General features: G+C 44.6%; 3 protein-coding genes, 4 non-coding genes and 2 pseudogenes across 8 annotated transcripts in view; 7 read left to right on the plus strand and 2 right to left on the minus strand.

Moving 5' to 3' along the window:
* LOC120018249 (spartin-like) overlaps window positions 1–8251 on the minus strand; it is a 9405-nt gene extending 1154 nt beyond the window's left edge. The window contains exons 1-8 of one of the 2 annotated variants that reach the window (XM_038961347.1): window positions 8022–8251; window positions 6737–7557; window positions 5141–5338; window positions 3332–3488; window positions 3007–3201; window positions 2567–2725; window positions 2164–2254; window positions 1–977 (exon numbers count right to left, since the gene is read on the minus strand). The exon at window positions 1–977 is cut by the window's left edge and continues 1154 nt beyond it. In XM_038961347.1, the coding sequence (XP_038817275.1) occupies window positions 773–977; window positions 2164–2254; window positions 2567–2725; window positions 3007–3201; window positions 3332–3488; window positions 5141–5338; window positions 6737–7555 (1824 nt within the window). In that variant the 5' untranslated portion in view covers window positions 7556–7557; window positions 8022–8251 and the 3' untranslated portion in view covers window positions 1–772. Of the gene's footprint in view, window positions 1536–2163; window positions 2255–2566; window positions 2726–3006; window positions 3202–3331; window positions 3489–5140; window positions 5339–6736; window positions 7558–8021 lie in introns of both variants that reach the window. The other variant, XM_038961348.1, reaches the window with a different exon arrangement.
* A 7546-nt stretch (window positions 8252–15797) lies between these two features.
* Window positions 15798–28976, plus strand: LOC120018777 (pannexin-1-like). The gene is made up of 8 exons (XM_038961982.1): window positions 15798–16236; window positions 16369–16484; window positions 16602–16786; window positions 18316–18502; window positions 18614–18714; window positions 18788–19007; window positions 24709–25027; window positions 27856–28976. Exons 1-8 carry the CDS (start codon window positions 16056–16058, stop codon window positions 27906–27908), a joined length of 1362 nt encoding a protein of 453 aa, XP_038817910.1. The 5' UTR covers window positions 15798–16055; the 3' UTR covers window positions 27909–28976.
* A 1178-nt stretch (window positions 28977–30154) lies between these two features.
* LOC120018252 lies at window positions 30155–33545 on the plus strand (annotated as a pseudogene).
* Window positions 33471–42518, minus strand: LOC120018253 (annotated as a pseudogene).
* On the plus strand, window positions 42501–47953 carry LOC120018251 (40S ribosomal protein S3-like). The gene is made up of 7 exons (XM_038961349.1): window positions 42501–42622; window positions 43118–43248; window positions 44138–44231; window positions 45563–45657; window positions 46252–46439; window positions 46975–47178; window positions 47879–47953. The coding sequence occupies exons 1-6, from the start codon at window positions 42593–42595 to the stop codon at window positions 47172–47174; spliced, it is 738 nt and encodes a 245-aa protein (XP_038817277.1). The 5' UTR covers window positions 42501–42592; the 3' UTR covers window positions 47175–47178; window positions 47879–47953.
* LOC120018995 lies at window positions 44557–44704 on the plus strand. The gene has a single exon (XR_005472290.1). It is a non-coding gene; the product is annotated as a small nucleolar RNA SNORD15 (small nucleolar RNA).
* LOC120018980 lies at window positions 45934–46080 on the plus strand. Its single transcript, XR_005472277.1, has one exon. It is a non-coding gene; the product is annotated as a small nucleolar RNA SNORD15 (small nucleolar RNA).
* Window positions 46652–46799, plus strand: LOC120018979. The gene has a single exon (XR_005472276.1). It is a non-coding gene; the product is annotated as a small nucleolar RNA SNORD15 (small nucleolar RNA).
* Window positions 47473–47619, plus strand: LOC120018994. Its single transcript, XR_005472289.1, has one exon. It is a non-coding gene; the product is annotated as a small nucleolar RNA SNORD15 (small nucleolar RNA).
* Window positions 47954–71655: the final 23702 nt, after the last annotated feature.

Genomic DNA, 71655 nt, shown 5'->3' on the forward strand with positions numbered 1-71655 from the left:
CAATAGGTCAACAGCAGTAGTCTTGAAACAAACAGTTCCATCTGAATTTTAAACAAGAATCCTGCTTTCAGTTTATATTTATATCACCTACGTGACTTTTTAAATTCCGGTGTCCTCTTCTCACCAACATTGAACACAAATAACTTAGCGATTATACATCAGCCTACCTACATACAACGTCCATCTTAGTTATTATAATATTTGACATTATTATAATGTCATTATACCATTCATTATGAAGATTAAAGTGCTGATCAGTTGTATCAAACCCTAGTAACATTTCTAGAGGCTATTAGTCAACTAAAGCATTTATGTATAGATAGATTTCTTTATAGAAGAATACAAATCATGTTTTAATTAAAGCTCAAAAGGAAAGAGGAAGAGGACATGGTGTGCGTCCCAAATGGCACACAATTCCCTTTGTAGTGCACTATAAATCGGGAATAGGGTGCCATTTTGGAAGCAAACCTATCCTCTACTCTCTAGGCACTTGGGTAGATCTGAAAGAATAGGATATGTTTAATCAATATGGTAGTACCTCAGCCTTTCCCTATGACAGACTAGGCAGGTAGAAGTTGACATTTTGCTCACACCTATCCAGTCCTCTTATATCTACACCAGTGCTCTGTGGGTAAGGGCTATGGTAAGTGTCATGGGGTTAGGGGTTGACTGTCCCAAATTGCACCCTATTCTCTATATTTTGTCTGGTCAAAAGTAGTGACAATATGGAATAGGGTGCCACTTGGGACGTAGACTTGTTCCCGGATGGAGCCTATTTGTCCCGTTTCTCTACTTGTTTCTGGTTAGTATTAGGGTCCCGTAGCTGGTAGTCCTCCAGGATGGCCACGGCCGTCTGTTTGCCAGTCTTCTTCACCGCAGCTTTAATGCCCAGGTTGTCAATGTTGAAGGCGGTGACGCCCATGTTAATGGCTGAGTTCACAGCATGGTCTGTGGCCTGGCCGGCTGCCGCCCCATACCTTATAATCACACACAACCAACTGTTGAGGGGGAGGGCTGGAGGAAGGAGGGCAATTACAGGGAACAGCAAGGACAGCAACAACATGCAACTAGGATTAAAGCCAGCACCCATGCAGAGCATGATTTCAACAGAATTATTCAAGTTGTCTGACTATTCATAAATATACAACTGATTATATTGTGGGGCTGGTGACTGCACTTATTTCTACAGATAATACACATCAATTCAATAAGTGCATCAATTCATACTATGATTATGTATTAGGAATAGTTATATTGTTTTCAATGAAGTCAGGAAAAAGAGTTGGTTAGTTAGAAACCAGAGGAATCAGTGTCAGCCACATGTTGAATTACGGGTGCATAGCCGAGTAGGATAGAAGAGTAGCCTGTTTAGAGAGTAGAGGTGAATCTAGCAGCTTTACATTCAGACCACCTAGAAATAGAGGCTAAGCCTTGACCATGCTTCTCGTTATTAAGGAGGGTTCATTAAAGGCTGGCTTTAAATACATGTCTTCTTGTCATTAGGAGGGTCTAAGATGTTTTGTAGACCCCTAAATCTGAAAAATAAGTGGAAGAGGGAAATGTACTGTAAGTGCTTGCTTGTTTTTGCTTATAAAACACAAGTGAGTGTTCGCAAGATACACTGCAAAAACCTGGTTTAGCAAAACCTGGTCTAGCAAAACCTGGTCCAGAAAGCAAAGAACAGACATACACATCCGAGCTGGGTGGACAGGAACAAATGTAAAGTCAAGCAAGTAGTACTGCCAATCAGACATGGTGAATGAGCTGAGCACAGAACACATTCGGCTGGTAGCCTAGCGGTTAGAGAGTTGGGCCAGTAACCGAAAGGTCCCTGGTTCGATTACCCAAGCAGACAAGGTGAAAAATATGTCCATGTGCCTTTGAACAAGGCATTTAACCCTAATTTACTCCATGAGCGCCGCACTACTATGTCTGACCTTTTAAAATAACACATTTCACTTCACCTATCCGGTGTATGTGACAATACAACATCTTTACTTATTTTGACATGGCTGCGTCTCAAATGGCACCCCATTCCCTATTTAGTGCACTACTTTTGACCAGGACCCATAGGCTCATCGAGTGCCATTTGAGACATAGCCATGTTGAATGAGAAGAGCACAGACAACACATGTTGGTTGAAATGTACAGAGAAAAACTTACTTATGCTTGACAGTGTTGACGGTTTCTGAGGCAACGGAGACGGTGATGTTCTTTGCTGCTACTTCCAAGCCAGTCCACATGGTAGCGAAGCCTTCAGGTAGAATGACAGGAACCACAACAATGACTAGACACTTGGTAGAATAGGGGGCACATCATCCATGTGAACCATCCTTAAGGACAAGACAGACCAATACGAACGACGGCCATGAGTAGCGGATGGCCGTCCTATAGCCTCTGGCCATAAAACATCGGCCGCCATTATCTATTCATTTCCCCTGAATCTCCACTGTTCGTTGACACCCAGCAGGTGATCTGCGCACGGCCAACGTTCGTGTTGTTCTGTCTTGTCCTATACAATGAGTAGTCTAGTGACTATAACAACCACAACAGTGACCACGTGTACCTTGAACTCCGCTAGCAGCCACCACCATGGCTCCATCAATGTTGGATCGTCCATCTTTGTCTTTCTTCATGGACTCCGGAACCAACTTGCCTCCATGTTTCTTCACGTGGGGAGCTAGCTCTCTACCCACACACCCTGCCACCATACACACACCATCCACTACAAACACACCCCATCATAACACAACACGCACCCCGTCATAACACAACACGCACCCCGTCATAACATAATACACACCACCACACACACAGTCCACTACACACACACACCCCCCATCATAGCACAAAACAAATCCCATCATAACACAACCAGTCATAACACAACACACATCCGTCATAACACAACACACACCACCATACAAATCATCCACTACTAACACACCCATCCACAGTCAACTCCTTCCAACACCAGAACTAATCAGACACTCAGCTGCTTCTCACCAAGGAACTGGCTGACGCGGACAGCGCCCCCGGTGGCCTGTTTGGCTACATGCAATCCCTTGGAGACAGAGGGGCTGACGTGGGCTGGCTTGTCCTCGGGGGTGATGTGCTCCCGCAGTTTGGACGCCCCCTTCTGGATGGCTATGCCAGTGAACTCAGCCCCCTTCACCAGGCCCCAGCTCAGCCACGATGCCCCTGGATGGAAAAAACACAGTAGGTGTGAGTGAAACACAGCATACATTCCCTAACCTTAACCCCGACAGCCTCGGGTTAGGATGCCATTGGTTAAGGTTAGCGTTGTTGGGGTTAGGGCCCTGGGTCTGACCTGTGAGGATGCCGCTGGCCACTTTCTCGCTCCACTCTGGCAGGTTCTTCTCCTCCTCCTCCTCCTCCTCTGCTGCTGCTGGGGCCTCCTCTTCCTCGAGGGGAGCGATGGACACCTTCTGGCTCAGGTTGATGCTGTCTGCTGCCTCATTTGGAGCCTGCAGCAGCAAGACTTGTATTAATATGGTGCTTTGAAACAGCGGTTTTATGACACCTGGTGGTGTACATGTACAGCATTGGCAGAAGAACATTGAAGTTTGATTAACTATGCTTCGTTGTCATGGTCCTCTTACAACGAATACAAGACTGGATAGCCTAGCTGGAGCCTAGCAGACCCTGCCTCATGGTAACCTCCTGGTAACTTCAAGTGCCTTACCCTAACTCTCCTAGTCACATCATAATAACCTCCTAGCAGTAGCCTCCTGCTACCCTAGGGTGCCTCTTCTCCCTCTATCCCCATCCTGATCACAACGTCTAATTCTTCTCTAAACAAAGAAATGGTCACCAGACACATTTCAGATGTCTCCTTGCTTGAGGAAAACAGACAGAGGGGCATTGTTCTAACACCATCATTGCTATTCTCAACAAGACACAATCTCCTAAATGTACATATATTCCATATGTGATCATGAAAAGCCTACTTGTTTATTGCATTCCATCCCAGAAGCAGCTGTCCATGTGAGAGGTAGTTTATCAACAACATGCCCTCAGTTAAAACCTGGCTGAATACTGTTGCTCGGAGACAGAACCCCCGTCTGACTCCATTACTGTAGTGACTACTGAGGCTGTGTTGTGTTCTAGCCAGATAAGAGCATTAGCACACATTAATGCTCTTCATCTGCCTGACGTTCTAAATTCCCTAACTGCTGAGGCCAGGCGTATTCAGGGAGCAAGCAGTGCAGTAGAGCCTTTAGTGTATGTATCCCAAATGGCACCCAATTTCCTACATCGTGCACTACTTGGGACCAGGTCCCATAGAGCTCTGGTTAAAAGTAGTATACTATGTAGGGAATAGGGTTCCATTTGGGACGCATCAAAATTTCTTCCCTCGACCCACAGTGTCTGCCCTATACCCTCAGTATCTGCCCTAGACGTTGAGAAGGCCCAAGACCCACAGATGAAGTAGAGTGCCTTATAGCAGCAAGCAGTCATTTTCACACCAGAATAGAGCAGCATTTACATCATTAGTAACATCAGAAATATGGACCAATCAAATATTGACCAATGAGACGGTTGAATGGTTACTGAGGCTAGAGAGAGCAGAATAGCTCATGTTAAATCTACTACTGCATTAAATCTAGGCTGTCCGAAATGGAACACTATTCCGTATGCTGTCCACTATTTTGACCAGGCTCTGTTCAAAGGTAGGGCACTATGCAGAAAATCGGATTCCATTTTGGGATAAATCCCTAATTTGAATCTTACATTCAACTGGGATCATTGGCTGGGAAATAAGAAAACACAGAACAACGCTTGGGAATGACGTCAAACTGTCGCTGTTTCTGAATCTGAACTGCTGATTTAGAATGGATGTAGGCAACCCTGTCATTCTTTCCATCCAGGGTCCATAACCTTCTGCAAAAGGACACTTGTCATGGTGTGGTGTGACAATGACTCAAATACACCTGAAATCAGCAAAAATGCATCAGGCAGAGAGACACATTTATAATTCTATTACTATTATTCTATTACTTGGACCACCAGACACCTTCATATGGGCCAGTCAGAGAGCAGGACCCTATGGACCATGGTCAAATGTAGTGCACTATATAGGAAATAGAGCACCATTTGAGACACAGCCGCAGCTCACCTGCACCCTGAGGTCTGTCATCTGGGACAGCAGGTCCTGGAACAGCTGTCTGTCTTCTATAGGCAGTTCAGAGGACAGCACAACGCCCACGTAGGACCCCGGGGCGGACGCCATCATGTCTGGGAACATGAACACCCCTGTGTTACACAACAGGACGGGGGAGTCAGTGGCCATCAGAGGGTACAGCCAATCACACACCTGGAATACATGAACAGTATAACCCATCACACACCTGGAACACATCAACAGTACAGCCAATCACACACCTGGAATACATGAACGGTATAACCCATCACACACCTGGAACACATCAACAGTACAGCCAATCACACACCTGGAATACATGAACAGTATAACCCATCACACACCTGGAACACATCAATAGTACAGCCAATCACACAAGACAGTACAGGGAGTTTATACGGAACGACTAACCTAACCCCCCCCCAGACCAGGCTTACTGGGATATTCCACAATGACAAGTCGACCCCAACTCCATGGTACAGTACTGTTAACTCACTGTGAAGACAAACACATCAAGTGGGCTGTTACTATCTCTGACACTCCCACATAGCCATACAGCTGTTGATTACATTCAGGCCTTGGTGAAACATTAATAAGAGTTGTATTATTTCCATTTCCTTATCTTATCACCAGTCTCAGTACATGTTTACACACTTCAGGTGCATGTGTGCTAAATACTACGGTCTGACATAAACGTTCTGTCATTTAATTCTACAGTGCATCAACGGGCCATTCAGTCACATTAGTCCTTTAGTCTGAGTCGGTACAGTGCTGAGGTGTGTAAAGCATGGGGACAGTATTACTGAGGAGGGGACAACCTTCTCCACTGTCCTACTCACTGCAGACACACAGCGTGGGGTGTGTGTGTGTGTGTGTGAGATTGTGTTATCTATCTCCGGCTCTGTTCAAAGACTAGCGGTGCTGGTGTAATATTCTGTCCATGTGGCAGGCAGCAGACAGACAGCAGCAGCATAGAGCCAGAGGTTATCTTGTCATGACACCACAGGGACGGGGAAACCAAAGAGGGAAACCGTCCACCTATAAGCTGTCTCAACTAGGCCTACATTCCTACATACAGGAAAACACAGGGAAGATTCAACAGGGAAGAGTCTCTTTGCTGTAAGTAGTTGTGACACAGGTATCTGTAAACCTGACAAAGTGGCCACTGGGGTTTCCCATCATGACATCATAGAGAACTCCTGCCTGGGATTAGGGCCACTGAGTCACTAATCACATGATGTAGGACACAGATCATTAGATAGCCTATCCCACATATACACGAGCCCAACCGTATTCTAAACACCAACCACACACACACAAACACCTCTGTATGACAGGGCGTTTATGAGCAGAGGCAGAGCAAATCACTGATGATGAAATCGTGTTAAGAGTGCACAACGGATACAGAGAGAGATCAAAGAAACAGATACCAAGAACCCAGTGATTTCATCATACACTGAAATGCTGAGATACAATAAGTGTTGACGCTATATTAAGGGCACTGTAAAATGGCAACACCCACAGTAGACAGTGACTAGAATTCATCACCCCATCCCCCCACATCCCTCTTACCTGCAGGAAGGCTGGGGGCCGGTTGGGCACTCTCTCTGACTGCTGGCTGGTGAACTTGACCATCCGCAGGTACCCTGGGTAGGAGGGAGCGCTGACCTGGCCGTCAGGTGTGACAAAGAATATCTGCACCCCGTGAGGCAGGAAGAAGAGTTCCTCTCCATCCTCCCCCAGGCTCTGAGGAGAGGGGGGAGAGGGGGACATGTGGCTGTAGAACTCCTCTCCCATCAGCGACATTTCTCCAGACTCTGTCCCGTAGGAGATAGTCAGGTGGCCGTCAGCCGCCTGGGAAGAGTAGGCTGGGGGCAGCTCGCCAGGCACCACAGACTGTCTAGTGGGAGAAAGAGGCAAGGAGGGAAACACACTGCCGCCCACAGCTCCACCCTGGCGGTTAGTCATCAGCAGCTTGGGTGGAGAAGCCCGCTCTGGTTTCTCCTTCTCCAGTTTGGGGTAGAGGTTTGGGTTAGAGGCTGTCCCTGGGACTCCATTAGAGGCATCTAGAGGTGGTGGGAACTCAGGGTCTGGGCTGGTCTCTAGGGCCGCCAATCGAGTGGTGATGTTGTTCAGAGTCTCCTGCATCTTGTGCTGCATCTGGCGGGCTGACTCCCAGGAGCTGCCAAAACACTCGTCCCCCTGTGAGGGCACGCTGATGGCCCTGAGGAGGTGCTGGCGACCCTGTGTGTACTGGGCCAGGGCCTGGGCCTTGTGGCCAGCTTCATCCTCGGTCAGGCCTCTGTTGATGCACTCAAAGGCCTTCTCATAGCCATCTTTGATCACCTGCAGCCTGGCTCTGTCAAAGGCATCTTGATTGGCTTCCTCCATGCCTGCAAAGAAGACAAGAAAATACATCCATCTGATGAGATATCTCTACAAGGATCTGTTAACACCACAAGTAGCAATCTAACTGGCAAAGGTTAAATGATACGAATGAATTACCAATAGCTAGCTAAATAGCTAAATTCAAGGAAGCAACAGTTGAGAATCTCAACAACAGCTAACTATTTAGCTACCATAGCTCTTTACATTAATTTTGCATAAGGTGGCTGGCAGTCAAAGGCAAGCAATACCATTACTGTAACTAGCTAGCTAGGTTTGTAACGACAGTATTTTATTAGTTATCAGGTAATAACATCTAAATCATCTGTTTGGATAGCAAGCAAGCCAATTAGTTAGCTAGTTGTGTGTACTTTACCCTTGGGGTGTCGGTAGCTAGCTAGCTATCATGAAAACAAAAAGAAACTTGAGACATTTTGTCAATCAAAAGCCATCTAATCTGATAAATAATTACCCGCTAACGTTAGACGAGAAGCTCCTGTCAAGTGAATGAGGTGATCAACGTCTGACGTCTGTCTTTTTAGCAGTCTGAGCTAGATTTCAAGCTTTTCTATCAAGTGAAGGCTCTGTGTCATGTGCCTCCAACAACCATGTTTGGCTAATCAACAAAAGAAAATGTAGCGAGAACGAGATTCCCGACCCCCAAAGAGTTGAACTGGTGGAATTCTGGAACAGTTTTGTAATCTTCTGTTTACACGTCTTTTCTACGGCGAAGTGTAAGAGACAAACAGTTCAAAGTCATAAAGTAAGTCACGATAAGACTGATGAGAGCCAGGGGAGGGCGCTGTTGCTCTTCCCTGACAGAAGGGCTACAGAGTTTTCCACTTTGCCCCAGCCTGACAAAGTGAAAGCAAAGAGAATCTGATGGGGGCATAGCTGCGGGAAGGAGTGCCCCCAGAAAAAAAACTAGTATTTTTCTCTGCTCATACAGGAGTAATAAAGGCCTAGTGCACTAATTTAGTGAGTTTTTTAAATTCTACATTTGACATTAAACATGTATTCTTTAATTGTTATTTATCATGAGATGCTGCAGCACCCTCAGCACCCTTCCTTCCAGCGGCTATGCATGAATTATTGAGTCAAGTGTTAGTTTTACACTTAAGACACAACTGTAAAAAAATAGAATTTTGTCTCTTGTATAATAAATTCTATACATTAGTTTATACTGGATTAAGCGTACATTTTTGTTAACTGTAATTTAGGTTCCAACACTCCATCTTGTGCCAATCTCAGTTCTTGGTTTCAATAGTTTCTTTTTTCTAAGAGATTGTCAATTGGATAGGCTTTCTGCAAGGTTTTGTATATCTTACCTATCATATGAGTATCCTTTTCTGACTCAAATAGGATTCCCTCAACATTGCTCTGATGTCCAAAAGATTTCAGGTCGAAATTTGGTGATATAAAACTTTCAAGTTGTATGTATTTGAAAATGTCTACAATGGTCAGTGCAAAATGGCTTTTTAATTCTGTCATGTAAGTAATTGTATTTCCTATTACCAAGTCATTTACAATTTCTATGCCTTTAGTCTACTATGTGGGCCAATTTACTGTTGAACTCTGACAGTTACTTTACATTCGTGGCAGGGCTCTAGACTTTTCCCCCCCAGTGCTAAGTAAGACAACTGAGATGGTAGTTTATAAGTCAAAAAGTAAGCTATTTCATATAACATATTCATGGAATGCATGATTTATATTTTGATGTGCAACCTGTCAAAATAAGATCCAGAATTATCAGAATTATTATCTTTGTGCATATTGGCCTAGGCTATAAACTATTGTTCACCATGGGCCCGATTCCAACCCGAGTTAAGCGCGCATAAATGGAACATAATTCCCTTTTTATGCACTTTTCTCTATATGCATATTCTGACCTTAAACTTAAGCATGAGAATAGCAAGCTTTCCACCTGCTATTCATTTTGGGTGGAGATGGAATAAATTAAGGTGTGGCTGAGGGGTGTCGACAGATATGCTGTATTCTGACCTTTACTTAATTCCCTCATAATTCCACCACCTTTACGCGCAAGGAAACCATGAATAAGGTCTAGCGAACCTAGCGGTTCCAAGTACTTTGTTTTTTTCCGTTAGAAATAACACCATTCTCTATTTACTGTCATTTATAACTTGATAAGAGCTAGGTAAATGAGTCATTTGTTTGGATAAGAGAATTGTAAATATAAATGAGAGTCATATGGCAGCAAACTGAAACATATCAACATATTTCCCACAGTAAAGTTTATGAAATGCTGTGCCATTATGCAAAATGTAAATTGTACAGCCTTTTAACTTACAGGGATGGTCACTCTTGAATATCTTAATTCTAGGATACCCAACTTTCTGCTTCCTATTTCTATCATGTTAAATATTAGCCACTATCAGTATCGACCATCAGTAGGCCTAATAACAACACATATTGATTCAACTGCAAATGTACTTTTAGTTCCCTTCAATTGGTATAGCCTACATTATCATTCCATTTAATTACATTGTTTTATTTACCTTCATTTGCTTCCTAGGTAAATGCAGTCACAGCCATGTGGTTGTTGCTGAGGATTATTAGCAACAATTGATAATATTTAAAAAAAATGACATGCAGGTTAATTAAGTCGTTACGAGCAGAGCGCAGACCAAGCCATAACAGTTCGAACCCGACGGATGGCGCAATACTTGGCTGTATCATCACACAGTTCCATGGTTAGTGCAGGCAATAGACGAGGGTATAGCCCAGACCCGGCGCCAGGATAAAATGATTAAGGGGGCAGTTGGGGGTTCTTGCATTGGAATTATATTGAATTATACTTATATATAATCACGCCATACCACAATAAACATAAAGTTCAAATGCAGAGCCTCCGAGATCATTGAGTGCTTTTGAAATCTGTAGCCTCTGTATCAGCACAGTGGACAGCTAGGCTGTTCTGGTATTCAATATAGGCTGCAAGATAGATAGGGCAATTCACCTATTACAAACAGCCTAAGTGAATGCAGCCTTACACACAGCTGTCTTACCAAAATAATGCAAACTGAATGCAGAAAGTAGTAGCATAGTTATCCATGCATGGAAACAAAAATACTGAATAGCAGTTTGGCTTAGAATCCCGACACAACTGCGAATGCTAACGAATGCAAACAGATCAAAACAGCGGTACCAAGGAGTAGGCCTACTAAACAAAATATCAGATCGATAAAGGCATGAGACCATCTATATTTAGGTTAGTTACATTAACAGTTAACAAAAAGGCGAATGAGGATCCAAATAACCAAAACAGCCTACAGCCTACTACAGTGAGATGCAGCCATGCACAGCTGTCTTGCCAAATAAATAGGCCAATACAGGCCCGCTTCAAACATGGAAAATCATCCCACTCGCTCATGAGTTCAGCAACAAGTTGTGATATGGCACAATACCCTACTGTGAATCAAATTCAACCCACATAATCAATTAAGCAATGCCAGCCTACCATAAACACGTTTCCAACACGTACAGTTCCATTTACAGCAACGAAAACCAATAGGCTACCAAGAAAACTATAATAGAATGTAGCCTATCTACAATGCCTTCTGAAAGTATTCAGACCTATTGACAGACCTTTACTCAGTACTTTGTTGAAGCACCTTAGCACCTTTTGGCAAGTCTACAGCCTCAAGTCTTCTTGGGTATGACGCTACACGCTTGGCACACATGTATTTGGGGAGTTTCTCCCATTCTTCTCTGCAGATCCTCTCAAGCACTGTCAGGTTGGATGGGGAGCGTCGCAGCACAGCTATTTTCAGGTCTCTCCAGAGATGTTCATTCGGGTTCAAATCCGGACTCTGGCTGGGCCACTCAAGGACATTCAGAGACTTGTTCCGAAGCCACTCCTGCATTGTCTTGGCTGTGTGCTTAGGGTCGTTGTCCTGTTGGAAGGTGAACCATTCCCCCAGTCTGAGGTCCTGAGCGCTCTGGAGCAGGTTTTCATCTAGGATCTCGCTGTACTTTGCTCTGTTTATCTTTCCCTTGATCCTGACTAGTTTCCTAGTCTCTGCTGCCACTACCATGCTTCACCGTAGGGATGGTGCCAGGTTTCCTCTAGACGTGACGCTTGGCATTCAGGCCAAAGAGTTCAATCTTGGTTTCATCAGACCAGAGAATCTTGTTTCTTGTTGAGTCTTTAGGTGCCTTTTGGCAAACTCCAAGCGGGCTGTCATGGGTCTTTTACTGAGGAGTTGCCTCCGTCTGGCCACTCTACCATAAAGGCCTGATTGGTGGAGTGCTGCAGAGATGGTTGTCCTTCTGGAAAGTTCTCCCATCTCCATAGAGGAACTCCAGAGCTCTGTCAGAGTGACCATCGGGTTGTTGGTCACATCCCTGACCAAGGCCCTTCTCCCCTGATTGCTCAGTTTGGCCGGGTGGCCAGCTCTAGGAAGAGTCTTGGTGGTTCCAAACTTCTTCCATTTAAGAATGATGGAGGCCACTGTGTTCTTGGGGACCGTCAATGCTGCAGAAATGTTTTGGTACCATTCCCCAGATCTTTGCCTCGACACAATCCTGTCTCTGAGCTCTACGGACAATTCCTTCGACCTCATGGCTTGGTTTTTGTTCTGACATGCATTGTCAACTGTGGGACCTTATATAGACAGGTTTGTGCCTTTCCAAATCATGTCCAATCAATTAATTTACCACGGGTGGACTCTAATCACATTGTAAAAACATCTCAAGGATAATCAATGGAAACAGGATGCACCTGAGCAGAATTTCAAGTCTCATAGCAAAGGGTCTGAATACTTATGTAAATAAGGTATTTATGTTTTTTATTTGTAATAGATTTGCAAAAATGCCTAAAAAGCTGTTTTCGTTTTGCCATTATGGGGCATTATGTGTAGATTGCTGAGTTGTTGTTTTATTAATCCATTTTAGAACCAGCCTGTAACGTAACAAAATGTGGAAAAAGTCAAGAGGTCTGAATACTTTCTGAAGGCATTGTATAAAGACGAGAGGGCCTGAGAGTAGGTGGCAGTATAGAGAGGGGCAGAGGGACGAGGGGCCTGAGTGATGAGGTCTGGAGATGGAGGGCAGTCAGTGTCTGGACCTCTCTCTCTCTCCCTCAGGCCTCAGGGAAGAGCAACAGCTCTCATCAGACATAGTAAAAACACGCAACTACAGTGCATAAAGAGAGGATGGAAAAAACGGTTTCTTTCAAGGAAGCCCGTGTAAGTGCAGTGTACTGTAGATGTTTTGCAAGTGAATCAGTGGAGAAGGTAACACAGGGAAAGACATTGGGGGAGGAAATGAAAGAATAAAGCAAGCAAGGGGCTCTCGAGTGGCGCAGTAGGCGTCACTACAGACCCTGGTTCGATTCCAGGCTGTATCACAATCGGCCGTGAATGGGAGTCCCATAGGGGTAGCGCACAATTGGCCCAGCGTCGTCGGGGTTAGGGTTTGGCCGGGGTAGGCCGTCACCTTTCAGTGATACCCATCCCGGATCCGGGAGCATCCTCATCAAAAAAGCTGACTAGCATAGCCTAGTCTAACGGGACAGGGATATCATATAATATAATTTCATGAAATCACAAGTCCAATACAGCAAATGAAAGATAAACATCTTGTGAATCCAGCCATCATTTCCGATTTTTAAAATGTTTTACAGCGAAAACACAATATGTATTTATATTAGCTAACCACAATAGCCAAACACACAACGGCATGTTTTCACCATGTTTCCACCGCATAGGTAGCTTTCACAAAACCGACAAAATAGAGATAAAATTAATCACTAACCTTGAACAACTTCATCAGATGACAGTCTTATAACATCATGTTATACAATACATTTATGTTTTGTTCGAAAATGTGCATATTTGAGGTATAAATCGTAGTTTTACATTGCAGCCACCATCACAAATAGCACCAAAGCAGCCAGAATAATTACAGAGAGCAACGTGAAATACATAAATACTCATCATAAAACATTTATGAAAAATACATGGTGTACAGCAAATGAAAGATAAACATCTTGTGAATCCAGCCAATATTTCCGATTTTTTAAGCAAAAACACAATATAGAATTATATTAGCTTACCACAATAGCCAAACACACAAAAACATTTATTCACCGCCAACATAGCTTTCGCAAAAACCAGCAATAGAGATAAAATTAATCACTAACCTTTGGACAATTTCATCAGATGACAGTCTTATAACATCATGTTATACAATACATTTATGTTTTGTTCGAAAATGTGCATATTTAGAGCTGCAAATCGTGGTTATACATTGTGAATACGTAGCAACAATTCACCAAAATCTCCGGAGATATTTTGGACAGTCACCTAAACTAACCAAAGAACTCATCATAAACATTACATAAAAATACTTGTTGTATGGAAAATGAAAGATACACTGGTTCTTAATGCAACCGCTGTGTTAGATTTTTTTAAATAACTTTACTACAACATACAGAATGCATTATAGGTGAGACAGCGCTCACCTATTCTCCGCCGTGTTGGAGCCAACATATTACACAGAAATACGAAATAACATCATACGAAATAACATCATAAATATTCTCCTACTTTTGCTGATCTTCCATCAGAATGTTGTGCAAGGAGTCCTAGGTGCAGAATAAATCGTTGTTTGGTTTTAGAATGTCCATTTCTTCTGTCGAATTAGCAACTTTGGCTAGCCATGTGGAGGGCACATGTCCAAAAACGGTTAGCGCATGGAACGAAAAATTCCCAATAAACGTCGAATAAACTGGTCAAACTCAGTTGAAAATCCTACTTTATGATGTTCTTCTCATATGTATCCAATAAAATGAGAGCCGGCGCAATTCGTAGTGTATACCGAACGCTTTTCAGAAGACAATGTGAGGTTCCCCGGCGCGCAGATGAAAACTGACAAAAGAGCAGACCTGTCACTCCAAAAGCTCTTATTCGGACTCACATCAAGCTAGACACCCCATTCAACCTTCCACTGCCTGTTGACATCTAGTGGAAGGCGTATGAAGTGCATAGAGATCCATAAATAAAAGCCAGTTGAATAGGCAGGCCCTGACACAGAGCCTCATTTTCAGAATTTTCACTTCCTGTATGGAAGTTTGCTGCCAAATGAGTTCTGTTTTACTCACAGATATAATTCAAACAGTTTTAGAAACTTCAGAGTGTTTTCTATCCAATAGTAATAATAATATGCATATTGTATGATCTAGAACAGAGTACAAGGCCGTTTAATTTGGGCACGATTTTTTCCAAAGTGAAAACAGCGCCCCCCTATTCACAAGAAGTTTTAACCCACCAGCCCTTGTAGAGCAACTAAACAGTCAATTTCCATCTCTTTAACCCACCAGCCCTTGTAGAGCAACTAAACTGTCACTCTCAATCTCTTTAATCCACCAGCCCATGTAGAGCAACTAAACAGTCACTCTCCATCTCTTTAACCCACCAGCCCTTGTAGAGCAACTAAACAGTCACTCTCCATCTCTTTAACCCACCAGCCCTTGTAGAGCAACTAAACAGTCACTCTCCATCTCTTTAACCCACCAGCCTTTGTAGAGCAACTAAACAGTCACTCTCAATCTCTTTAGTCCACCAGCCCATGTAGAGCAACTAAACAGTCACTCTCCATCTCTTTAACGCACCAGCTCTTGTAGAGCAACTAAACAGTCACTCTCCATCTCTTTAACCCACCAGCTCTTGTAGAGCAACTAAACAGTCACTCTCCATCTCTTTAACCCACCAGCCTTTGTAGAGCAACTAAACAGTCACTCTCAATCTCTTTAGTCCACCAGCCCTTGTAGAGCAACTAAACAGTCACTCTCCATCTCTTTAACCCACCAGCCCTTGTAGAGCAACTAAACAGTCACTCTCCATCTCTTTAACGCACCAGCTCTTGTAGAGCAACTAAACAGTCACTCTCCATCTCTTTAACCCACCAGCCCTTGTAGAGCAACTAAACAGTCACGCTCCATCTCTTTAAATAAAGGTTCAATAAAACAATTAAAAAAGGAAGTATGGAAAGATCACAGAGCTTGGAAACACAAAAAAAGGAAGGATCTGAAAGGGTCCTTGCTATCTGGGCTCCTACCTCCCAATGAAGTTAACATTTTAAATGGTTAAGGAAACGGTAAGGGTTAAGTTTAGGGTAGGGAGATCCCAAGAAACCGAGTTTGCACTACCCGAGTTTGAGACACCCCGGAAGGGACATCAAAGCATTTTAATTGGTTAACAGCATTTGCCTTGTTGTGCACCGCCAAACCAGATACATTATTTAGCTAGCTAAATTCATAGCATGGCTTGATTGATTTATATAGTTGGGTCAAGCGTACACGTGACACACTAGTTACATTAACTTACCGGTAGCTTAGCTTGCTAGCTAGGTGTTGTCAACTTTTCAATGGTGCGTCTTTCAGTTTCAACTTTAGCGTTGTCATTTCGAGCTCACGAGAGCGAGGGTAAAAAAGTTTAGAAACGAAACGGTGGGTCGATCTGCTAAGAAGACAACAGAGTCAGAGATGGATATCGCCCACGTCGCTACAGAGTATGTGTTTAGTGATTTCCTCCTGAAGGAGCCGGGTCAGGGAAGGTACCGCGCCGTGCGCACTGAGCTAGCCGTGGACAAGATGGTGACGTGCGTGGCGGTGGGACTCCCTCTCCTCCTCATCTCTCTAGCCTTCGCCCAGGAGGTCTCTGTGGGTGAGTAGGTCACAGGTGTGTGTGTGTGGTGGTTACGTGTTTGCGATTAATTAATTATTAAATCATAAATGATCAAATCATTTAGTGATTATTATCTCTGTGCGTGTGTGTGTGTTTCTGTCTGTCTTCCAGGTGTTCAGATCAGCTGTTTCCCTCCAGCTAACTTTTCCAGGCGTCAGGCCATGTACGTGGACTCCTACTGCTGGGCAGCCCTACACACTCGAACACTACAGTTATGGCAACACAAGGTAACGTACACTTGCAGACTATCCGTAGGGCTACACAAGGACAAACACAGAGAACTAATACTTAACCTTCCTCTCGCCCTTTGTCCACCTTCCTCTCTCCCTTTCCCACTCTCTCAGTTCTTCCCCTATATCCTGCTGTTGGTAGCAGTAATTATGTATAGTCCAGCAGTTTTCTGGGGTTTCTCTGCCTCTCCTCTGCTTCAGTCAGACCTCAGCTTCATCATAGAAGAGCTCGACCGCTGCTACAACCGTGCTGTCACTCTGGCTAAACGCATGGCCACTGCTGGGGAATACACAGACAGGTAGGCTGACTGGGTTGGATTCAATGGGCATCAAACAGACTGAAAGGCTGGAATGGAATTAATAGAACGTCATCAAATCAAGTGTTATATGTCACATGCGCCGAATACAATAATACAACCTTACAGTGAAATGCTTACTTACAAGCCCTTAACCAACAATGCAGTTCAAAAAATAGAGTTAAGAAAATATTTACTAAATAAAAAAGTAACACAAATAACAATAACGAGTCTATATACAGGGGGTACCGGTACCAGGTCAATGTCTGGGGGTACAAGTTAGTCGGGGTAATTTGTTTATGTAGGCAGGGGTAAACATTTGCTCCCAAGTTGCGCAGCGGTCTAAGGTACTCCATCTCAGTCCAAGAGGAGTCACTACAGTCCCTGGTTCGAATCCAGGCTGAATCACTTCCGGCCGTGATTGGGAGTCCCATAATAAAATAAAGTGACCATGCATAGATGATAAACAGTGCGTAGCAGCAGTGTAAAAACAAAAGTGGGAGGGGGGGGGGGGTGTCAATGTAAATAGTCTGGGTGGCCATTTGATTAATTATGTTGTTGGAGTTGTGCTTGGCCACGCAGTCGTGGGTGAACAAGGAGTACAGGCGAGGACTAAGCACACACCCCAGAGGATCAGCGTGGCAAATGTGTTGTTGCCTATCCTTACCACCTGGAGGCAGCCTGTCAGGAAGTCCAGGATTCAGTTGCAGAGGGAGGTGTTAAGTACGAGGGTCCTTAGCTTAGTGATTAGCTTTGTGGGCACTATGGTGTTGAACGCTGCGCTGTAGTCAATAAACAGAATTCTCACATAGGTGTTCCTTTTGTCCAGTTGGGAAAGGGCAGTGTGGCGTGCGATTGAGATTGCATCATTTGTGGATCTGTTGGGGCGGTATGCGAATTGGAGTGCGTCTAGGGTTTCCGGGAAGGTGGTGTTGATGTGAGCCATGACCAGCCTTTCAAAGCACTTCACGGCTACTGACGTGAGTGCTACGGGGCGGTAGTCATTTAGGCAGGTTACCTTCGCTTTCTTGGGCATAGGGACTATGGTGGTCTGCTTGAAACATTTAGGTATTACAGACTCTGTCAGGGAGAGGTTGAAAATGTAGGTGAAGACACTTGCCATTTGGTCTGTGCATGCTCTGAGTACACGTCCTGGTAATCCCTCTGTGAATATTGACCTGTTTTAAGGTCTTGCTCACATCGGCTATGGAGAGCGTGATCACACAGTCGTCTGGAACAGCTGTTGCTCTTATGCATGCTTCAGTGTTGCTTGCCTCGAAGCGAGCATAAAAGGCATTTAGCTCATCTGGTAGGCTCACGTTACTGGGCAGCTCAGGGCTGGTTTTCCCTTTGTAGTCTGTAATAGTTTGCAAGCCCTGCCACATCCGAGCAGCGTCAGAGCCGGTGTAATAAACATGGAGACCGTTTGAAGTGTTTGATACTGTTCCAGTAAATCCATTCCAGACATTACTATGGGCCTGACCTCCACCACTGCTAACCCACTCTCTCACTCTGTCTCTCCCTCCCTACAGTGGTGCGTCCGACCCTACTGAGGGGTGTTTCATGTACCCGGTGGTGGAGCAGTATCTGCTGACCAAGAGGAGGAGTGTTGTGTTGTTGTGGCGCTACCTGCTGTGTCGAGGCCTCAACCTGCTCACCTTGCTTTTGGCCTGTGTCTACCTGGGCTACTACCTCTGCCTCGCCTCCCTCACTGACCAGGTAACTAACCCTGACCCACTGCCCAAGTGGGTCTAGTCATAACTGACCCTAATTTATGTTGTGAGTTATCTGGCTAACTAATTGGTCCTAAAATTGTGATCCTCCCCACAGTTCGGCTGTTCCCTACGCACCGGACTCCTGGCCAATGACACCTCGATCCCCGACCAATTACAGTGCAAGCTAGTCGCCGTGGGCGTTTTCACTTTGCTAAGGTTTTTATGCCACCTTTTTAGCAAGTAATTGTTGTTCCCTTTTTAAATGAAGTTGACTGGATTGTGATTTCAGCTTTGTTAACCTGCTGGTGTACGCCATGCTGGTTCCCGTGGTGATATACTCCGCTCTGCGCCCTTTCCTCCAATCACACACCCATTTCCTGAAGTCCTACCAATCACTGCCTACCACCGGTGTTCTGCCGCGCCCCCAGGGGCAATGGGATGACCTGACACTCTACTTACTTTTCCTGGAAGAAAACCTCAGCGAGCTCAAGTCCTACCAGTACATGAAGGTACGTGTGTGTGTATAGCTCTGTGTTATAGGTGTTGGATTTAAGTTTTTATTGTCACATGCACAAGTACAGTGAATCTTGCTTGCACTTCCCTAACAATGCAGTAATGAGTATCAGTAGTACTATAGAGAATAGTCAAGTAGAACAAAAACATAAGAAGAACGAAAGTAAGTAAGCTATATACAGTCAGTTGCAGGATCAGTGCCAATACCACATTTGCAATGTGCAGGGATTCTGGAGTGGTGGGGGTAGATATGTATAGGGTTAATGTGATTAGGCATCAGGACATGCAGTACCAGTCAAAAGTTTGGACACCAACTTATTCCAGGGATTTTTCTTTATTTTTACTATTTTCTACATTGTAGAATACAAGTCAAGATATCAAAACTATGAAATAACACATGGAATCATGTAGCAACCAAAAAAGATATTTTACATTTGAGATTCTTCAAAGTAGCCACCCTTTGCCTTGATGACAGCTTTGCACACTCTTGGCATTCTCTCAACCAGCTTCATGAAGTAGTCACCTGGAATGCATTTCAATTAACAGGTGTGCCTTGTCAAAAGTTTATTTGGGGAATTTCTGTCCTTAATGCGTTTGAGCCAATCAGTTGTGTTGTGACAAGACAGGGGTGGTATTCAGAAGATAGCCCTATTTGGTAAAAGACCAAGTCCATATTATGGAAAGAACAGCTCAATCACCCTTCATCACTGTCAAACGCTCCCTAAAACACTTCAGCAAGCAGACCTTTCTAACCGACCTGGCCCGGGTATCCTGGAAGGATATTGACCTCATCCCGTCAGAGGATGCCAGGTTGCTCTTCAAAAGTGCTTTCCTCTCCATCTTAAATAAGTATGCCCCATTCAAAAAATGTAGAACTAAGAACAGATATAGCCCTTGGTTCACCCCAGACTTGACTGCACTCGACCAGCACAAAAACATCCCGTGGCGTTTTGCATTAGCATCGAATAGCCCCCGCGATATGCAACTCTTCAGGGAAGTCAGGAACCAATATACTCAGTCAGTTAGGAAAGCTAAGGCTAGCTTTTTCAAACAGAAATTTGCTTCCTGTAGCACTAATTCCAAAAAGTTTTGGGACACTGTAAAGTCCATGGAGAATAAGAGCACCTCCTCCCAGCTGCCCACTGCACTGAGGATAGGACCACTGATAAATCTACGATAATCGATAATTTCAATAAGCATTTTTCCATGGCTGGCCATGCTTTCCACCTGGCTACCCCTACCCCGGGCAACACCTCAGCACCCCCTGCAGCAAATTGCCCAAACCTCCCCCGCTTCTCCACCCAAATTCAAACAGCTAATGTTCTGAAAGAGCTGCAAAATCCGGATCCCTACAAATCAGCCGAGCTAGACAATCTGGACCCTCTCTTGCTAAAATTATCCTCCGAAATTGTTGCAACCCCTATTACTAGCCTGTTTAACCTCTCTTTCGTGTCATCTGAGATTCCCAAAGATTGGAAAGCTGCTGAGGTCATCCCCCTCTTCAAAGGGGGGAATACTCTTGACCCAAACTGCCTTTCTAAGGTCTTCGAAAGCCAAGTCAACAAACAGATTACCGACCATTTCGAATCCCACCATACCTTCTCCGCTATGCAATCTGGTTTCAGAGCTGGTCATGGGTGCACCTCAGCCACGCTCAAGGTCCTAAACGATATCTTAACCGCCATCGATAAGAAACAATACTGTGCAGCTGTATTCATTGACCTGGCCAAGGCTTTCGACTCTGTCAGTCACCACATCCTCATCGGCAGACTCGACAGCATTGGTTTCTCAAATGATTGCCTTGCCTGGTTCACCAACTACTTCTCTGATAGAGTTCAGTGTGTCAAATCGGAGGGTTTGTTGTCCGGGCATCTGGCAGTCTCTATGGGGGTGCCACAGGGTTCAATTCTTGGACCGACTCTTCTCTGTATACATCAATGATGTCGCTCTTGCTGCTGGTGAGTCTGATCCACCTCTACGCAGACGACACCATTCTGCATACTTCTGGCCCTTCTTTGGACACTGTGTTAACAACCCTCCAGACGATCTTAAATGCCATACAACTCTCCTTCCGTGGCCTCCAATTGCTCTTAAATACAAGTAAAACTAAATGCATGCTCTTCAACCGATCGCTGCCTGCACCTGCCCGCCTGTCCAACATCACTACTCTGGACGGCTCTGACTTAGAATATGTGGACAACTACAAATACCTAGGTGTCTGGTTAGACTGTAAACTCTCCTTCCAGACTCACATCAAACATCTCCAATCCAAAGTTAAATCTAGAATTGGCTTCCTATTCCGCAACAAAGCATCCTTCACTCATGCTGCCAAACATACCCTTGTAAAACTGACCATCCTACCAATCCTCGACTTCGTTGATGTCATTTACAAAATAGCCTCCAATACCCTACTCAATAAATTGGATGCAGTCTATCACAGTGCCATCCGTTTTGTCACCAAAGCCCCATATACTACCCACCACTGCGACCTGTACGCTCTCGTTGGCTGGCCCTCGCTTCATACTTGTCGCCAAACCCACTGGCTCCAGGTCATCTACAAGACCCTGCTAGGTAAAGTCCCCCCTTCTCTCAGCTCGCTGGTCACCATAGCAGCACCCACCTGTAGCACGCGCTCCAGCAGGTATATCTCTCTGGTCACCCCCAAACCAATTCTTCCTTTGGCCGCCTCTCCTTCCAGTTCTCTGCTGCCAATGACTGGAACGAACTACAAAAATCTCTGAAACTGGAAACACTTATCTCCCTCACTAGCGTTAAGCACCAGCTGTCAGAGCAGCTCACAGATTACTGCACCTGTACATAGCCCATCTATAATTTAGCCCAAACAACTACCTCTTTCCCTACTGTATTTATTTATTTATTTTGCTCCTTTGCACCCAATTATTTCTCTCTACTTTGCACATTCTTCCACTGCAAATCAAACATTCCAGTGTTTTACTTGCTATATTGTATTTACTTTGCCACCATGGCCTTTTTTTTGCCTTCACCTCCCTTATCTCACCTCACTTGCTCACATTGTATATAGACTTATTTTTCTACTGTATTATTGACTGTATGTTTGTTTTACTCCATGTGTAACTCTGTGTTGTTGTATGTGTCAAACTGCTTTGCTTTACAGTGGCCAGGTCGCAATTGTAAATGAGAACTTGTTCTCAACTTGCCTACCTGGTTAAATAAAGGTGAAATAAAAATAAATAAATAAAAACTGACTATCCTACTGATCCTTGACTTCGGCCATGTCATTTACAAAATAGCCCCCAACACTCTACTCAGACTACATCCAGTTTGCTATTACAGCGTCGTCCGTTTTATCACCAAAGCCCCATATACTACTCGCCACAGCGACCTCTATGCTCTCGTTGGTTGGCCCTCACTACATATCCGTCGCCAAACCCACTGGCTCCAGGTCATCTATAAGTCTTTGCTAGGTAAAGCCCTGCCTCACATGGTCACCACTCGCAACACGCACTCCAGCAGATATATTGCACTGGTCATCCCCAAAGCCAACACTTCCTTTGGCCGCCTTTCCTCCCAGTTCTCTGCTGCCAATGACTGGAATGAATTGCAAAAATCTCTGAAGCTGGAGTCTTATCTCCCTCTAACTTTAAGCATCAGCTGTCAGAGCAGCTTACCGAAGGCTGTGTACAGGTACAGTGAATATGTAAATAGCACACACAACTACCTCATCCCCATATTATTAATTGCCCTCTTGATCTTTTGCACCCCAGTATCTCTACTTGCACATATATCACTCCAGTATTAATGCTAAGTTGTAATTATTTTTTGCCTCTATGGCCTATTTATTGCCTACCTCCCTACTCTTCTACATTTGCACACACTGTACATAGATCTTTCTATTTTTCTTTTCCTTTGTGTTATTAACTGTATGTTTGTTTGCAACTCTGTTGTTTTTGTCGCACTGCTTTGCTTTATCTTGGCCAGGTCGTAGTTGTAAATGAGAACTTGTTCTCAACTGGCGTACCTGGTTAAATAAAGGTGAAATGTATATATTTTTTTTAATAAATAAAAAAAAATGCAAAGAGAAACGATAGTCCAACATTACTTTATCACAAAGGTCAGTCAATCTGGAAAATTTCAAGAACTTTGAAAGTTTCTTCAAGTGCAGTTGCAAAAACCATCAAGCGCTATGATGAAACTGGCTCTCAGGAGGACTGCCACAGGAAAGGAAGACCCAGAGTTACAGAGGATCTGTAACTGCTGCAGAGGATACCGTAAGTTAATTAGAGTTAACTGCAGCCCAGATAAATGATTCAGAGTTTCAAGTAACAGACACATCTCAACGTCAACTGTTCAGAGGAGACTGAATTGGACCTTCATGGTCGAATTTCTGCAAAGAACCCACTACTAAAGGACACCATTAAGAAGAAGAGACTTGCTTGGGCCAAGAAACACGAGCAATGGACATTAGACCGGTGGAAATCTGTCCTTTGGTCTGAGTCCAAATTTGAGGATTTTGGTTCCAACCGCTGTGTCTTTGTGAGACGCAGAGTAGGTGAACGGATGATCTCCGCATGTGTGGTTCCCACTGAAGCATGGAGGAAGAGGTGTGTTGGTGCTTTGCTGGTGACACTGTCAGTAATTTATTTTGAATTCAAGGCACAATTAACCAGCATGGCTACCACATCATTCTGCAGCAATACGCCATCCCATCTGGATTGCGCTTAGTGGGATTTTCATTTGTTTTTCAACAGGACAATGACCAAACACACCTCCAGGCTGTGTAAGGGCTATTTGACCAAGAAGGAGAGTGATGGAGTGCTGCATCAGATGACCTTGCCTCCACAATCATCTAACCTCAACCCAATTGAGATGGTTTGAGATGAGTTGGACCACAGAGTGAAGGAAAAGCAGCCAACAAGTGGAACTCCTTCAAGACTGTTGGAAAAGCATTCCAGGAAGCTGGTTGAGAGAATACCAAGAGTATGCAAAGCTGTCATCAAGGCAAAGGGTGGCTACTTTTGAAGAATCTAAAATATGAAATATATTTTGATTTGTTAAACACTTTTTTTTGGTTACAACATGATTATTTCATAGTTTTGACGTCTTCACTATTATTCTACAATGTAGAAAATAGTAAATAAAGGCCCTTGAATGAGTAGGTGTACAAACTGTTGACTGGTATTGTACATGTTAAACAGAGTAGCAGCAGTGCATATGATTGTATGTGAGTGCCTGTGTGTAGAGTCCATATGAATGTGTGTGCAGGCAAATTTAAGTGAGTGTGTAGTGTGCAAAATAGAAGGGTCAATGCAGATAGTCCTTGCAGCCATTTTTTTTGTTGCTATTTAGCAGTCTCGTTGCCTGGGTATAGAAGATGTTCAGGAGCCTGTTGATGTCAGATTTTTTGCTCCGGTACTTGTTGCTGTGTGGAAGCAGAAAGAACAGTCTATGGCTTGGGTGGCAGGAATCTAACAATTCTCCGGGCCTTTCTTTCACACCGCCTGATATAGAGGTCCTGGATGGCAGGGAGCTTGGCCCCAGTGCAGTTGCCAAGCAGTGATGCAGCCAGTCAAGATGCTCCCAATGGTGCAGCTGTGTTAACTTTTTGAGGATTTGAGGGCCCTGCCAAATCTTTTCAACCTCCTGAAGGGGACGAGGCAATGTCATACCTTCGTCACGACATTTGCGTGTGTATAACTGTATAGCTCTGTGTTGTAGGTGTTGGAGTTGCTGAGGAGGAGGGGGGTGTGTGAGGGCGAGGACTTTGATGCCATGAGACTGCTTCAGATGCTGTGTCTGGTGAAGACTGATGTCACAGACGGAAAGAGGAGCAACGCAGCTACCTCCAATGCTAGTGACAAAACCCCCAATGATAATGCTGGCCTTAATGCTAAAGCTAATGACAACCCTATTGCTAAAGCTAGCCAAATTGCTAATGCTAACCCTGTCGCTGGGGAGGCCAGTAGCAAGGCCCAAGTCCCCAGTCCAGCTTCTCCAGACCCAGGCCGAAGCCAGACCAGTGCCACTGAGATGACAGGTGAGTCTGAATCAAATTTTATTGGTCACATACACATGGTTAGCAGATGTTAATGTGAGTGTAGCAAAATGCTTGTGCGTCTAGTTCCGACCGTGCAGTAATATCTAACAAGTAATCTAACAATTTCACAACAACTACCTTATACACAAGTGTAAAGGAATGATTTAAGAATATGTACATATAAATATATGGATGAGCGATGGCCGAACGGCATAGGTAAGATGCAGTAGATGGTAAGAGTACAGTATATACATATGAGATGAGTAATGTAGGGTATGTAAACATTATATGAAGTGGCATTGTTTAAGTGACTGGTGATACATTTGTTACATCTAATTATTAAAGTGGTTAGAGATTGAGTCTGTATGTTGGCAGCAGCCACTCAATGTTAGTGATGGCTGTTTAACAGTCTGATGGCCTTGAGATAGAAGCTGTTTTTCAGTCTCCGGGCCCAGCTTTGATGCACCTGTACTGACCTCGCCTTCTGGATGATAGCTGGGTGAACAGGCAGTGGCTCGGGTGGTTGTTGTCCTTGATGATCTTTTTGGCCCTCCTGTGACATTGGGTGGTGTAGGTGTCCTGGAGGGCAGGTAGTTTTCCCCCGGTGCAGACTTCACTACCCTCTGGAGAGCCTTACGTTTGTGGGCGGAGCAGTTGCCGTACCAGGCGGTGATACAGTCCGACAGGATGCTCTCGATTGTGCATCTGTAAAAGTTTGTCAGTGTTTTAGGTGACAAGCCACATTTCTTCAGCCTCCTGAGGTTGAAGAGGCGCTGTTGCGCCTTCTTCACCACGCTGTCTGTGTGGGTACCATTTCAGTTTGTCTGTGATGTGTACGCCGAGGAACTTAAAACTTTCCAGCTTCTTCACTGCTGTCCCGTCGATGTGGATAGGGGGTGCTCCCTTTGCTGTCTCCTGAAGTCCACGATCATCTCCTTTGTTTTGTTGACGTTGAGTGTGAGGTTATTTTCCTGACACCACACTCCGAGGGCCCTCACCTCCTCCCTGTAGGCCGTCTCGTCGTTGTTGGTAATCAAGCCTACCACTGTAGTGTCGTCTGCAAACTTGATGATTGAGTTGGAGGCGTGCATGGCCACGCAGTCATGGGTGAACAGGGAGTACAGGCGAGGGCTCAGAACGCACCCTTGTGGGGGCGCAGTGTTGAGGATCAGTGGGGTGGAGATGTTGTTTCCTACCCTCACCACCTGGGGGCGGCCCGTCAAAGTCCAGGACCCAGTTGCACAGGGCGGTGTCGAGACCCAGGGTCTCGAGCTTAATGACGAGATTGGAGAGTAGTATGGTGTTAAATACTGAGCTGTAATCGATGAACAGCCTTTTTACATAGATATTCCTTTTGTCAAGATGGGTTAGGGCAGTGTGATTGCGATTGTGTCGTCTGTGGACCTATTGGGGCGGTAAGCAAATTGGAGTGGGTCTAGGGTGTCAGGTAGGGTGGAGGTGATATGATCCTTGACTAGTCTCAAAGCACTTCATGACGACGGAAGTGAGTGCTATGGGGCGATAGTCGTTTAGCTCAGTTACCTTAACTTTCTTGGGAACAGGAACAATAGTGGCCCTCTTAAAGCATGTGGGAACAGCAGACTGGGATAGGGATTGATTGAATATGTCCGTAAACACACCAGCCAGCTGGTCTGCGCATGCTCTTAGGACACGGCTAGGGATGCCGTCTGGGCCGGCAGCCTTGTGAGGGTTAACACGTTTAAATGTTTTACTCACGTTGGCTGTGGTGAAGGAGAGCCCGCAGGTTTTGGTAGCGTGTCGTGTCAGTGGCACTGTATTGTCCTCAAAGCGAGCAAAGAAGTTGTTTAGTTTTTCTGGGAGCAAGACATTGGTATCCGCGACGGGGCTGGTTTTCTTTTTGTAATCCGTGATTGACTGTAGACCCTGCCACATACTTCTCGTGTCTGAGCCGTTGAATTGCGACTCTACTTTGTCTCTATACTGACGCTTAGCTTGTTTGATTGCCTTGTGGAGGGAATAGCCACACTGTTTGTATTCGGTCATGTGTCCGGTCGCCTTGCCATGATTAAAAGCAGTGGTTCGCATTTTCGGTTTTGCGCGAATGCTGCCATCAATCCACGGTTTCTGGTCGGGGAAGGTTTTAATAGTTCCCGTGGGTACAACATCACCGATGCACTTGCTAATAAACTCACTCACCGAATCAGCGTATACATCAATGTTGTTGTCTGAGGCTATCCGGAACACATCCCAGTCCACGTGATCAGATTGGTCGGACCACCGTTGAACAGACCTGAGCACGGGCGTTTCCTGTTTTAGTTTCTGTCTATAGGCTGGGAGCAACAAAATGGAGTCGTGGTCATATTTTCCGAAAGGAGGGCGAAGGAGGGCTTTGTATGCGTCGCGGAAATTAGAGTAGCAATGATCCAGAATTTTGCCAGCAAGGGGTTGCGAATTCGATATGCTGATAAAATTTAGGGAGCCTTGTTTTCAGATCAGCCTTGTTAAAATCCCCAGCTACAATAAATGCACCCTCAGGATATGTGGTTTCCAGTTTACATAGAGTCCAATGAAGTTCTTTCAGGGCCGTCGATGTGTCTGATTGGGGCGGGATATACACGGCTGTGATTATAATCGAAGAGAATTCTCTTGGTAGATAATGCGGTCGGCATTTGATTGTAAGGAATTATAGGTCAGGGAAAGAAAGGACAGGGAGTAGAGGAAGGCAGGGGAGAGGAAGCTAATTTGAATTATATGAAATTACAAACTATTCTACAAATAAAACAAATATCGGAATTTAAATTTGTAATGTTCTATTTGACCCACAGAATTTTCTGCTCTCTTGCCAGGCAACAGTGGAATGGAAGGCGGAGTGACGAGGGGGCGGTCCGACAGCGAATGATCTGATCGTTGTCATGAAGGAACAGCCCCAGTGGGTTGTGGGACACTAGGAACCAGAGCGGTTCTAAGACCCAGACACTCAACAAGCCATTATCTAAACAACTCAGACTAAGGATTAGCAGAGATGTCTTGATGTCAATGGGACACTTAACTAACGCCCGTGGTACTAGCCAACAATGCCATGAAGTAGCTTTGATGTGATCGAGGATTTGAATCGGACAAGCAGTTTCTGGGTATCTTCCTATATTCAAAGCCATACTGCCCAAGGTGTATTTGTGTGTGGTGGTGGTATACTGTCTGCAGAAGGGTCGATCTATAAACTATGGTACCACTGAGGATTTCCTACACAGGACAACTTGATACAGCTGTTGATAATACATTGATAATATTCTGGCTTTTTAAAAAATGTAATTACATGAAGAAATAAGGGGAGATCGTGGCTATATTCAATACAATTCACAAGTTGATGTGGGGTTGCTGAGGAGTTTACCTGTCTAATAAAGCCCTTTTGTGGGGAAAAACTCTGATTGGCTGGGCCTGACTCATGGCTGCACCACAGCCCAGTCATGTGAAATCCATAGATTAGGGCCTAATCAATTTTAATTTCCTTATAAGAACTGTAACTCAGTAAAATCTTTGAAATTGTTGCGTTTATATTTTTGTTCAGTACATATTAAGCCCTATATGTACAATTGGAGGTCCCTTGAAAATTATAATTAATCGCTTGAAAAAGTCCCTGAAAGTCCTTGAATTTGACTTGCCACTGTCTTTATGAACCCTGCTTAAAGGATGTATAGTCCAATGTTGTTGTATAGGTGGAGTTATGGGCCAATTTGCATATATTCACTTTTATTACTCTAAATACATGTGGAACTGCATGATAATCTTTTTTATTTTAGTTTCAAACCATTTTGATATTTTGATCCAAATGTCACACATTGGCCCCATTATTTATATAAAGACCCAGAACTGTTATTTTTATAACAGTTATTTTTAGTCCAGAAATAGGCTTTCTGGGCCCGGAAGCCAGATTGTGATGCATATGTTAATGTGGATAAACAAAATTAAATATTTGTTATCAAATGCATTTGCAGCATCATTATTCCCATTTGGACAGGTTACACATTGGCTGACAGTGACAACAGGAGGAATGGGAACCTAAAGACAGTATAATAGCCTTTTAGAAAACGGGAGGGACTCACACACAGCATAAAAGTCCACGTAGAAAAAAAGTGTATACAATAAATGGTTATTGGATGAACTCGGTGGGTCAAACAGCTCTTGCTTCAAACGTTGAGTTAATACATTTATCCATTAGCCAGTCCACATTTAACATTGTTCTCGAGGAAGCCCAATGCCGGGGAGTGGGAGAAGATGGATTTTGGCCGACATTCTGCAAATGTTCTCATCGATGAAACATTTGATCTCAATACGGTTTTATGAACAGAGTGGACTAAGGTTTGTAAACTTTACCCTTTGAAAAAAGTTTTTAAAAATCGCGTTTAGAAGGAGTGCAAATGCTTATTGAGTTATTGCACACGCGCACTTCAGAGTAGGCGTTCCCTAACGGAAATATGCAGATGATGCTAGAACGCGCCAATAGGATCTCGCAAGCTCGTGCTTGGCTCTGCCCCCCTCCTTGCTTGTTCTGCCCACTATGGCTCATTTGTTCCCATTGGAAACGACATGCTTTGGTTATTAAGGAATGAAACTCTAGTCAGGTTGGGAGGGAACGAACTAGTAAGGAAAAGTAGCACGACTGACGGACATAAAATAAATACCAACAGAAACCTGTAGTAAATGATAAAGTGACATTTGAGCGATACGTTCGTCTATTTGTTAGGGTTTTTAAACTTGTTTTCGTGTACTTGCTACAGTTCACCAGTTTGTTTACATGGTCACGTGGACAGAAATACGATCTAATAGTTCATAGGGATTCAACTTTAGAAATGTTTCTCACTAGATATGCTTATGTTTTATTATTATTAGAATAATTTATATCCATATTCCTTACAGCATTGCTCTCAAATTGACAACCCCTCTGAAAGACACACCAACACACAGATTGGAGAGCTTTGAGCAGGGCAGCCCCTGATGAGCAATGGATAGTACCCTCAGGTTCCTGGCTTATTCCCCAGCAGATGTTTCTGTTGGGATTCAAAACCGGCAAGCCTCCTGTTGCTAGGGCACCTTTTAGATTAAAAACGCAGCATTTGTTGCCTGCAGCAGCCGAGACACACATGCCCTATGTCGTCACCAGAGATCGCTTCCCTTTCCTGGAGACGCATGAAGGTGAAGGGCTGCTCCTCTTCCTATAAGGACTATAAACTGTGGCCCAGGGGAAGCCGCGCCTGAGACTGAGACGGACGTAAGTTATGATGATAATAGGACGGATAGCACATAGATATGGGCATGGGCTGCACCTTATATGATGATAATGTCACTCACTTTGTGTAGCATCACCCTGGAGTGCAGCCTGCAAATCTGGAGGAGGTACTTCAGAAGGGGGTGGAGACACTGGTCATCGGCCAGGGCATGAGTGAGGCACTGCAGGTGCCTGGACCCATACACACAGACTTTCCCTAGCCATACACATTTACCCCAAATATTGTTTATTATATTGACAAGATATTAGAATGACCAATCTAACAATGGAAATAAATGTCCTCAAAGATGGAAGGTAGGTGGGAGGTGAGATCAGGTTGGACTATTCTAACCAATGAGAGGGCAGATACGTGTGAACAATAGGCCATAGAGATATATAGAGGACTCATCTTTGTATCTGTGCCAGTATAGCATCTGACAGCAATAGACATAGCCTCAAAGGCAATCTCCTTTATAAAGTAGTACAATATGTTTCTTCATTGGCAGATTTTTTTCCAACTCATAAGAATCCCCACCCAGTTGACTACTTTAACATGTTGGAAGCCTTCAAATGGCAATGTCCATGCTAAAATGGATTATATCCATGATGAGTCCTCTATATATCTCTATGACAACAGGCACAACTACGGATATAGTAGTTTTTGGGTAAGTTACCGATATGCCACAGGCGTCCACTTATCACTGCATTCGTAACAACCTAAACATTACAAAAATTCCTTACAATTAAATAAGCCCCACGTAGCAAATTAGCAATTACATTTTTTCTTGACCAAATTCAAAACTCATTGACCTCCATACAACAATTCCTCACTTATTGGGCTTATTTGGACGACTGTACGTACATACCCCAACCAGAAGCCATGGATTACAGGCAACATAAGCACTGAGCTAAAGGCTAGAGCTGCCGCTTTCAAGGAGCGGGACACTAATCCGGCAGCTTATAAGAAATCCCGCTATGCCCTCCGACGGACCATCAAACAGGCAAAGCATCAATACAGGACTAAGATCGAATCGTACTACACCGGCTCCAACGCTAGTCGGATGTGGTAGGGCTTGCAAACTATTACAGACTACAAAAGGGAAGCACAGCCGAGAGCTGCCCATTGAAACGAGCCTACCAGACGAGCTAAATAACTTCTATGGAAGTAACACTGAAACATGCATGAGAGCACCAGCTGTTCCGGACAACTGTGTGACCACGCTCTCCGCAGCCGATGTGAGTAAGACCTTTACACAGGTCAGGGGTGTGTCTATATGGTCAACATTCACAAGGCCGCAGGGCCAGATGGATTACCAGGACCTGTACTCTGAGCATGCGCTGACCAACTGGCAAGTGTCTTCACTGACATTTTCAACCTCTCCCTGTCTGTAATACCAACATGTTTCAAGCAGACCACCATAGTCCCTGTGCCCAAGAACACTAAAGTAACCTGCCTAAATGACTACCGACCCGTAGCACTCACGTTGGTAGCCATGAAATGCTTTGAAAAGGCTGGTCATGGCTCACATCACCACCATTATCCCAGAAACCCTAGACCCACTCCAATTTGCTTATCGCACCAACAGATCCACAGATGATGCAATCTCTATTGCACTCCACACTGCCCTTTCACACCTGGACAAAAGGAACACCTATGTGAGAATGCTATTCATTGACTACAGCTCAGCGTTCAACACCATAGTGCCCTCAAAGCTCATCACTAAGCTAAGGACCCTGGGACTAAACACCTCACTCTGCAACTGGATCCTGATTGCACGGCCAGGCACGACTCCAACACCATCATTAAGTTTGCCAATGACACAACAGTGGTAGGCCTGATCACCAACAATGATGAGACAGCCTATAGGGAGGAGGTCAGAGACCTGACCTTGTGGTGCAAGGACAACAACCTCTCCCTCAACGTGATCAAGACAAAGGAGATGATTGTGGACTACAGGAAAAGAAGGACCGAGCACACCCCCATTCTTATCGACGGGGCTGTAGTGGAGCAGGTGGAGAGCTTCAAGTTCCTTGGTGTCCACATCACCAGAAAACTAACATGGTCCAAGCACACCAAGACAGTCATGAAGAGGGCACAACAAAAACTATTCCCCCTCAGGAGACTGAAAAGATTTTGCATGGGTCCTCAGATCCTCCAAAGGTTTTACAGCGGCACCATCGAGAGCATCCTGACGGGTTGAATCACTGCCTGGTATGGCAACTGCTCGGCCTCCGACCGCGGTACATCACCGGGGTCAAGCTTCCTGCCATCCAGGACCTCTATATCTGGCGGTGTCAGAGGAAGGCCCTAAAAATTGTCAGACTCCAGCCACCCTAGTCATAGACTGTTCTCTCTGCTACCGCACGGCAAGCGGTACCGGAGTGCCAAGTCTAGGTCCAAGAGGCTTCTAAATAGCTTCTACCCCCAAGCCATAAGACTCCTGAACAGCTAGTCAAATGGCAACCCAGACTATTTGAATTGCCCTTCCCCCACCCTCTTCTATGCTGCTGCTACTCTCTGTTATTATCTATGCATAGTCACTTTAATAACTCTACCTACATGTGCATATTACCTCAATTACCTCGACACCAGTGCCCCCGCACATTGACTCTGTACCGGTACCCCATGTATATAGCCCCGCTATTGTTATTTGCTGCTGCTCTTTAATTATTTGTTATTCTTATCTCTTACTTTTTTTGGGGGGGGGGGGGGGGGGGGGTTCTTAAAACTGCATTGTTGGTTAAGGGCTTGTAAGCATTTCACTGTAAGGTGTAACCTGTTGTATTCGGCGGTTGTGACAATTGTTTTTATTTGATTTAACTTTCAAAATACAGAAATCATCCCTGCAGCAAAATATGATACAAATTGCATGATTTATGTATTTGGAAAGTTACGTATCTTGAAAAAATGTTTTTCTTGTCAGCAATCAAGTTGAGACTATGTCAACAATGGACTAATGAAACAAAAACAAAATGATAGCGTTCGGGTGGAATTTGTCTTTTAAAGTCAGCTGCAATGTTGAACATGCTCTCTTTAAAAAGGTCCCTTCCTCAACTGTGGACTTTGTGTGACAGAGAGGAGTGGAACTGAGGGTGCTGCAGACTGTGAAGGCCGCCACAGAATACAACAACCTGGTTGGCCAGGGAGCCAAGGTGGGTGGCGTCTTCCACTCTACCTGCTGATGAAATCATACCACATACCATCTGGTTTCATTTATTGTCATTCAAAAAAAGTTTGTCCTTAACTATAGCAACTAGGAATAGCAACACACAGATCAGACAGGTGACCTCAGTGATACTCTGGCTTAGTCTCGGGCGGAATTCCAAATGGCACCCTATTCCCTTTACAGTGGTCAAAAGTAGTGCACTATATAGGGAATAGGGACCTATTTGGGACCAATTCTCATTCTAGTTGAGCATAAAGGCCAGTCAGCTAGTCAGCCAGCCACTAACAAATATATTGTTTTGTAAAAATTAACACAGTAAGGAAGGACCAGCTTTGAGGTCTGCACCAATGGCTGAGGAGAAGCAGGTCAGGGGTGGGAGAGGGAGAAGACAACAGACAAGATAGAAAAGACTAGAGGATAGGGAAACGGAGATGGATGTTTAAAGAGGTGTGTTTGGTGTCAGCGGCAGGCAGGTTTGGGCATGATGAAGACCTTGACAGGTTTGCTGAAGGGAATGGTTCCCTCAGTGGCACCCTCTGCTGGCTGGAGGCCTTCAATGCTGCTGTAGCTTTACGCTGTCTTACAGAGACGAGATGAGCTGTAGGCCAGCAGCAGCCTCACCTCGATCTGACACGCCTCTGAGAGAAAGACAGAGAGAAAGGGGCCGGGGTGAGTTTGTGTCCTCACCGGTCCATGCGGAGTGAGACAGGTAGAATGTGTGTGGGTGTGCCCCCACTAGTCCATGTGCTGTGAGACAGGTAGTGTGTGTCCTCACCAGTCCATGCGCAGTGAGACAAGTAGACCTGTGTGATGTGGCGGTGTGGTCCAGGACTCCTGAAGTCTCCAGGTTTAGGCTGAATCACATGAGACTCGCCGTCTGGATACAGCACCTGGAGAGAGACCGCGTGTGTGTGTGTGTAAAAGACAAAGCAAACTATTACAACTGGGACCAACACTTCATCCATGAGCAGGAGAGAGGAGATGGCACAGCTTATATACCGCTAGAGTCCTGAACAAAGGCTCCATTCTGATTCTCTACCCTTCACCCAGAAATGTGCATGTATGTCCACCTTATGCATCTACATTGGATTGGTGCAAGCATGGGAGTTAACACCATATTCCAGTTAATTCCTTTTAAATCCATGAGGGTGAGTGTATGAGTGCACATTTTTGGAGAAGTTTGGAGAATCGGAACGCAGCCAAGGGTTGTGTACCAGAGACCTTATAACAGGGTGTGTACCTGTACTTTGACAGTGTTGTGGGGGTCTTGTACGTGCTCCAGCGTAGCGTCAATGTCTAGCGCCACCACCAGGCCAGAGGTGAAATGCAGCGGGTTGTCAGACTCTCCTGTCGGCTCGATGATGGTCGCTGATGCACGCTGGACCTGCCAAATACCTGTGTGTGTGTGTGTGTGTGTATGTGTGTGTTCTGTGTACCTGTTTAGGTAATTGAAGGTTTAAGAAGCCACTCTGTCTCAGTGTGGTCTGAAGAATCTTGACCAGTTCTCCAGGCTTGCAGGCAGATAGCCTGGGACTCACGTCCAACAGCTTCCCCACAAAACTTTCCTGGAGGTGGGGCAGCTCCACCACAAACATCTTGGAGGCATAGAGGTTAGGATTCATCAGAATACCAAAAGAAAATGGTGTGCTTTCTGCAAGGTCAATGTTGCCACCATGTGGCGATAAATTAAAACAACAATTCAGTTGCCCAAATAAATACAAATGCATCAGTTTCTACTTATTTTCTTTTATAGGACAAATATTCTGTCTTTTTTGTTTTCAACGATATCAAACATTTATGAAATAAAATAGATTGATTGGTAGATTAAATGATAGTTAAAATAAATAGATAATATACCTCTGAAAGGATTCCACCTCCTGAAGGAACTTCTCACAGACACTGATGAGAGGTTCAACTCTGCAGAGAGATGAGAGGGGTTGAGCTGCTTGACAGTTATAGACATGAATGGTGGGGGTGTTTGTGTGTGTACTAACCCTCGCCAAGTACGGGCAGTCAGAACTCGCTGTAAGGCCTTAGCCTGTAGCCTGACATGGTGTATGGTGGCCACCTGTCTGTTCTCCAGACCACTATATAGGAACTCCAGTTTATACGTCTCCTCCAGCATCTACAAACACACACACACGACATTATATACACACAGCTCTGCATATCACATTACTGTCTAGGGGTAACGCCACCGGCTGAAGACACATACACACTGAGTGTACAAAACATTAGGAACATTTGCTCTTTCCTTGACAGACTGACCAGGTGACCCTTATTGATGTCACTTGTTAAATCCACTTCAATCAGTGTAGATGAAGGGGAGGAGACCTGGTTAAAGAAGAATTTTTAAGCCTTGAGACAATTGAGATATGGATTGTGTATGTGTGCCATTCAGAGGGTGAATGGGCAAGACAAAAGATGTCTTTGAACGGGGTATGGTAGTAAGTGCCAGGTTCACCGGTTTGTGTGTGTCAAGAACGGCAACGCTGCTGGGTTTTTCACACTCAACAGTTTCCCGTGTGTATCTAGAATGGTTCACCACCCAAAGGACATCCAGCCAACTTGACAACTGCGGGAGGCATTGCAGTCAACATGGGCCAACATCCCTGTCGAACACTTTTGACACCTTGTAGAGTCCATTCCCAATGAATTGAGGCTGTTCTGAGGGCAAAAGGGGGTGCAACTCAATATTAGGAAGGTGTTCCTAATGCTTTGTACACTCAGTGTATGTGCACCTCTTCCCACTGGAGACCGGGGTTCAATCCCCCTTCAACCCGTATCGCCCAACTGCCTGTATCCCTTCCACTTCAAATCTGTCTAAATAAAGTAAAAACAATACTACAAAAATACACATTCGTTTGTGCGTGTGTACCTGTTTGGCAGCAGCAGTTGCCATGGCGTTGTGTTTAAGGCAGAGGGGGACGGCCATGGTCCACAACTTCTCCTTCAAGGCCTGTGGGAAGGACACAAGGATATGAGGAAAGGCAATATGATTTGGGCATTCTGGTCAAATGTAATGCAGACAGACACCTGTCTATCCAGAGACACCTTGGTGAGCAGTAGTTGGCAGCGGAGGTAGGTGGCAGAAAAGTCAGCAGCCCCTGCCAGCTCTGTCTGTAGCTTCCCCAGTCTCTGTAGGTCTCTGAGACACACACACACAAAATAGTCACATCAAAATGTGTTTAATGTTTTGATAGTGTGTGTGTATATGTACCTGATAGTCAAGTTTAGCAGGTCCTGAGCCCCGGGGTCCTGTAGGTTTTGTATGGTGCTAACTCTGCTCAGACTCTGTTGGAGGAACAGCTGAGCAGACTCCACACTCCTGGAACCTTCTATACCACTCCCACCTGGGGCCTGCTTCCTCCCTGGTAACTACACACACACAACACAGTGGGTCTCAGCATGGGTCTACTGTCTGAAAGGGGTGTGTGTGTGTGTGTCTTACCCTGAGAGGAGGTACTAGGTGAGAGAGGCTGTCCCGTAAGTAGGTGTAATGTCTAAAGGTGTGGTCTGAGAACAGAACTGTCATGGTGGGACAAGACTGAGCTGCGTTGAACACCAGCACCAACACTGCAATATCTGTTATGCTAGGTCAGGACCACACAATAGGTATGTGTGTGTGTGTGTGTGTGTGTGTGTGTGTGTGTGTGTGTGTGTGTGTGTGTGTGTGTGTGTGTGTGTGTGTGTGTGTGTGTGTGTGGTATACAGGCAGGGTCGTCCATGTCTGGTTCAGGGGTGTGGAAGTAAGGGTGAGTACTGAGCAGCTCTGGAACCAGCGGTAATACCAGGGTAGGATGACGACAACCTAGAAACTTTAGACACCTAGAGAGAGATTGAGAGGGAGAGAGATGAAGATAGAGACAGAAAGAGAGAGTGTTGACTTGTAAAAGCTTTGCAAATTGACACACACACACAGGCTTACTTCCAGACAGAGTTGCGGTCGGTGGGGTACTTGGTGAGGTTTTTCAGCAGCTCCAGCAGAGCCAGTTGGATACACTCTTTAGTCGACATTGGTGAAACACAGCAACTCATGTAGCACCTCTCTGATGTCACGAGACGAGTCCTACACAGGTTACACATTTCAGTTGTTCATTTTTATCCATAAAAAAATTCTAACATTTAGAAATGTTCATCTTTCACCTTGTAAGTGTGAAAAGTGTGTGTGTCTGTGCGTGTGTGTGTTGGTGCATGCATGTGAAAGTCTGCGTGTGTATGTCTCCATATCTGTGTTGGTGTGTGTATTACCTCTAGTACAGCCAGTACAGTATCTAGCTGGTCTTCTCTCAGGGTGATGTTAGTAGAGATCTGTCTGAGGAGTGGATGTACTGCAGCCTGACCGCCTCAATCTCATCATTAAACATGTCAACCAGGAAGTCCAGGCACTTCTCAGCCAAGCTGGCAGATGATTGGGCGAGAGCAGAGAGTGCCTCCACAACAGCAATACGCACCTCTACAGATAACACACAGGCACATTATCATTTACACACACACAATACTCACACAAACAAACTCTCTCCCTCTCACAGCCTTTACAGGGGAGAAAAATAAATAACACACCACACACAGAGGCATCCCCCAAACACAAATACTGACACACACACACACACCCTTGCCGGTACACACGCACTTACCGACACACACGCACTTACCGTACATCTCGTCCTCCAGTCCGTGAACAAAGGCTCCGCAGGCCTCCCGAGGCGATCAGGTTGACAGCTGAGGTGTCCATCTTCTCCTTGGAAGCATCATCAGCCCATTTCCTCCCCGAGGAGAACTCACCAGACACATAGAGCTCCTTGGCCCGCTCATGAGCAGTACGTTTCCTCTGAGATATAGATAACACACACGTACATATATATTATAAACGCAGCAAAAAAAGAAACGTCCTCTCACTGTCAACTGCATTTATTTTCAGAAAACATAACATGTGTAAATATTTGAATGAACATAACAAGATTCAACAACTGAACAAGTTCCACAGACATGTGATTAACAGAAATTGAATAATGTATCCCTGAACAAAGGGGGGGGGGGGGGTCAAAATATCAAAAGTAAGTCAGTATCTGGTGTGGCCACCAGCTGCATTATGTACTGCAGTGCATCTCCTCCTCATGGACTGCACCAGATTTGCCAGTTCTTGCTGTGGGATGTTACCCCACTCTTCCACCAAGGCACCTGCAAGTTCCCGGACATTTCTGGGGGGGGGGGGGGATTGGCCCTAGCCCTCACCCGCCGATCCAACAGGTCCCAGACGTGCTCAATGGGATTGAGATCCGGGCTCTTCGCTGGCCATGGCAGAACACTGACATTCCTGTCTTGCAGGAAATCACGCACAGAATGAGCAGCATGGCTGGTGGCATTGTCATGCTGGAGGGTCATGTCAGGATGAGCCTGCAGGAAGGGTACCACATGAGGGAGGATGTCTTCCCTGTAATGCACAGCGTTGAGATTGCTTGCAATGACAACAAGCTCAGTCCGATGATGCTGTGACACACCACCCCAGACACTCCACCTCCAAATTGATCCCGCTCCAGAGTACAGGCCTCGGTGTAACGCTCATTCCTTCGACGATAACCGCGAATCCGACCATCACCCCTGGTGAGACAAAACCGCGACTCATCAGTGAAGAGCACTTTTTGCCAGTCCTGTCTGGTCCAGCGACAGTGGGTTTGTGCCCATAGGCGACGTTGTTGCCGGTGATGTCTGGTGAGGACCTGCCTTACAACAGGCCTACAAACCCTCAGTCCAGCCTCTCTCGGCCTATTGCGGACAGTCAGAACTGATGGAGGGATTGTGCGTTCCTGGTGTAACTCGGGCAGTTGTTGTTGCCATCCTGTACCTGTCACGCAGGTGTGATGTTCGGATGTACCGATCCTGTATCGCAGGATAGGATCCTGTATCCTACGAGGACAATCAGCTGTCCGTACTGTCTCCCTGTAGCGCTGTCTTTGGCTTCTCACAGTATGGACATTGCAATTTATTGCCCTGTTCACATCTGCAGTCCTCATGCCTCCTTGCAGCATGCCTAAGGCACGTTCACACAGATGAGCAGGGACCCTGGGCATCTTTCTAGAAAGGCCTCTTTAGTGTCCTAAGTTTTCATAACTGTGACCTTAATTGCCTACAGTCTGTGAGCTGTTAGTGTCTTAACAACCGTTCCACAGGTGCATGTTCATTAATTGTTTATGGCTCATTGAACAAGCATGGGAAACAGTGTTTAAACCCTCTACAATGAAGATCTGTGAAGTTATTTGGATTTTTACGAATTATCTTTGAAAGAAAGGGTCCTGAAAAAGGGACATTTACATACGCATACAGAAATAAATCACTCTCTCAACTATTATTCTGACATTTCACATTCTTAAAATAAAGTGGTGATCCTAACTGACCGAAGACAGGGGATTTTTACTCGGATTAAATGTTAGGAATTGTGAAAAACTGAGTTTAAATGTATTTGGCTAAGGTGTATATAAACTTCCGACTTCAACTGTATGTATATTGGGACGTAACAGGAGCAAGTGAGGTCATACCATGGCTTTGATGGCCGCCGTGCGCACCCTGGGGTACTGGTCGGAAGAGTAGTCACTGATGACGCTCTGCGTGTCTCTCACACACACTCCGCCAGACACCCCTTTTAGGGAGAGTGGAAAGTAGTCACATAACACACTACTGCTGCACATCCCACACACATCTCTCACAGACATGGACATGGTGATGTGACGAGGGGACTAGTCTGGTTAAATTAAGTATAAACATGTTATGTAGTGAATATTTTTTATTGTTGTTGACTCAACTACCCTGGTTAACGCAAATAGAAATACACACCTGGAGCACCGCCCCTAATCACAGCTGGAACCAATCCCTGTCCGTCTTTATTTAGGGGCGTGTCCACATTTCCCAGGCAACTCAGGAGTTGCATGCATTTATTCCTCACGCCGAAATATGTGTCTGACAGGTGCTGAGAGAGAGGAGGATGAGCAAGAGGGATGAGAGATCGATGAGCGAGAGAGGGATGAGCGAGATCGATGAGCAAGGGGGACGAGTGGGGGGGATGAGCGAGATCGATGAGCAAGGGGGACGAGTGAGAGAGGGATGAAAAAGAGGTATGAGAGAGATTCAACTTGCAGACCACATCTGTGTTTTACCTTGCAGGCCACCTCTATGAGTCTGTGTCTAACAGTAGGGCTTTCTGGGAGCTGAGTGCCGATGACCAACAGAGTGTCCAGCAGCTGAGCCAGGACCTGGTGGAACTCTGGACACACACACACACAGAGAAGAAAACACAGAGACATGGACTAGGTCAGAGAAGATATGGGATAGAGTGTTACGATGTACGAAGTGTGTGTATCAGAGTGTAACTTATTCTCTGTGTTGAATGTGTTGAGGGTGTCATCTAGGATACTCTCAGGGCTGAAGTTCTGGGTCTTACTAAGCAGGCCGATCAGAGAGGCAATCTTCAGCCGCACAGAGTTATCCTGCTCCTACAGAGACATACATACATACACACACACGTACAAGTTATCACTCTCCTACAGGAAGACAGGAGCAAGGTGAGGGAAAGAAGGGATGGAAGAAGGAGAGGCAGAAAGGATAAAAGTAGGAGGGGAGAAAGGAGGGACCATGGAAGGAGGGGAGAGGATAGCTGCTCTTAGCAACGCGGGCCTATTTCCATACACTAGCTTTGCTTTCAATTGTATTGGGTTGCACAAAAACAGTTTGCGGGAAGCCAGAAGTTAAATACAATTCCATTTCTACTTACTGTGCCGGTGGGCAGGAAGGTTGGTCATTATGACAGGGGGAATTTGACAAAATATCTAAAAGATTGTATTATTAAACAGACTTTCCAAACGTGGGTCTGTTGTAGACCCACTTCTAATCTGCATATCTCATGTCAAAATAAAAGTCCCCCGTAAGTTATTCCTTTTTGGTCCACATATGGCGCATGTGCAAGACTTTTATTTTGGCATAAGGTAAGCAGAGAGTACGTTGGCACAGTACGTTGACATCATATTTTATTGAACTTCTGGCTTTCCGCTGACTGTTTTTGTGCAACCCAATACAACTGAAAGCAACGCTAGTGTATGTAAATACACCCGCATTGCTAAGAGCAGCTAGGGATAGGAGGGCTGCTTTACTTTGTAATAGTGTTCCAGGAGGAAGAGAAGGGAGAGAGATGAAGGATAGATAGAAAGAGAAGAGAAAGGACGGATGGAGAAGATGGAGGGATGGAAGGATGAAAGGATTAAAGCCAGGACACCATACCTTGTAGTAGTGTTCCAGTAGTATGCGCACCACCCCCTCTGCCTCCATGGAGCTGCGGGCAAAGTGCAGCAGGTACTGCAAGGCATCAGTGGGGTTGGAAGCCTTACACAGGTCAATGTGCAGCGCTGCAGACTTACTTGGTTTGGTCAGACGGAGCTTCTTGGCTGGAGCCTCCTCTTGGGGAAGCTGTTGATCAACAGAGACAATGGATTACCTTTTCTTTTTAATTTTGTGATATGAGATGATACGGATCTGGATAGCTAAACGGCATATCTAAAGCTGTAGGGATCGAACTATAGCTAGGATCTAGACAAAGCTAGCCCGGATCAGTTTGTGCTCCTCCCCACTATATTGCTGTCCTTTGCATGATCATAACAGAAACAGACTGCCACTCAAGCTAGAACAAGATTGCAATTGTACACCAGCCAGCATAACTAGCTACCACTGGCCATTTGCTCAGATCCCTGTGACCCAGCTTTTCTATGAGGCCAAGTTAATAAAAGAGGATGCATGATGTTATCAACAACTCGGTGTTGTTATTGTTAGCAGCTACGAAACACTCAGACCCAGTCTAACGTTAGCTAGCTGGCTTGCTATTATTGAAAGAACAACGTTGGTTAAAGGTGAATGTTTCGTTTTTTTACGTAATCATGATCTACCAACCTGGACAACTTTTGAGAATTCTTCGTAAACTCGCTTTTTGAGATGTGCTGCCATTTCCAACGAAGTTAACGTTCGTTGTTTAGCTAACGGTAGCTACCAGTATTTTTTTTTTTTAAAGCGCCCAACACATCGTCATCAAGTGTCGACGGAACACGCAATTCTGGGTATAAATATACTTCCGGTTCCTTAACAATTTCTTTCCTGTCAGCGGCCTCCAATAAGATGGCTGTGCAAATCTCAAAGAAGAGGAAGGTCAGTTCACATTTCGTCCCAAAATGCTCTTTATAGCGGATGCATTTGTAGCAAATTCGGATGCCATGTGTTAGCAGTATGAATACAGAGTTGGTTGTAGTATTGTTCAGCGTCCTCGTCCCCTAGTCTAAAGAGGATTACCACAGATGCTAGCTACCGGTACAGGAATCCTCACTCCTCTAGTGAACGTGTCACGGGTTGCCTTTTATATCGTACTAGTGAGTAAGCATAACCATAATAGCACCATTAAAATAATTTAGTTGCAACTCTGATTCTCGAATGGATGTCTGTAGATTAGTGGTCAGTGTCTAGTTGGCTAATGTTAAAGTCACACAGGTGGCAGGATACTTTATTTTAACTTTGGCCCTAACGTCAACGTTACAGTTCACCAGCTCTGTAACTTGCTGGCCAATGATGCTACCTACAGTAGCACGTTCACTAGTGGCTATGTAACTACAAGCATGTTCCCTACAACCTTGTGTTATCCTTTGTTAGTTTGTCGCGGACGGAATCTTCAAAGCCGAGCTGAACGAGTTCTTGACGCGCGAGCTTGCCGAGGATGGGTATTCCGGTGTGGAGGTGCGTGTGACCCCGACCAGGACCGAGATCATAATCCTGGCCACAAGGTAACGTTACTGGTATGTTGGTAGCTAGTGGTGTTATTCCGGCTTTAAAAGGTTTATTGTTGGTAGTATAATGAATTGTGTAAGGGGTAGGATTGGGCGGTATCCAGATTTTTATACCGTGCCATGCCGGGATATACTGTATTACCGGTAGTGCACACAAGGGGGCAATTTTTTCCCAAACGTAAGCCGAAAGTATGTCACATAATGATAACAAAATGCTAACAAGTACTAAGGAATACAGGTGCTAAAATAGAACTTGGTTGTATTTCAAAATCAAATTGTATTAGTCACATGCGCCGAATACAACAGGTGTAGACCTGCAACAGGTGTAGACCAATTTACACAATAAATTGGCAACTTGTGAATGGAATGAAATAAATCATCTTGTTTCTCACAAGTGTAGCATGGGTTGTGAGCTCTGCAAACAACGTGTCAACTCCCACAATGAGAACGATATACGAATAATAATAATTTAATGCATTAACAAAAATCACCATAACCAAACATTCTGGAGTGAGATGTTTCTTGTGCATCTTAGCCACACTCCCCTTCTTGGACAGTGGTATTTTATTCCACTGAGACAGGTGCAAATCGGACTGTCTCGTGTGCAACTGCTCAACACAAAAAATCTTGTTTAGATGGTGGGTTAGGGTTGGCGAAAGTGGTCTGCTTTAGAAAGGGCCATTTTGCCAAAGTGTGTTCATCGTAATGAGAACACTGACGCATTCCAGCTACTGTCCTGCATCATTCAAACTAATCTGCGGTTACTAACTCAAAAATATCTATCAGATTTTTAAATATTAAAGACCTGTTAAATACGGCTGGAGCTTTCAGGAAAACAAGATGACTGATAACTGATTTCATACAAAGTAATAATGGATTGTTTCAGGACCCAGAATGTTCTGGGAGAGAAGGGCCGTCGCATCCGGGAGCTGACCGCTGTTGTTCAGAAGAGGTTTGGCTTCCCTGAAGGCAACGTGGAGGTAAATGCACACTACTGACATGCATCCACTGGACACACTACAGCTGCTTACGTGTAAACATTAGACATACTCCCTAACCCCAACATCAAGGAGCTGACAACTGTGGTTCAGAAGAGGTTTGGCTTCTGATGGCAGTGTGGAGGAGAGAGGAATATGATTGTGTTAAGTTTAAATTAAAACAAGTGTAAATTCCACATTGGGGACGATTTTAAATGTGTTAATCAACTTACAACAACCAACCTCAAGTGTGTGGCTGAAGGTAGTCTATTACTGGAGAAGCTCTAGCTTTGCCTTTGCACCAGACTGTTAACCAGGAACCACTTTCCTTCAGTGATGATACGATGACGAGTCGGAATGGACACGGTTTGTCTCTGGGGTCGCTGAGTCAGGGTCACGTTCTGTGTCTCTGGGTTCAGTTCCCCAGTGCAGCGTGTCTTTTCAGTTGAAGACATCGAGGCATTTGTCTGAGAAGGACTCAATCCAGTATAGGAAATGTGTGGATTGATGTTTTCTTGTTAAGGAGTAAGGTGGCTAGTTGGGTAAGAAGAAGGTAGTCAGCGATGAAGTAGTTGGCGTTCTAGATACTATTTCCACCACAATTTTAAGAATGTGAATCGTGAGGCTACACTTCTCTGCTGTGGTGGTCCCGCGGCTATCACACTGCAGCAGCCGCACCAAGCTTTAAGCTGTGTAGCCTCTCCCACTCTGTATGTGTAGAAGGTTAACCTCCCCACCCACTCTCTGTATGTGTAGAAGGTTAACCTCCCCACCCACTCTCTGTATGTGTAGGTTAACCTCCCCACCCACTCTCTGTATGTGTAGAAGGTTAACCTCCCCACCCACTCTCTGTATGTGTAGAAGGTTAACCTCCCCACCCACTCTCTGTATGTGTAGAAGGTTAACCTCCCCACCCACTCTCTGTATGTGTAGAAGGTTAACCTCCCCACCCACTCTCTGTATGTGTAGAAGGTTAACCTCCCCACCCACTCTCTGTATGTGTAGAAGGTTAACCTCCCCACCCACTCTCTGTATGTGTAGAAGGTTAACCTCCCCACCCACTCTCTGTATGTGTAGAAGGTTAACCTCCCCACCCACTCTCTGTATGTGTAGAAGGTTAACCTCCCCACCCACTCTCTGTATGTGTAGAAGGTTAACCTCCCCACCCACTCTCTGTATGTGTAGAAGGTTAACCTCCCCACCCACTCTCTGTATGTGTAGAAGGTTAACCTCCCCACCCACTCTCTGTATGTGTAGAAGGTTAACCTCCCCACCCACTCTCTGTATGTGTAGAAGGTTAACCCCCCCCCCCCCCCCCCACTCTCTCCCTCTAGCTGTATGCTGAGAAGGTTGCAACACGTGGTCTGTGTGCCATTGCTCAGGCTGAGTCCCTGCGCTACAAGTTGCTGGGAGGACTGGCTGTACGTAGGTAAGCCGAACCCTGGCCTGTGAGCTCTAACATGTTGCACCTAGACACTGCTTCATGGTCAGTTATGCATTAACCTGTAATGGAGCAGGTTTCACTCTGTAATGGTACAGGTTAGGATTTGGGAAGGTAAGCAGGTTCTAGATCTTATCTTGAGCAGCCCCTGGTTAGCTTAGCATGCTAACATGAGTGTTTCTAGGAATCCATTGAGCAGAACATACCCCTGCTGTTACAGTCCACTTTCTGGAACTTTCTCATGATATAAAGTAGAATGTCTCCCTTCGGTGATGATACGATGACGAGTCGGAATGGGATAGTTCGTCTCTGGGGTCGCTGAGTCAGGGTCACGTTCTGTGTCTCTGGGTTCAGTTCCCCAGTGCAGCGTGTCTTTTCAGTTGAAGACATCGAGGTATTTGTCTGAGAAGGGCCAGCAAAATTGCTCGTAATGTCAGATGTGATCTCATAGTTGACATGAGTATTAAAACAATTTTCTTTCTCATTTACACCCTCCCCTCCTTTCATCCTCTCGCTCTCCCCCACCCGCTGTCTTTTCTCCACCTTCTCCACCCCTTTCCTCTCCTTCTATCCCTCTTCCAGGGCTTGCTATGGTGTGCTGAGGTTCATCATGGAGAGTGGCTCTAAGGGTTGTGAAGTGGTAGTTTCTGGGAAACTGAGGGGTCAGAGGGCCAAGTCAATGAAATTTGTTGACGGCCTGATGATCCACAGTGGAGACCCAGTCAACTACTACGTAGACACTGCTGTACGCCACGTCCTGCTCCGACAGGGTGAGTACCAAATCAACCCCTAGACACTACTACCCCTAAACAGTGAGTCCCAAGTCAACCCCTATACCCTACCTCTAGACAATACTACTAATGGTTAGACAGCGAATACCAAATCAACCCCTATACTCTACCCCTAGATTATTCTGCTCTGTCAAGGTGAGTCATCAACAGTATAATTTTTGGTCTGTTGCTTTTAAAGATGAAATGTTTTCCTTCAGTGATGATACGATGACGAGTCGGAACAGACACAGGTTGTCTCTGCGGTCACTGGGTCAGGGACACGTTCTGTGTCTCTGGGTTCAGTTCCCCAGAGCAGCGTGTCTCTTCAATTGAAGACATCGAGGCATTTGTCTGAGAAGGGCCAGGAATGACATAAGTCTAGTTATATTATGATCAACCTCTTTCTTGCTACACTACACACAGGCTAACCCTCATACTCTATTCTATATGCTTCACGGTTCTGCGTATACTCTGTTCTACGTACGCAGAATGATAACTGTTGGGTAGAGGGCACTGATGTGTTTTTGTCTGTCAGGTGTGCTGGGCATCAAGGTGAAGATCATGTTACCATGGGACCCCAGTGGTAAGATCGGCCCCAAGAAGCCTCTGCCAGACCATGTGAGCATTGTGGAGCCCAAAGACGAGACTATCCCCTCCACCCCTGTGTCTGAGCAGAAGGGGGCCAAGCCAGAGGCCCCAGCAGCCATGCCACCGACTCCTGTACCCACCGCATAGACAGGTACTATACCCTAACACTAACCCAGCCACCGCATAGTAGAAATGTACTGTAAATCAGTCTCAACTGGTTTTGCCTCAGGACCCAAATTTAACCAGATTGACTCAAAATTTGCATTGTGGGGGCACACCACAAATGAAATCTGAGATCATTTTTAGATTGATAATGTATTAATTGTGGAGGAGGCTTGTGGTAGTGAAAGGACCCCCCCCATGATTGTCTTATTTTAAAATGCTCCACCAAAGCGTCTATCTCAGGGTGGGATACACTAGTTTGTTTAGTTTAGTTTACGCTTCCCTTCTGTGATGATACGATGACGAGTCGGAATGGGACACTGCCTGTCTGGGGTCACTGGGTCAGCGTCACGTTCTGTGTCTCTGTGTTCAGTTCCCCAGAGCAGCGTGTCTCTTCAGTTGAAGACATCGAGGCATTTGTCTGAGAAGGGCTTCTTGACTTTATCAAATATGTGTGTCTCAAATGGCACCACATTCCCTTAATTTTGCACTACCTTTGACCAGGACCCATAGGGCTCTGTTCAAAAGCAGTACAGTGTATACTGATGGCGGTATTGACCTTGAGGATGTTTCTAGACTGTTGCGCTTTTAGCTAAGCTATTGTATGTTGTGTATAATTCACAAGCTGTGATTCTGGTAGGGTTAGGGATGGTGTCCTAATGTCGGATATTCTGTCTTTTCTTCTCCAGGTGTCAAACATTTGTTCAGATGGAAGCAGGACCCTGAATTTTCTTTCTGTACAAAAATAAAACCTGGAAAATACACCTTGTGTTGTCTGTCTCAACTTTCTGTTCCAACCATGCTAATTATTTAATTAGATAATTGTTTGGTTTATGGCACTTTTACAGTTGGTGAATGGTAAGTAGCAAGGCGTCTGGGTAGCCAGGTAAGGAAGTGCCACCTCAATAACTACTTAATAAAAAAATTTTAAAATCCCATTGTTTTGGAGAATAATATACCTTATAAAAACAGAACTATTCAGAACTGAGTACCAACAAAGGACCTAGAACGCAATTGTTTAATAAACCAAGCTTGTTTTAGCCCATGGTCATGTTCTAAAACTTCTTGTCGCTGTCATGGAAAATCATTCCTTGATGTGTTGTAGGGCAACAGAACCCTCTTCTGGTAATTTACCCAGATATCAAAGAGTATACTGTCCTTTCCGCACCCGTGTTTGGGTTACTTGTTACTAGTAGCTTATTTTATATTGAACCAAAAACGAAAGCAACAATTTTTGGATTCCAGTTCATTTGAGAAAATCTGTTAATTTAAATACATTTATTAGGCCCATGGTCTGCGGTTGTGAGGCCAGTTGTCCATACTGCCACATTTTCTGAAACAGGTTTTATGGTAGAGAAATGAACATTGCATGCTCTGGTGGACATTCCTGCAGTCGGCATGCCAATTGCGCGCTCCCTCGAATTGAGACATTTTGGCATTGTGTCGCGACAACTGCACATAGAGGCCCTTTTTTGTCCCCGGCACGAGGTGCACCTGTGTAATTATGCTATTTAATCAGCTTCTTGATATGCCACACCGGTCAGCTGGATGGATTATTTTGGCAAAGGAGAAATGCTTACTAACAGGGATGTAAACAATACATTTTTGTTCACTATTTGAGAGATAAGCTTATGGAACATTTCTCAGGTCTTTTATTGCAGCTTATGAAACATGGGACCAAAACATTACATTTTACACTGAACAAAACTATAAATGCACTTTCCCTGAACTGAGCACCGTTGGGACAGCAAAATTGTCCTTCAGTACAAACCTGTCACGGATACCCACCTGGGGCCATGCCTGGACAGGCTGAGACCATAGAAATAGTGATACCTGAAACTCTGGACTTGACCACGCCCATAGACACACCTCAGTACCACCGAGGTAGTCGATTACCGGGCGATGGCCCATGACCTGGCGGAGGAATGCTTGCCCTTCTCAAATTGAACAGTTTTCTGCACTGCCCGACCCTACATCATTACCCCACGTGCTTGATGTCACTGGTTTAAACTGACTTCGCCATCGGCTTTCACCGGTGTATGGTACTGATGGTTTCTATAATTGTGGCTAGATGGAGTACAGCTTCATCTCGTCAGGTAGGGGGTTAACAGTTAACTGTAGCACTTTAGCTAATCATTTTCTTAAGGTAATTTCCTAAATCAAATTTATTTATATAGCCCTTCGTACATCAGCTGATATCTCAAAGTGCTGTACAGAAACCCAGCCTAAAACCCCAAACAGCAAGCAATGCAGGTGTAGAAGCACGGTGGCTAGGAAAAACTCCCTAGAAAGGCCAAAACCTAGAGGAACCAGGCTATGAGGGGTGGCCAGTCCTCTTCTGGCTGTGCCGGGTGGAGATTATAACAGAACATGGCCAAATGTTCATAAATGACCAGCATGGTCAAATAATAATCACAGTAGTTGTCGAGGGTGCAGCACCTCAGGAGTAAATGTCAGTTGACTTTTCATAGCCGATCATTAACTTCTAGTTCCTCCCAAACCCGGATCCGGGAGCACCCCCATCAGTAAAAAAGCTGACTAGCATAGCGTCACAAGTAAATACTAGCATCTAAATATCATTAAATCACAAGTCCAAGACACCAGATGAAAGATACACATCTTGTGAATCCAGCCATCATTTCTGATTTTTAAAATGTTTTACAGGGAAGACACTGTAAATCTATTAGCTAACCACGTTAGCAAAAGACACCACTTTTTTTTACTCCACCATTTTTTTCCTGCATAGGTAGCTATCACAAATTCGACCAAATAAAGATATAAATAGCCACTAACCAAGAAACAACTTCATCAGATGACAGTCTGATAACATATTTATTGTATAGCATATGTTTTGTTAGAAAAATGTGCATATTTCAGGTATAAATCATAGTTTACCATTGCAGCCACCATCACAACTCTCACCAAAGCGACTAGAATAACTACAGAGAGCAACGTGAATTACCTAAATACTCATAAAACATTTCTGAAAAATACACAGCGTACAGCAAATGAAAGACAAAGATCTTGTGAATCCAGCCAATATTTCAGATTTTTTAAGTGTTTTACAGCGAAAACACAATATAGCATTATATTAGCTTACTACAATAGGCAACCACACAGCAGCATTGATTCATGCACGTTAGCGATAGCGAATAAACCAGCAAAAGATATTACATTTTTGACTAACCTTCTCAAAACTTCATCAGATGACAGTCCTATAACATCATATTACACAATACATAGAGTTTGTTCGAAAATGTGCATATTTAGCGGCACAAATCGTGGTTATACAATGAGAAAAGTAGCCAGGCTGCCAACAATATGTCGGGAGAAATCTTGGGAGAGGCACCTAATCTAATCGATAACTAATCATAAACTTGACTAAAAAATACAGGTTGGACAGCAAATGAAAGATACATTAGTTCTTAATGCAATCGCTGTGTTAGATTTTTAAAATTAACGTTACTACGGCATACAGCGTGCGTTAAAGTGAGACCGCACCGAAATGAATGGCGGAATATGCATTTTACTTTTTTCAACAGAACAACGAATTAACATCTTAAATAGTTCTTACCTTTTGATGAGCTTCCATCAGAATCTTGGGCAAGGTGTCCTTAGTCCAAAAGAATCGTTGCTTGGTTGTAGATTGTCCTCTTCAACGTTCGATTTAGCAGTAAACATTAGCCATGTGGCAAAGACGTGTCCAACTCACTAAAACGCAGGACGATTAAATATCCGAAAATCGCAATATACCGATATAAACTGATATAACTCGGTTTAATATAACAACATTATGATGTCTTTAACACCTATAACGAATAAAAACATGACCGGATATATCTAAGGCCTATAACCGGAGCGTTCTAGAGCCACAGCCAGATGTCCTTCCTGCGTCAGAGCGAAGTGAACAAAGACCGGACCCTACGTTCCCAGGCTATTTATAACCTCTCAGTTCTGCCTAGCAACCCCATTTCAACTCTCACTATTCGCTGACACCCAGGGGAAGACGTATGCAGTGCATCTCAACCAATAGAAGACAGGCAAATTAATAAACTGACCTGGGAACAGCTTGCAGAATTCAGCATTCTCACATCCTCATAGGAAAAATCCTCCAACTCCAGTTCTGTTTCACTCACAGATATAATTCAAACGGTTTTAGAAACTAGAGAGTGTTTTCTATCCAATAGTAATAATAATATGCATATTGTACGAGCAAGAATTGAGTACGAGGCAGTTTAATTTGGGAACGAAATTATTACAAAGTCCAAACAGCACCCCCTATTGAGAAGAAGTTTTAAGAGTATCTCTACCGCTTCTGCGGTCTCTAGAGAGTTGAAAACAGCAGGTCTGGGACAGGTAGCACGTCCGGTGAACAGGTCAGGGTTCCATAGCCGCAGGCAGAACAGTTGAAACTGGAGCAGCAGCACGGCCAGGTGGACTGGGGACAGCAAGGAGTCATCATGTCCTAACCTGCTACGGTTATTCTCACTTACCAGCTGTTATGTTTATTCAATTGTTTATTTGAAAGAATTAATTGAATGTTTATTTGTGCTTCATTATGTAGTGAAAGTACACAATTGATGAAGTGGGGCTTGATCTTACGCTATTCCTAACAGGTCCTAGCCCTTTACCAAACAGTTTCTAACCCAAGCTGTTCCTATCCTAACCCTAACAGTCCCTATCCCTCCTTGTCTCTGACCTATCCTAATCTTAGCAGTCTCCCTGTCCCCAGAGTTGTTCTGTAGTGCAGCTGAACGTGGGTGGTCTTGTGTTCACCACATCTCTGTCTACCCTGTGTAAACACCCCAACTCAGCAACCCAAACTGCCCGCCAACGCCAAGGGATGCGACGTCATCGGCCGCGACGGGATGCGCTTCGGAGCCATTCTTCAGTTACTCTACACACCCAATGCTTGCCCACAGAGTTTTTTGGGAGGTTTGTGACACACAGACTAGCCCATATGTCGGAACCCTGAACCAATGAGCTAGCCTATCGTGCATTGATGTCACTTTCACTGAGACCTGTTGCCCCCAGTGTCTTGTTTTGCACACTTTGTACAAAATAATAAAATGCAGTACTACAGGATATTTCTTAACGTAGCTCTTTATTAGCTAGCAATAACCGGCATGTTCACGTATCGCCAACCAGGATCAAACTGACCATGACCTAACCATTTGGGTGGTCTTAACCAATCATAGCACAGTATGATATGGCAGTAAAATGCATCCAATTATAATTCAGTATGTTTACACATGAATATTACATCCCCCTTCTTTTAAAACAAAAGAAAAATGTTTACATATTCTAAGCGTTTCTTTTGAAAACATGCTCTGCAGTTTGAACTCAAGGTAAGTAACCATTTATATTGCATACTACACCAACTGAATCAACATAGACTCTGAAACAACGACCCAACATACTGTTACTTTTTGAACAAGGGATTCTCAGCAACTCAGCTTTCACAGTAGAAATACATCTTAACATTTCAAACAAATACAATACCAAAGCATTTCAAGTGAACTTTCAATAACAAGTTTACAGTCAAACTCTTTTAGGGCAGCGATCCGCCTACACCCTTTGACATTTCACAGGTCTAGGACAGCTCTGGGCTTGACCTCTCTTCCTGACCTTGTGCGATATGATGCTGAGCATGCTTCTGTGTCAGTCAACAGTTCTTGTGGTGTTGCAGGTAAGTATGGTGTATGTTGTGCTGTGTGTGTGTTTAGTCCATCACGTTCTCTTTCAGGGGAACAGTTCATCTCGTCAGTGTGTTGTTCTTTTGTGTTCAGTAGGTGACGACTGAACACAGATTTTTCAGCAAGGCCATTACTTTGAGGGTAATGCGGGCTTGTGGTGACGTGTGAACTCCCATGCTTTTGTGAAGGATTCAAACTCATTTGATTTGTAACAGGGCCCATTGTCAGATATTAAAGTCTCTACAATGCCATGCCTGGCAAAGGCTGCTTTCAGCTTGTGTATCACAGCTGTGGTGCTGTGAAGCTTGTTGAGTTCGAAGTATCTGCTGTAGTAGTCCACTGTTACGATGTAGTCCTCGTTGTTCCAGGTGAACAGATCGGTTGCCACGACCTGCCAGGGTTGGTCTGGGATACAGTGAGGTAACATTGGCTCTTTGGTGTTTGAGTGGCGTCGTTCAAGACATATGGCGCATTTACCAACAATGTCCTCTATTTGTTTGCACATTCCGGGCCAAAACAAAATGTCCCGTGCTCTCTGTTTGCACTTTTCCATGCCCATGTGTCCAGCATGGATCTTTGTCAAAATCTCTTCTCTGAGACTGGTAGGAATAATGATTTTCTCTCCTTTGAAAATTATTCCGTTGATCTGTGATAGTTCATCACGATGGTTCCAGAATTCTGAGACGCTCTGAGGGCATTTTCTCCTCTCAGGCCATCCATCCTGTATGACTTTCCTCAGCTGTGCGACTTGCGAGTCCTTTTCTGTTTCTGCTTGGATCTCCTTCAGTTTTGTGTCACTAACTGGTAAGTTGCTGTACACAGTGTGCACTTGCATGTCCATGCCTTCACTGAGGCTGCTGTCCGTATAGGTAAGACACTTCCTGGAGAGTGTCTGCGACAGGGATGTTGTTGCCTGGACGGTGAGTGATTGAAGTCATATTTTTGTAGTTGAAGGATCATTCTCTGTAGCTTTGGCGGGGCTGCGGCTAGTGGTTTCCTCATGATTGACTCAAGGGGCTTGTGGTCGGATTCCACAATGACTTGTCGTCCATATATGTACTGATGGAAACGTTTACATCCGAACAGAATGGTGTAGAGCTCCTTTTCGATTTGAGCGTAGTTGATTTCACAGTCTGTGAGAGATTTGGAAGCGTAGCTGATGGGCTTTCCTTCTTGCAGTAGCACTGCACCTAGTCCATACTTCGACGCGTCCATTTGGAGTCTGAGCTCTTTGTCGGGGTTGTAGTAGGCAAGGATTGGTCCTGGTTCTCTCGTGATCAAGTCTTTCACATTCTGGAAAGCAATGTCGTGTTGCTTGTCCCAGAGAAACTCACTGGACTGCTTTAGCAGTTGACGCAGGGGTGCATTAGCATTGGAGAGGCTGGGTGTGAACTTGGCTAAGTAATTGACCATGCCAAGCACTGTTTCCAGCTCTGCACGGTTCTTTGGTGGCTCCATTTCTTTTATGGCTAAGATCTTCTGTGGATCTGGCTTGATTCCAGTCGCTGTAAGAAGATGTCTGAAGTAGCTGACCTCTGTAGCGCCGACTGTGCTCTTCTCGGGGTTGAGCCGGACTCCTCTCTCGTGGGACCTTTGCAGCATCGCGCGGAGGTTTCGGTCACGCTCCTCTTTGGTTCGACCATAGACAAGGATGTCGTCCACAATTGCCACAACTCCGTCGAGGCCTTCGTACACTTCGTCGATCTTTCGCTGAAACTCGTTTTGAAAACACTATCTCAAAACACACTCGTTTTGACATAATCCCAAAAGGCAGGCGACGGAACCTGTAGCGTCCAAACGGTGTGTTGAATGTTGTGAGCTTAGATGACTCTTCTGTGAGCTTGATAGCTCAGTAGCCTGATCTAGCGTCCATGACACATAAGTAGTGTGCTCCCGCTAGCTTGTGTGTGATGCCATCTAGCGTCGGTAAAGGATAATGGGGGCGTTTGATAGCCTTGTTCAAGTCTCTTGGGTCGAGACATACTCGGAGCTTGCCTGTGCGTGGTTTCTCCACCACCACTAACGCGTTTACCCAGTCAGTCGGTTCTGTAACCTTGGTGACGATGTCAGATTGCTCCATGCTCTCCAACTCTTTCTTCAGACGGGCACGGAGAGCAAGGGGAATCTTTCTCGGTGGGTAGACCACAGGGATTGCGTCTGGGTCAAGGTGAATGGTACATTCTCCTGGGAATAATCCTATTCCTGTAAAAACATCAGCAAACTCCTCCAGTACATTGTCTGTCTCTACTGGTGCTGGCAATGATAAAACTAGCTTGATGAGGTCCATGTCTAAACATGCTTTAAGACCTAGCACTGCAGGTGTTCTAATGTCAACAACATAAAAGTCCAACATCATGTCACTTTCCTTGTATTTGCATTTGAAAGTGCATGTGCCTTTTACTGGGAGCTGTTCACCACCATAACCAGTCAGTCTGCACTTGGTGGGCTGTAGCTCGCATTCAGATGTCAAGCTGTGGTACTTATTCAGAGGAATAATGTTTACTTGTGCACCAGTGTCTAGTTTGAACTTTAGCTTTGTGCCTTGTGTTCCCATCTCAATGTCAGCAAAGGCTTGCTCTGTCTCTGATATTTGACTTTTCTGTGTCACTGAAGCAATAAACAGTTCATCAGCGTTTGACTCTTTGATTGACATTTCATCTTCACTCACTGTGTGTACTGTTTTTCTACGGTAAGCTCTGCACACTTTTGCAAAGTGTATCCATTTTCCACATTTTAGTACACTGTTTGCCTTTAGCTGGGTAATTTCCTTGTTCGCCATGCACTTTGTATCCACAATATCCACATGTTTTGAGTCTGTGTCGCTCTGTTTTGGAGTTATGTCTCTCTCAGGTCTAAAACGTTTTGATGTCTGCCTGACTGTGTGCACTGCTTGTGCTGCCGCGCTTAATGGTTTTCATCTGAGCCTGTCCTAGCTCGTGAGATCTGGCTATGTCGATAGCTTTGTCCAGCGTTACCTCAGACCCAACATTCAAAAGTTTCTCTCTCACTCGCGGTGAGTGTATTCCAAATACAATACGGTCCCTGATCATCTCACCCTTGTTTGCATAATCAGTCTTTCACAAGCAGACGCAGTTCTGTCACAAACTGTTCAAGACTCGCTAGCTCCCTGTACTTTCTCATGGAATTTGTACCTAGCGAATATCGTATTGGTCTTCGGCACAACATATGCTTCAAAACGATCGTAGTATGTTTTCAGTACCTTTGATTCAGCCTCGGTAAGTGTCCATGTGTTGTAAATATCTCTCCCTTTTTCGCCGATCCAGAGGAGCAAGTAGCTGCACTTTTCCTCTTCTCCTTTGTCCTTCAGAGGACCCATGAACATTAGCTCCACATGCTGTTTGTACTTACGCCATGCATCGGGTAAGTTTGTAGACTCCCAGTCCATTCGAGGTGAAGGAACTCCAGAAAAATCCATCTTGTAAGACCTTTTACTCTGACACCATGTCTTGTTTTGCACACTTTGTACAAAATAATAAAATGCAGTACTACAGGATATTTCTTAACGTAGCTCTTTATTAGCTAGCAATAACTGGCATGTTCACGTATCGCCAACCAGGATCAAACTGACCATGACCTAACCATTTGGGTGGTCTTAACCAATCATAGCACAGTATGATATGGCAGTAAAATGCATCCAATTATAATTCAGTATGTTTACACGTATGAATATTACACCCAGTAGTTAGGACTCATGTTATGAAGTGTTGTGTGGTTGTGTGTAACAGGTTTACTAGGAGGCTCTCCACGATGACAGAGCCCTGGTGAAGCAGCTACAGGACAGCCCAGATCTTTAGATTAACAATGGGGAGGCGGCAGTTAAAAAAAATATTGATATTTAACTAGGCAAGTCAATTTAAAACACTTTCTTACAGCGACGGCCTACCAAAAGGCCTGCGGGGACGAGGGCCTGTGATTAAAATACAATATAAATATAGGACAAAACACACATCACAGAAAGAGAGACAACACAGCACTACGTAGAGACCTAAGATGACAACATAGCAAGGCAGCAGCACATGAAAACACAGCATGGTGGCAACATAACAACAACATGGTTGCAAAACAACATCTCCAGGGTCCCCGAATACCTGGATAACCTGGAAGTACAATGGCCCTGATATAATAATACCTAACCCCTGTGGCCTGGGGTGATCCAGCGATCTAAGCCACGGTCTTTGGATTACATGTACTGAACTACCGCAGCGAGCATGGGTTTGAACCCGACCCACTGCTCTAGCACTCTCTCCTCCCATCCACTCCTCTATATATCCTGTCCAATAAACACAAATGTGAAAGGCACTCCTTTTGAAAAAATAAAACCGCATCTACAATGTCCCTGTCAAATAATTGATAAATACGATATATTATTTATGGTCACTGTTGTATGGCTACCACGTGTTGGAGAGTGGATCATGTTTAATACTTAATAATTGATGTACAGTCAAAGTTCAGACCCCTTGACCTTTTCAACATTTTGTTGTTACAGCCTTATTCTAAAATTGATACAATTATTTTTTTTCCCTCATTCTACACACTACCACACAATGACAAAGCAAAAACATGTTTTTAGAAATTGACTCTACTTTGTTGAAGCACCTTTGGCAGTGATTACAGCCTTGAGTCTTCTTGGGTACAAGCTTGGCACACCTGTATTTGGGGAGTTTCTCGCATTCTTCTCTGCAGATCCTTTCCAGCTCTGTCAGGTTGGATTGGGAGCGTTTGCTGCAGAGCGATTTTCAGGTCTCACCAGAGATGTTCGATCGTGTTCGGTCTCTGGGGTGGCCACTCAAGGACATTCAGAGACTTGTCCCGAAGCCACTCTTGCATTGTCTTGGCTGTGTGCTTAGGGTTATTGTCATGTTAGAAGGTCAACCTTGGGCCCAGTCTGGGGTCCTGAGCGCTCTGGAGCAGGTTTTCATCAAGGATCTCTCTACTTTGCTCTGTTCATCTTTCCCTTGATCCTGACTAGTCTCCCAGTCCCTGCTGCTGAAAAACATCCCCACAGCATGATGCTGCCACCGTAGGGTTGGTGCCATGTTTCTTCCAAATGTGATGCTTGGCATTCAGGCCAAAGAATTCAATCTTGTTTTATTCAGACCAGAGAATCTTGTTTCTCTTGGTCTGAAAGTCTTTCGGTTTCCATTTCGGCAAACTCCAAGAGGGCTGTCATGTAACTTTTACTGAGTGGTTTCCGTCTGGCCACTCTACCATAAAGGCCTGATTGGTGGAGTGCTGCGGAGATGGTTGTCCTTCTGGATGGTTCTACCATCTCCACAGAGGAGCTCTGTCAGAGTGACCATCGGGTTCTTGGTCACCTCACTGACCAAGACCCTTCTACCCCTTCTCCCCTGCTCAGTTTGGCCGCGCAGTCAGCTCTAGGAAGAGTCTTGGTGGTTCCAAACTTCTTCCATTTAAGAATGATGGATGCCACTGTGTTCTTGGGGACCTTCAATGCTGCAGAAATGTTTTGTTTCACTTCCCCATATCTGTGCCTCGACACAATTCTGTCTCGGAGCTCTACAGACAATTCCTTCGACCTCATGGCTTGGTTTCTGCTCTGACATGCACTGTCAACTGTGGGACCTTATATAGACAGTGTGCCTTTCTAAATCATGTCCAATCAATTGAATTTACCATAGGTGGACTCCAATCAAGTTGTAGAAACATCTCAAGGATGATCAATGGAAACAGAATGCACCCGAGCTCAATTTCGAGTCTCATAGCAAACGGTCTGAATACTTACGTAAATACAGTTTTTCTGTATTTTAATTTCTAATAGATTTGCAGAAATGTCTAAACCTGTTTTCAATTTGTCATTATGGGGTATTGTGTGTAGATTGATTAGGAATAAGTACATTTAATACATTTTTGAATAAGGCTATAACTTAATAAAATGTGGGAAAAGTCAACGGGTCTGAATACTTTCTGAATGCGTACAATAAGAAATGTAAATAGTGCTACTGCTTTTAATTAAATACAGGTCATGTATTATAATGAAACACTGAATAAATGCCTAATAATTGCTAAATAATCTGTGAAAGGTCATTTTGGGGACTGTGTGTATTTGATTTGTTTTATCAATGTTTATTTGCATCTGAATTTGTCTCCTCAATGAATGACTCTGGTGTCGTATTACATTACATAGCCACCGCATTACATTACATAGCCACCGCAACTGGAAGTGGAAAAGTCCAGGCTATTTCATTTGCTGAAAGTCCTGTCACTTCTTGGCAGAAAGATATGCACTGTCAAATGAACACAACGCTCAATCTATCCACATCCACATGAACTAGTCCTGGCATCTTTCTATGACAAACAAGTTTTATATTAAATTAAATTAAACAGGAGAGACTGCCAGATCCTTAATGTAGCCATTGGTTGTATTATACAGCCAAACAATTAAGGAACTGTCACTCCCCTTCTCTCTGTAAAGGGCCCTGCCTTTATGTAATAATTGTATAACCCCTTCATGAATGTTGCAGTATCTTTCATAATAAACTTCATAACACATTAATACCCGATGAAGATCCTTGCAGGATTGTGTGCTGGCTCCATTTATTTAATACCACATTAATACAACATCAATCAGGGCTCCCAAGTGGCGCATTGGTCTAAGGTACTGCATCCCAGTGCTAGAGGTGTCACTACAGACCCTGGTTTGATTCCAGGCTGTATCACAACCGGCCGTGATTGGGAATCCCATAGGGCGGCGCACAAGTGGCCCAGCGTCGTCCGGTTAGGGATTGGCCGGGGTAGGCCGTCATTGTAAATAAGAATTTGTTCTTAACTGACTTGCCTAGTTAAATATGTAATCTTCAAAACAAAAGTCCCATTATTATCAAGTTATTTTATAGTAATATCTGGTGGGATTGAGCAGGATGGTTGCTAGTGTTGCTGACTGGGTTAGTTCTGCGCCATCCAGATCTGGGTTCAAATAGTATTTTAAATAATTCAAATACTTTGAGTGTTTGCTTGAGCATGCCTGGAGTGCCAGATTGATGGGTTTTGCACCTTTGGGACAATTCCATATTCATCCAAATATTGATTTTGTTAAGTTATTACATGATTGGTGGAAGTTGTTACGTTATTCATTAAAAAAAAATTACTCACCTGATAATGTAATAACCACCAGATGGAATAAGCAGAAAAGTTATTACGGTAACCGTTCCATTTATAACGTTATCGGGGTAAATCTCAGCCTAAGAAAAGGTGTGTTCTATTCTGACTTATTTAGAAATTATACACTGCTCAAAAAAATAAAGGGAACACTTAAACAACACAATGTAACTCCAAGTATATCACACTTCTGTGAAATCAAACTGTCCACTTAGGAAGCAACACTGATTGACAATACATTTCACATGCTGTTGTGCAAATGGAATAGACAAAAGGTGGAAATTATAGGCAATTAGCAAGACACCCCCAATAAAGGAGTGGTTCTGCAGGTGGTGACCACAGACCACTTCTCAGTTCCTATGCTTCCTGGCTGATGTTTTGGTCACTTTTGAATGCTGGCGGTGCTTTCACTCTAGTGGTAGCATGAGACGGAGTCTACAACCCACACAAGTGGCTCAGGTAGTGCAGCTCATCCAGGATGGCACATCAATGCGAGCTGTGGCAAGAAGGTTTGCTGTGTCTGTCAGCGTAGTGTCCAGAGCATGGAGGCGCTACCAGGAGACAGGCCAGTACATCAGGAGACGTGGAGGAGGCCGTAGGAGGGCAACAACCCAGCAGCAGGACCGCTACCTCCGCCTTTGTGCAAGGAGGAGCACTGCCAGAGCCCTGCAAAATGACCTCCAGCAGGCCACAAATGTGCATGTGTCTGCTCAAACGGTCAGAAACAGACTCCATGAGGGTGGTATGAGGGCCTGACATCCACAGGTGGGGGTTGTGCTTACAGCCCAACACCGTGCAGGACTTTTGGCATTTGCCAGAGAACACCAAGATTGGCAAATTCGCCACTGGCGCCCTGCGCTCTTCACAGATGAAAGCAGGTTCACACTGAGCACATGAGCACATGTGACAGACGTGACAGTCTGGAGACGCCGTGGAGAACGTTCTGCTGCCTGCAACATCCTCCAGCATGACCGGTTTGGCGGTGGGTCAGTCATGGTGTGGGGTGGCATTTCTTTGTGGGGCCGCACAGCCCTCCATGTGCTCGCCAGAGGTAGCCTGACTGCCATTAGGTACCGAGATGAGATCCTCAGACCCCTTGTGAGACCATATGCTGACACATGCACATTTGTGGCCTGCTGGAGGTCATTTTGCAGGGCTCTGGCAGTGCTCCTCCTTGCACAAAGGCGGAGGTAGCGGTCCTGCTGCTGGGTTGTTGCCCTCCTACGGCCTGGGTAGCCTAGGTAGTCTTTTGTTCCAGCCCTGCACTACCACACCTGATTCAGCTAATCAAAGTCAAGATCAGCAGCTAATTAGTAGGATCAGCTATGTTAGAGCAGGGCTGGAACAAAAGTGTATATGGTAGGCATACATAAAGAATGAAGTCTTTGATGGAGGATCAATCCATTCAAGGCTAAATTCCCCAGGGATGGCTGAATACAGGTGAATAACTACTAAATATGTAACTTTAACAAGAAACTCAACGCAGACAGCTGTCAAACTTTTTATTTCACTTATATGTGATACTCTTGTTGCAAAACAAATGTTGTTGTAAAACAAACATAGGTACCCTGGCACTGGAATCAAATAGTTAAACTAGTTTGAGGTGTCTGTTAATTAATGAACGTTGCAATTCCATTGACCGCGATATTGCAAAATGAAGCTCTGTATTGAAGCTAGTTTTCATCCTCTTAGCCTAATAGAAAAAAATGATAACACTACCACTACTTCATCACAAAGCTAAAAATCAATGGTTGGCTAGTCAATTTATAACACTCCAAATGTGTAGCCTACATTCAACCATATTTTCTTGTTACATGCATATTGTTGTTTTTGCATCAATGAAACAATGAATTGCCTTCAAAAGCAGTCGTGATGATCGATTTAATTTAGAGAAATACACAGAGGAAGAGGCCTGGTTAAGAACACAGATAGATGTGTTATCAGAACTCAATAACCTAAAAAAATATGATTTGACAGTATTGTCCCCACAAGCATTATTGACATACTTTATTTTCTGAGAGTATTAAGAATAAAGCACACTTGACAGAGTAGCTTTGCATATTGTTGCATATTGTTGTCCAAAAAGCCTACAGTATATGTTAGGTTACCCAGTGTCTCACCAGGAAGAGGATTGGCCATTCCTGTTTTAACATTTGGATGATGAATGTGATTAGTCACAGTGACACAAATGAGAGAACTCACTCTCAACATTTTAGTCACCCTAGCAGAGCTGAGAAGTGAGTGACTATAATGCAGGTTAGCGTTTTCATCATGAATTTTGATCTGGAGGCAGCTCTGCAGAGTGGTCACTAGATGGATTAGCCACAAAGTCCAAATCTGATTTTAAACCTAACCTTAACCACATTGCTAACCCTAATGCCCAGTGGCAACCCGTCATTCAGGGCAGGTGGGGCAGAGCTAAACATTTTTTTGCATGTTATTTCGGTATTAATACTTGTCACATATTAGTTTGCAAACAATGTAAAAAAAAGTATTCATTTAATAAAGCCGCATACAAACATGGTCTCTTTTTTACTTTCTTGAGTAAGACAGCTCCAAAATGCAGGTGTTTCAGCCTAGCTCAGTGCTTTCTGTAGTGGTGGGGGAGCCTGTGGAAAATACGGAGAGCAGGTGTTGGTAATGCTCTCTAGTTGCGCATTGATTGGCTCAATATTCTGTCGCTCATGGGGACACTACATCACCACCAAGTCTAAGGTACAACTCTAAAATTCAAGCTCCTTAGGTGCTGCCATAGAGTTACATTAGAAGTGCCCATCCAAGAAGGCTCAAGGTCATTGGCCACAGATAAAATGATGTCAAATCATGTTATATCTACAGTAGCTTTGAATGGACTGATCGTGTCATCATCATACTTTCATTATCTTAGCTAACAGTCATCATCATGTATCAAGTCAACAATCAACTGTCAAATCCTTTTTAATCATTGTCATATGAAGCGAAATAATAGATAAAATGTATCGGTGCTCATCGGCCATTAGACATAAACATTACACAACAGGTTTGGAAATCGCAAATTCAACAATGAGTGGTTTGGAAGGAATCAGTGGCTAACTGCAAGCATTGCAAAGCAATCACTAGCCTGCTATTCAGTTGAGTGGCTGTGTAGTCCCAAGTCTGGAATGAAGGGTCTCTTTTCCAAGCTTAAAATGATAAACATTCAACATTGGCCATGCTGTCAATGAAGCATGATTTGTGCCGTACTCAAAACAACTGTTAACTTGGAACTGCGAAATAGGACTTCAGTGAGTACAAGACAACTGGGAACTCGTAAACAAATCTCAGACTGGAAAATTACGTTTTGAATGGTCGTCCAACTTGGAAATGTAAATCCGGAACTCAGGCCTCTTTCTAGAGCTACGACCTGAAGATCAGTGACGTCATCATGATTCGACTTTGTTTTTTTCAGAGTTCGCATTTGTCTTGAAAGCACCATAAATCCAGAGAATGCCAGAATTTGAAGACAAAGTTTGATGACAAAATTTGCCCACAAAGGACCTCCGTGCCACCTTCCTGTTCAAGTGAGCACAGCACAACAAGGTGTGTTCAAAAATGTATTGTATGCTGCTGCATAAATGATGTAATATGCCAGGGAGATATGTATACTGTAGCTAAGAAAGTAATACTAAGTGTATGTTGTGTAGTAAGCTGTAGCCCATGTGCCTCACCCTAATAATTTGGTCTATTTTCCCCTCTTAATTTCAGCCTACTGTTGTCCCCTTATGCCATAGTTTGTACATCTCAATTGTCAGTAGAAACCACATTTGTTTAAGCAAGTCAGCCATATCAGCTATGTTTTTTTTAAAGGTAGTAAATGAGGCTGAATGAACTGTTTCGCTGCCAGACAAGGCTCTGATGATAGCAAGGTGTAGCAGTGGTAAGGTGTTGGGACTGCTGTTGGGACTCTGCTGTTGGGAAAGCTTTATATAATGTAGGCCCAAACAGTTGGTGGGCACCGTTTGTCACCGTTATACTGCAATTAGTGTATTGTTTAGTGTTGTGTTTTGTAGTGGCTTTGCTGGCATGCATCCCACATTTTTGTTTGCCCCACCAAGATTTACATGCTCAAATCGCCACTGCTAATGTCTAACTCTAACCTTAAATTAAAACCAAAAAGCAAATGTTTGTTTTAGTGAATTATCACAATATAGACAAATTGGACTTTGCAGCTTTGCAGCTAAGAGGAAAGTGCTCAGTTCTGCCTCCAGAACAAGACTCGGACGATGAATGTCAACCTCAAATCAAATCAAATCAAAGTTTATTTGTCACGTGCGCCGAATACAACAGGTGTAGGTAGACCTTACAGTGAAATGCTTACTTACAGCCTCTAACCAATGGTGCGGAAAAAAAGGTATGTGTGTGTAGGTAAGTAAAGAAATAAAACAACAGTAAAAAGACATTTGAAAAAAGAGTAGCAAGGCTATATACAGACACCTGTTAGTCAGGCTTATCGAGGTAGTATGTACATGTAGGTATCGTTAAAGTGACTATGCATATATGATGAACAGAGAGTAGCAGAAGCGTAAAAAGACTGGTTGGCAGGTGGTGGGACACAATGCAGATAGCCCGGTTAGCCAATGTGCGGGAGCACTGGTTGGTCGGGCCAATTTAGGTAGGATGTACATGAATGTATAGTTAAAGTGACTATGCATATAAGATAAACAGAGAGTAGCAGCAGCGTAAAAGAGGGGTTGGGGGGCACACAATGCAAATAGTCCGGGTAACCATTTGGTTACCTGTTCAGGAGTCTTATGGCTTGGGGGTAAAAACTGTTGAGAAGCCTTTTTGTCCTAGACTTGGCACTCCGGTACCGCTTGCAATGCAGTAGTAGAGAGAACAGTCTATGGCTGGGGTCTTTGACTATTTTTAGGGCTTTCCTCTGACACCGCCTGGTGTAGAGGTCCTGGATGGCAGGCAGCTTTGCCCCAGTGATGTACTGGGCCGTACGCACTACCCTCGGAAGTGCCTTGCGGTCGGAGGCCGAGCAATTGCCGTACCAGACAGTGATGCAACCGGTCAGGATTCTCTTGATGTTGCAGCTGTAGAACCTTTTGAGGATCTCAGGACCCATGCCAAATCTTTTTAGTTTCCTGAGGGGGAATAGGCTTTGTCGTGCCCTCTTCACGACTGTCTTGGTGTGTTTGGACCAATCTAGTTTGTTGTTGATGTGGACACCAAGGAATTTGAAGCTCTCAACCTGCTCCACTACAGCCACGTCGATGGGAATGGGGACGTGCTCGGTGCTCCTTTTCACACTAAAGCTGAGTTCGAATACCCATACTAACATACTGTATACTACATACAGTTGAAGTTGGAAGTTTACATACACCTTAGCCAAATACATTTAAACTCAGTTTTTCACTATTCCTGACATTTAATCCTAGTAAAAATTCCCTGTCTTAAGTCAGTTAGGATCACCACTTTATTTTAAGAATGTGAAATGTCAGAATAATAGAAGAGAGAATGATTTATTTCAGCTTTTATTTCTTTCATCACATTCCCAGTGGGTCAGAAGTTTACATACACTCAATTAGTATTTGGTAGCAATGCCTTTAAATTGTTTAACTTGGGTCAAATGTTTCGGGTAGCCTTCCACAAGCTTCCCACAATAAGTTGGGTGAATTTTGGCCCATTCCTCCTGACAGAGCTGGTGTAACTGAGTCAGGTTTCTAGGCCTCCTTGTTCGCACAAGCTTTTTCAGTTCCGCCCACACATTTTCTATAGGATTGAGGTCATTTATGGCCACTCCAATACCTTGACTTTGTTGTCTTAAGCCATTTTGCCACAACTTTGGAAGTATGCTTGGGGTCATTGTCCATTTGGAAGACCCATTTGCGACCAAGCTTTAACTTCCTGACTGATGTCTTGAGATGTTGTTTCAATATATCCACATAATTTTCATTCCTCATGATGCCATCTATTTTGTGAAGTGCACCAGTCCCTCCTGCAGCAAAGCACCCCCACAACATGATGCTGCCACCCCCGTGCTTCACAGTTGGGATGGTGTTCTTCGGCTTGCAAGCCTTTCCCTTTTTCCTCCAAACATAACAATGGTCATTATGGCCAAACAGTTCTATTTTTGTTTCATCAGACCAGAGGACACTTCTCCAAAAAGTACAATCTTTGTCCCCATGTGCAGTTGAAAACCGTAGTCTGGCTTTTTTATGGCGGTTTTGGAGCAGTGGCTTCTTCCTTGCTGAGTGGCCTTTCAGGTTATGACGATATAGCACTTGTTTTACTGTGGATATCAATACTTTTGTACCTGTTTCTCCATGACCTTCACAGGGTCCTTTGCTGTTGTTCTGGGATTGATTTGCACTTTTCGCACCAAAGTACGTTCATCTCTAGGAGACAGAACGCGTCTCCTTCCTGAGCGGTATGACGGCTGCGTGGTCCCATGGTGTTTGTACTTGCATACTATTGTTTGTACAGACGAACGTGGTACCTTCAGGCGTTTGGAAATTGCTCCCAAGGATGAACCAGACTTGTGGGGGTTCACAATTCTCTTGGCTGATTTCTTTTAATTTTCCCATGATGTCAAGCAAAGAAGCACTGACTTTGAAGGTAGGCCTTGAAATATATCCACAGGTACACCTCCAATTGGCTCAAACTATGTCAATTAGCCTATCAGAAGCTTCTAAAGCCATGACATAATTTTCTGGAATTTTCCAAGCTGTTTAAAGGCACAGTACACTTAGTGTATGTAAACTTCTGACCCACTGGAATTGTGATACAGTGAATTATAAGTTAAATAATCTGTCTGTAAACAATTGTTGAAAAAATGACTTGTGTCATGCACAAAGTAGATGTCCTAACCGACTTGGCAAACTATAGTTTGTTAACAAGAAATTTGTGGAGTGGTTGAAAAACGATTTTTAATGATTCCAACCTATGTGTATGTAAACTTCCGACTTCAATTGTATACGACATACTATATACTATTAGTTCATTTTAGTATACTGTAAACTAACGGTATTCTTTCAGCTCTTCGCCTGTCTACCGGAAGTTGATGCTGTTGCTATGCAACCTCTTGCTAGCTAGTTAGCATAACAAAGTACTAGTTGGACATTTTACGACTTCAGGTGTGTTTTTACATTCAATCTGGAGTGCCAGAGTGTGCTCGTAAATTCAGAGCATTGTCAGATTGTACGTGCGCACACTGAGCATTCTGACATTGGCTAGCTTGCTAGCTACTCCCAGACACACATGAGACCACTCTGACCATTTTACTCACCCTAGCAGAGCTGGTTAGGCAGTTTTCATGTTATCCAGAGTGTTGGTGACTGTAACTGTGCTGCTGGAAACAATTTAATTATGCTTTTATGCTGATGTTTTCTGACACCGGCCATATTCAACGGGTGTTGAGCGCTCGTAAATTCATTATTCTGCACTCTGGTACGCTCAAATGAGAGTGCTCTGAAATCTGAGAAGATAGCCAGAGCAAATTTACGAAAGCCCCTGAATGTCCATATACCATTTAGCTAAGCTAAGAATGATGGGAATAATCAAGTCAATAACCGTTGGGTAGTTTGTTAGATAGCCTATAGTTAATATACTGGCAAGTTTGATGTATAAGTAGCCAACTAATGTTAGGTAGCTAGCTAACATACAGGTGCGTACTGCTGTAATGATATGCTATGTGGTTCATAAGGACAGCATAGCTAACAAACTGTCAGCCAACATAATGTGTAAGGTAACTTATTTGACAAGTCATAACTTAATTACGTTGCTGAACATTTTCTTAACATTTGTCATAAATTGTTAAAGCAATGAATTTGTATCCGCTCTCGTTGTACGTCGGCTCCATATTTTCCGCCATTTTCTTCAAATCTGAAAATGACATGAAGCCACACCCATTTCCTGAAGAATTGCATTATAGGCCCTAAAGTACGTAAATAGTATCCTCTGTGTGTATACTTCATACTTTGGTGAATTTAGTATGACATCCGGGAACTTTTGGCATACTAACTATATCCATACTATGACCAATAAGCATACTACATACTCAATTCACTTCACAAGTAGTACGGTTAGTGCGGTTAGTATGAGTATTTGAACACAGCTTATAACTGTGTTACTGTTTTGGATGTACAAATGCTTCCCACTTGCAAAGACACACACAAGAAACACCCACATCAAAGCACACCTCCAATACACACACCTCTTTGGCTGTTAACTAACATGCTATTTGACATTTACAATTAACTTTGTGGTTGAACTTATTTTCTCAAAGCTGCACTGCCCCACAAAGTTACACTTTCAAACTTGGTGAACTTACATTGCAGGTGAGCATTTTACATATAGAATTAAGTCTTTGTCAGAGGATCTATCCATTCACAGATAGATACAGATGAATTACTACAAAATATGTAACTTTAACAAGAAACTCAATGCAGAGAACTGGCAAACCTTTTTTATTTTACTTGCACTTGTATGTGCTACTATATTGTTGCAAAACAGACATAGCTACCCCTGGCACTGAAATAAAATTGTTAAAATCTCATTTGAGGTGTCTGTTATTGAACTCTGCACTTCCGTTGAACCCGATACTGCAACAATGTAACTCTGTATAGTAGGCTATTTTCCATCCTGTTATGCTACTAGAAAAACTCATAACACTACCACTACATCAGAGAGGGAAGGGCCAACAAAGCTACAATCAATGGTTGGCTGGTCAATATGTCAATCCATCTCAAGATGCAAGGTTTGTCCAATAACAAGTCTAAATCATTTGATTTACTGCCTGAAGCTATACATAGCCTACTTTGTGCCATTTCTAAAACAATCATTCATACCACCGACTTGTCAGAATATGAATATATAATATACGTTAAACTTGGATTTCTAAAAATGTAGTGATGAAATTAAATAGAAATTCAGAATGTGATATTTCTGTTCGGCATTTCTTGTATATCACTCTAAATGTGTAGCCTACATTCAACCTTACTTTCTAGTTACATGAATATTATTCTTATTGCATCAATGAAATAATGAATTTTATTCAAAGTGATCGTGAATATCCACTTATTTTGAGATACACTGAGGAGGCCTGGTTATAAGCACATAGATGCATTATCACAACTTAATAACCTAAAAAAAACTTTACTTTTGGATTTGTGTATGAAATGGAACCAGCGGCCAAAGGATGGAAGACCAATATTCTGATGTTTTCTGACAGTGTAATGTGAGATTTTATTAGAGTCAGTATAGCAATGTAACGTTATTGATCTTTCAGTTTTCCTATATAATTGTTACTGCTGTCTATGGGAGGCGAAGTCAAGTGCAGGAGAACAGAGTAGATTTAACAGGCGCACTTTTCTTCCGGTCAAGAAATAGGCACAAAATGACATCAAAGTGCCCAAAAGAAAACAAGGAACATGTACAAAAGTATAGCGCGTGAACATCTCACATAACAATAAACAATTACACACAAAGACATGGAGGGGAACAGAGGACTAAATACATGCAGTGTGATTAGATAATGAAAAGCAGGTGTGTATGGAAACAAGACAAAACAAATAGAAATATGAAAAATGGAGCGGCGATGGCTAGAAAGCCGGTGACGTTGATTGACGAACACCGCCCGAACATGGAGAGGAGCCAACTTCGGTGGAAGTTGGGACAGTACCCCCCCCCTTGACGCGCGGCTCCAGCGGCGCGCCGACACCGGCCTCGGGGTTGACCCGGAGGGCGAGGCGCAGGGCGATCCGGCCGTCGACTGTGAAACTCCCGTAGCAGTTCGGGGTCCAGAATATCTGCAACCGGGACCCAGCACCTCTCCTCCGGACTGTACCCCTCCCACTCCACGAGGTACTGAAGGCCCCCCGCCCGACGCCTCGAATCCAGGATGGTACGAACGAAGTACGCCGGGGCCCCCTCGATGTCCAGAGGGGGCGGAGGAACCTCCCGCACCTCAGATTCCTGGAGCGGACCAGCCACCACCGGCCTGAGGAGAGACACATGGAATGAGGGGTTTATACGGTAATCAGAGGGAAGCTGTAATCTGTAACACACCTTGTTCACCCTCCTCAGGACTTTGAATGGCCCCACAAACTGCGGACCCAGCTTCCGGCAGGGCAGGTGCAGGTTTTGGGTCGAGAGCCAGACCCGGTCCCCTGGTGCGAACACCGGGGTCTCACTGCGGTGATGGTCCGCGCTGGTCTTTTGGCGAAGCACGGTACGCTGGAGGTGAACATGGACGGCCTCCCATGTCTCCTCCGCGCGCCTGAACCAGTCGTCCACCGCAGGAGCCTCGGTCTGACCCTGATGCCACAGCGCCAGAACCGGCTGGTACCCCAATACGCACTGAAAGGGGGAGAGGTTAGTGGAGGAGTGGCGAAGAGAGTTCTGCGCCATCTCGGCCCAGGGCACGAATGCCGCCCACTCCCCCGGCCGGTCCTGGCAATAGGACCGCAGAAACCTACCCACATCCTGGTTAACTCTCTCTACCGGCCCGTTACTCTCGGGGTTAAATCCCGAGGTAAGGCTGATAGAGACCCCCAGAAGTTCAATGAACGCCTTCCAGACTCTCGACGTGAACTGGGGACCACGATCAGACAATATATCCTCAGGCACCCCGTAGTGCCGGAAGACGTGAGTAAACAGGGCTTCCGCAGTCTGTAGGGCCGTAGGAAGAATGGGCAGAGGGAGGAGATGACAGGACTTAGAGAAACGATCCACAACGACCAGGATCGTAGTGTTTCCCTGTGAAAGAGGTAGATCGGTTAAGAAATCCACAGACAGATGTGACCAAGGTCGTTGTGGAACGGGTAAGGGGTGTAGCTTACCTCTGGGCAGGTGTCTCGGAGCCTTACAATGGGCACACACGGAGCAGGAGGAAACATAAAACCTCACGTCCTTAGCCAAGGTGGGCCACCAGTACTTCCAAGTCAGACAGCGCACCGTCCGACCGATCCCCGGATGACCAGAGGAGGGTGACGTGTGGGCCCAATAGATCAGCTGGTCACGGACAGCAGACGGAACGTACATACGCCCGACGGGACACTGGAGGGGAGCGGGCTCTGTACGCAATGCCTGCTTAATGTCTGCGTCCAGCTCCCACATGACCGGCGCTACCAGGCAAGAGGCCGGGAGTATGGGAGTATGATCCATGGGCCGCTCCTCTGTGTCATACAGCCGGGACAGTGCGTCTGCCTTCATATTCTGGGAACCTGGTCTGTAGGACAGGGTAAACACAAAACGGGTAAAGAACATGGCCCACCTTGCCTGACGAGGATTCAGTCTCCTCGCTGCCCGGATGTACTCCAGGTTGCGGTGGTCAGTCCGGATGAGGAAAGGGTGTTTAGCCCCTTCAAGCCAATGTCTCCACGCCTTCAACGCGTAAACCACAGCCAACAGCTCCCGGTCCCCCACATCATAGTTATGCTCTGCTGGGCTGAGCTTCTTTGAGAAGAAAGCACAGGGGCGGAGTTTCGGTGGCGTACCCGAGCGCTGTGAGAGCACGGCTCCTATCCCAGCCTCGGACGCGTCCACCTCCACTATGAACGCCAAAGAGGGATCCGGATGGGCCAGCACGGGAGCTGAAGTAAACAGAGCTCTTAGCTGCCCAAAAGCCCTGTCCGCCTCAGCCGACCCCTGCATCCGTACGGGACCCC

Source organism: Salvelinus namaycush, chromosome 23 (assembly GCF_016432855.1).
Source record: "Salvelinus namaycush isolate Seneca chromosome 23, SaNama_1.0, whole genome shotgun sequence".
NCBI classification, from domain to species: domain Eukaryota; kingdom Metazoa; phylum Chordata; class Actinopteri; order Salmoniformes; family Salmonidae; genus Salvelinus; species Salvelinus namaycush.

Coding starts and splice junctions, on each gene's coding strand:
- LOC120018777 (XM_038961982.1), top strand. CDS start 16,056: ATGGATATCGCCCACGTCGCTACAGAGTATGTGTTTAGTGATTTCCTC. Junction 16,237..16,368: donor CGCCCAGGAGGTCTCTGTGG/GTGAGTAGGTCA, acceptor TCTGTCTTCCAG/GTGTTCAGATCAGCTGTTTC. Junction 25,028..27,855: donor CAGTGCCACTGAGATGACAG/GTGAGTCTGAAT, acceptor CTCTCTTGCCAG/GCAACAGTGGAATGGAAGGC.
- LOC120018251 (XM_038961349.1), top strand. CDS start 42,593: ATGGCTGTGCAAATCTCAAAGAAGAGGAAG. Junction 42,623..43,117: donor AAATCTCAAAGAAGAGGAAG/GTCAGTTCACAT, acceptor ATCCTTTGTTAG/TTTGTCGCGGACGGAATCTT. Junction 44,232..45,562: donor TCCCTGAAGGCAACGTGGAG/GTAAATGCACAC, acceptor CTCTCCCTCTAG/CTGTATGCTGAGAAGGTTGC.